At 37.5% G+C, this 72,089-nt stretch overlaps 1 pseudogene across 1 annotated transcript; it reads right to left on the bottom strand.

Moving 5' to 3' along the window:
* Window positions 1–14,400: 14,400 nt before the first annotated feature.
* On the bottom strand, window positions 14,401–59,459 carry LOC149211088 (uncharacterized protein At5g64816 pseudogene; annotated as a pseudogene). Its single transcript, XR_016252983.1, has 2 exons — window positions 58,743–59,459; window positions 14,401–14,627 (listed from the first exon to the last, which is right to left on the bottom strand). The product of XR_016252983.1 is annotated as an uncharacterized protein At5g64816 pseudogene (transcript).
* Between the last annotated feature and the right edge of the window lie 12,630 nt (window positions 59,460–72,089).

The raw sequence follows: 72,089 nt of genomic DNA, 5'->3' as shown, positions 1-72,089 counted from the left end.
AATTTCTCCTTTGGAGTGATATTCCTTTCAACGTTGCAAGGAATAATCCAATTTTCCAGCCTGTTGTTAATGCTATTGCAACTGTTGGCCCAGGGTACAAAATCCCTTCTTATGATGACTTTAGAGGCCGGATTCTTCAAAATGAAAAGGTTGACTGCACCAAAAGATTGGAGGAGTTTAGGGCATCATGGGCACAAACAGGATGCACTGTGATGTCAGATGGTTGGACCGACCAAAAGGGGAGAACCCTTATAAACTTCTTGGTTAGTTGTCCCAAGGGGACAATGTTTATGAAATCTGTTGATGCATCTTCACATATCAAAGATGCAAAAACTTTATGTGATTTGCTGGATGTGTTTATTTTGGAGGTGGGTGCAGAACATGTTGTCCAAGTCATAACGGACAATGCTGCAAATTATGTTGTTGCTGGCAGGATGCTTATGGAAAGGCATCCTACTTTATTTTGGACACCTTGTGCTGCACATTGTATTGATTTGATGTTGGAGGACATAGGAAAAATTTCCTTTGTCAAAGATATTGACTCATCAAAAAGCATTACAAAATTTATATATAATCATACATTTGTGCTTAGCTTAATGAGAAAATTCACCAACAACAAGGAGTTGGTGCACCCCGCCATTACACGGTTTGCCACCAGTTTCATATCTCTTCAATCCCTCTTGAATTCTATGTGGGATGTGAAGAGAATGTTTCTTTCAGAGGAGTGGCGTGCTTTGAAAATGAGCCGCAAATCAAAGGGAGAGGCCATATGCGATTAGTTTCATACCAGAAAGACTTCTGGGCGGGAGTGCAGAAGGTGTGCACCGTTACTGAACCTTTGATAAAGGTTCTTCGATTAGTTGATGGTGAGAAGCCCGCAATGGGCTATTTGTATAAGGCCATGGACAGGGCCAAAGAATCCATTCGGGCCTACTATGATGATAAGGGAGATGAGGGGTTTCAGAAACAACTCCTCCTATGGGAAGTGATTGATCAACTATGGAACAACACACTCCATCGTCTCATTCATGCTACAGGGATCTACCTGAACCCCGCATTTTCTTACCCATGTGGGTTCATATTTGATGTTGAGATCATGGATGGATTCTTAACCTGTGTTCAGAGGATGGTGCGATCTCCAGCAGAACGTAGAGAAATCTCCAAAGAAATGGAGACATACAGGATGGCAGGTGGCACATTTGGCTTTGATATGGTTGTGATTGATAGGACGACTAAAATGCTAGGTATTTTTTAGTTTATTTCAAATTTCATTGTCTCTTCAAGTTCATAACTTCATACTTTGCTTCAACTTTCAATTTTCATTTTTTTTCTTATGTTTATTTAAAATTTTATTTGAGTTTTTGTTGTAGATGCATGGTGGAGAATGTATGGTGCCATAGTACCCCATCTGCAAAAGCTTGCCATTCGAATCCTCAGCCAAACATGTAGCTCCTCAGGATGCGAGTGCAACTGGAGTGTATTTGAAAAAATACACAACAAGAAGCGCAACAGGTTAAACTTAAAACTTAAAATATTGCAAATTTCCAATTAATTTTTTGAATTCATTGAACAATTTCTTTTATATAATTATTATTTCATGATTTTTGTACAGGTTGGAGTCCCAACGACTTAATGACATGGTCTACGTCTACTACAATCTTCGATTGTAGGTGAGGAAACTTGAGAGAATACTTAATATGGAGGCCATCTCATTGGATGGGATTGACACCACTGCTGCATGGAGGGTTGAGGCCGAGAGGCCTCTCATGGAGTTTGCCAATGATTGGTTAGAGCAGGAGGTAGTGGAAGGCATAGAGGAGGAGGAGGAGGAGGAGGTGACAACACCTACCCGAGCTACCCCTACCACCAGTAAAGGACGTGGTCGACCTCTTGTAGCTCCTAGTTCTTCAACTTCTAGATCACAGCAGAGTCCACTATCAACTCCACCGGCATCTACATCTAGAGGGAAAGGGAAATCTATTGCATTTTCTCGCAAGAGGGGCAGAGGAAATCAGTAGTATTAGACTTTAGTTATTTGGTTCATTTCATTGTATATGACATTATGACTCATGATATGAGATACATTATTATATTTTTTGTTGATATTTTGAGGCTGAGTTGGGACTCAGGAATCAAGACTTACTATTTAGGACATGATTCACTGTTATGTGTGATGTAGCACTAGAAATGATATTACACATCTTATATATTAGTTCTTTTATCATATTTATGTGTCAATGTATTTATTTTATGTTGTAGATGCTTTAGATATTAAAAAAATTGAAAAAAAATGAATATTTTTGTATTTTACGATTTTTTTCCCTATGATTTCCTGATTTTTACGATTTTTCCCGATTTGTTCCCTTACCGACAATATCCCGATAACGATAACTGCAACATTGCTGCAAACTCTATATATTTTCTCAAGAAGAAACCGTTAGAACATACAATGAACCGAATCACCTAAGATAAGCCCAAAACTTACCAATAGAATGTTCTTATCATCTACAATGAAATAACGATTTAATTAATATTTGAAGCACAATATAGGAATGCACATACCACAAATCAGCAAGACAAAGGCACCATGAACTGCACCCCAAAGTCTTTTATTATGATGATCAAAACATTCCCAGCGAGATAGTGGCTTTACACTAGCATTTACAAAGTTACATCAGACCAGAACTCAAGGTCCCTTATCAATAGAAGCAAAATGCCTTCTATTTACAAAGAAATCCCTCCAAGTGGAAAATAACGGCTAATTGGCTTTATCCCCGTCAAAATAATCTCAACCGTCGATAAATCTTTGATAATCTTTTAATCTCTGTCGTCAAAAATAATTATTTTTGAGGAATTTTCGAATATCTCGTCAAAACCATTTTTTATTAACTCAAAAATAATTATTTTGAGCTAATTTCCTCAAAATTTTGGCTTTTAACTCAATCACCAAGGTCCAAGGGTCCAAATCTTCTTGAAGTTTCCAATATTCCCTTGGTGGGAGACCTCCAAAAATTTACTTCTTTGAAACCCACGAATTTTTCCACTTGGAGAAATTAATTTCTCTAGCATTCTAATTTTGGCTCTAAATTAATTAATTTTTTGGCTTAGGATTTAAGTTTATTTTTGCCAGAAAAATTAATTAATTGACTCATGAGGGGTTTAATTATTTTTTTACCCTCAAATATTTTGGCCATGGTATCTAAGTATGAGGGACCATGCACTAAAATATTTGCTACATAAGATTTTACAATAATTCAACCCTCAAAGAGGGAATACCCATTCATTATAGACCCTTGTAAAACTTACCCAATTTTGCGACACAATAGACCAAGTGCTCTGTAGTAAAATAGTTTATCCAATTACCTTAAATTATTCCAAAATCACTTTTACAATAAACTCGACTAAAACACTAGGACTCAGCTAAGACCTTGAAGATAAATTTCACCCTAGCTTTGGGGTTTAAGTTGGAGGGAAAAACTCTTCCGATTAGCCGTGTTTAGAAACACAGATAATAAGTGAGACAAAAAACCTCTTAGGATGAAATTCGTCACCAAAATAATAGACTTATCTAGGTTGTTACATAAATGCACGGTCTTACCAGCGTCATTTACATTACAAAATTGCAGAATGGGTCTACAATGACACAAGAATTGTTGGTTTATGATTTTGAACTTTATAAAAATTCCTTCAAGCTTCTGGATTTTGTTTCCTTGGAATGTTGAAAAAATGGGTGCAACATCTAGCTCCATATGGGGACACGTTGCTTCAATGGAGCAATGTGAGAATCCAAAATCCTGTATCAAGAAAACAGAAGTCCATCAAATAGATATCCGCTCATAATCAAAATCATCATGCATATCTAGAATATCTGCTGGAATAAAAAAAAACCTACTCTAACAAACTGAAATTTAAAGACATATAACATAAATTCATAAAAAGAAAACTAACTAATGACATAAATGAAAGGGATTAGAGTTAGAGATACTATACAAAGATGCCCCATGGCATCAAATGTCTTCAACATAGTGCATACTGAGTATCTGTCGACTTTCCGACAAGTCTATGGGCTACTTCTCGGATGTGCCATGTTGAATTCCGAAAATGCTAGGACTTTGACTTATCTGAATATCGAGTTTCTCTCGGACATCAGATGCATCAAACATCTTCCTTCTTCTTTTCTACTTTTTACTCTTCTTCCTGGTGGGCAATGATGCTAATAATGGGATCGACATAGATTTTGTCTTCATCTCGAAACTGCTCGGATGAAAAATTTGAGGCATGCCCAATTTTATTTTGGATATATTCTGTTAAAGGAAACACATAAGCTTGATCTTTCCAACTTTCCTTTTCAACCATGGCACTTCCAGCTGACCTTTCTTGAATGAGGCAAGTGACCTTCTCGCAATGAGATGAGAATTGCTCTGGCGGACTAGGAGGCTTATGATCTGTCAAAGACTCTTTGTTTCTTTCATCCTCTTATTTATGTTGAATTCCTCTACATGTGCCTTTTCCATTATTTGCAGCCTATTCTGAAAAAGTGATCTTTTCAATTCTCATGGCATCCATTTGCTTAGAATGTTCATCTTTCATAGCGTTAATCTCTTTGGCATGGTTTTCCTCCATGGTCAACAACTTATTCTAAAGACATATCGGACTGGCTTCCACATCTTTTATTACTTTGTCATTATCTATTTTTATGGCAATCAAATGATTCTACACATTGGACATCATAGCCTCCATCTCTTTGGCACACTTTTCCTCTATGGTGGCCATTTGATTGGAGTGATTAATTTTCATGATTTTTAGCTCCTCATCATGTTTTTCTTCTATAACTGACAACCTGCTTCGAAAACCAATTTCCATGTCCTTTATCACCTTATCATGATTTACTTGAATAGAATTCATTTCTTCCTTATGATTTGCTTCCATGGTGATCAGATAACCCTGCATGGCGGCCATCTTATTAGAATGATTAATTTCCATGGTTTTCAACTCCTCGGCATGTTGTTCATCTATGGCTAATAATTTGTTATGAAGACTAACTTCCTTGTACTAAATAGAGCTTATTTCTTTCTTACAATTTTCCTTTGCGACGCTTAGCTCTTCAACATGCTTTTCCTCATTAGTCATCCACTTGGTGTGCAGGGATTTCATTTTCTTAGCGTGATTGAGCTCCATAGTTTTTATCAACTGAGCTTGACTGCATTGCATGTCTCTAATCCTTTGGGTTAATTCCCTGATAAGATCCCCTTGATCACTTGTTCCTGTCTTTCCACTATCTCGAATTCTAATTGCAATGGCACAAGTGGATTCATCATGAAAGTGGTCACAAGATCTACAATATGGCATGCTTTGATGTGACACATTTTTTTGAGTCTTCTCCAAATCAGTTAGGTAATTGTTCATAGCAGTGAATTGATTTCTATACTTAACTCGCATACTTTTAACAATTTCCTTCAATTCTTCAATCTGATTAATTTCCTTCTCCTAAACTTCTTTCTTTGGAAGGTCATGAGCATAACATTTAAAACGACAAGGGGCGAACAAGTCATCTATGATGACTTCCTCAAAAGGAATCGATGAATGTAAGAGAGAGAGATCCTTGCTCAAGAAAAACAAGAGATCCATAAGAAGTGAGCTTCTAGCAAAAATTATCGCAAGAAATGAAAGAAGTGGAGTCGCCACTTGAACATGAATCTAACTCCAAAATCCAAAAGGCAAAAACCCGAAAAGTTAGTAGAGTAGCAAATGGATATCAGGGAGGGCTTTTTGTCTGAGAAAAATGAATGCTTACTAGAATGTAATTTGTCTAATTGAGCTTTGAGAACGGGGTTAACCAAGCTATCAGGATTTCTTTTAGAGTAAGCTCTTATGAATGGATGAATAAGCGGAGTCCCCACCCAAACAAGAAACCAACCTAAATTTCCAAGTGGTAAAGGTGCAAATAGAAAGGATAAAAGGATTAGTGAGGAAAAAGAGTAAGGTGATGAAAAGATGAAGAGATCGCAACAGCGCCAAAAAATGTGGCATTGACGGGATGAGATAATGAGAAGATGAAGAATGAAAATGTCGCTGAAGCACCGAGAACAAGATAAACTATTCCCCGACAACGACGCCAAAAAATTTTGTGGCATTGCCTACTCAAATGAAAAGACGATATGAAATGAAAAGATGTCGTGAAAACCAACAATCAAAAGATTGCTCCCCAGCAACGGCGCCAAAAAATGTTGTGTCGATTGATGGGCTAATGAAAAAAAAGATAATGATAAGAAGATTAAGAAGGATGTCGTTGAAGCGCCGAGAATAATATATCCCCCGCAACGGTGCCAAAAAATGTTATCCTTAAGATTGTACATGCACTGCGACAACGAATCGAGTCGAGGGTTGTCACTCTGATCCCTGACATCTCCATTCCAAATGTATCCCAACAGCAAGCTATGGGGGGTAGTCTCTATGGAAATGTGAATATGGACAAGTTGGCAACCAACGAGTCCATGAGACACGATTGAATGGCCTAGCTACTTGGTTAATTTTAGCAAAACTTAAAGATTAGATTAGATTTGAGTGTGAGACCGGAGCCTTATGTAGTCAACTTCTTGCTTATTATTAATTAGATGCCAAGTAACTGAATGAACAATCATTGCTTGGATATCTCACTAACTTATATGTTATGCAAATACTAAGACCCAGGTGTGATGCAAGAATCTTGGTTACTTTTAATAATATGCCTATTCTAAGTATAACCTTCATTTTAATTGTTTTGGAACTAGTCTCTAGAGTAGGTTGTGGGATGGAAGCCAACGGGAAGCAAGCAAAGGCTTGATTAACAATACCTCCCCCTGTGTTCCAACCGCATGATGTCTCTGGCGCTGCAGAGATTGTGGCTCTAACGACTGCAAGGTCACTGTGTTAACCACTAAAGAGTTGCTAAGCCCCTCAAGCTAAATTGAGAAAGGGTGGCCCTAAATATCTATCGACCAAGTTTATGCTTGGAGGTAAGTTATTAATGCAATTAGACTTACAATGCAATGCAAGATGGATTGAGTGATTCTTAAGGTAAGATTGTTTAAGTTGCTTAAGTACTTAATTATGACTTGATTTTAATTTATACCAACAAGCACTTATCAATAAGATACAATCTTAACCACACAAAAATGTGTGGAGTCACCTACTGTACCTCTGAATATAATTCTAGGTTAGGAATTAAGTCAAAGCATCTAAAATATTTTGTTGGTTTTTAAAATGTTTGGATGACCAATGTTTTAAACTGATTCAAACAGGTGTTGAATCTTGATTAATCATGATATTAATTAAAGGCTAGTTCTCCACCTCTCAACAGAAATTTGTTTTTACAAAAAGATGTGTAAGGCAAAAATCGAAGAGACTATGGCCTATCAAAAATCAGACAGATTATTTGATTAACCATATGGAAAAAATGCATCTAACCACTGTTTACAACCCAACAAAATTATATTTAAATTGATGAAGAAGTGACAATTTAAAGATGTAGAGGAGTTATTTCAGACAAACAGTCCAATAAACTAATCTCTATAATATATTATAACTTCATAGGGGATTTCAGACTAGTTGATACTCAACCTTATCTTACCCAAATTTCTTCATTCAAAATTAAATACATGCAGAAATTTACAGTATGAAATGAAAAACAACGAATAACTCACAAGAACGCAGTTGCTTTGAGGAAAATTCATAATCCTTTCATTAAAATCAAAGAACTTCAGATGAATACAATTTTGCTTGATAGCTTATCCCAAGGGTTCAACCCTTTGTACTTCGATATATGAAGTATTTATACAATTTTCCCCAAAATATCTTGATAAAATATCAAGAATTTCTACAAAATATCCTAAAAACTGTTTACAAAAATAGTACAAGAATATAGGAAAATTAAGTTACTGAAGCTTTCTGGCACTGATTTCGAGGATTTTGGTGATGACTTGGACTGAAAAGGTTGTTGCTTTGCTGTTGAAGATGAATACATGTTTTACTCAAGAAGTTGGCATATTTTATCCCATCTTTCTTCATTTGGGATGGAAAATTTGATTAACTTTCTATAAGTTTCATCCACTTCAGTATATTTCTGGAAAGTGGGCTTGACTAAAAACATATGTTTTATTTCATGCTTGATAAATAAGTCGAACTTCAAGCCTTCCATGAAAGCTTTCCCTGTAATAGTTCCCTTTATGGTAGAAAATTTGGATTTATCTCTTGCTATGGAATATAATTTATGTTGATAATCTTCCAACTGAACTAATTTGTCTTCCATTCCCTTTAAACCTGGAAGTCCTTTTTGATGCAATATATTAAACTTTCTATGGAATTTTTGAATGCTGGCCTCCAAATTCTGACATTTATTAACTAATTGTAGCATTAAATTTCTTTTAGTAAGAACTCTTCTTACTTCAAGAATGGTGTCAGTTCTATTTCTTCTTTTGTCTTTGAATTTAAAACTTTAATCAAATCTGTAGCTTCTCCTGATTTCTGACCCAATTCTTCCTTTACTTCTTCTATGGCTTCCCTTGATTTCTGCACTAACTCTTCTTGCTCAAAAATAATTTCAATTGAAGGCCAAATTTCTGTCATGGCTTCATTAATCTCTACCCAGATATTCTCCTTTGCTTGTGCAATTGTCTGTGCCATGGTAGATTCATTTTCTAGAAATTCAATTCTTTGAGTTAATATGTGAGTTTTCTAAAGCTCTAACAGATATACATTATCAATTTTTAACTTTTGTTCTTGGAGATTATTAAGCTGAGCTTTGAGTTTTTCAATCTCCTGCCCTCTGATAGATAAATCTTCCATAGCTTTGATTAACTCAGTTGATGTATCTGTAGACTGTGTCTCCACTATTGTAGTAGTTGCTGAAGTAGAAGCCCCTATTGTTGATGTACCTGTGATTGGAACTGTTGTTAGAGGAATGACTGCTAATTGAGTTGATTGTTGTTCTTTTTCCTTTAGCAGTTTTTCTATTTCAGTCTCCATTTCTTTAATTTGTCCATTCTGTTCAATGATGATTTTGAACATATCTTCTTTCTCATTTTCTAGTTGACCAACTTCCTTTGTTTGTGGATCTTCAGTAGATGGAAGTTTGAGCTGCTTCTTTAAGGCTGCAATGTCAGCATTTTTTCTCTTAATGATCTCCTTAGCAGCTTTTACATTACTGGGATCATATCCCAGTTTAATCACTAAATCTTCTAAAGACTTTATCTTTGTGTCTTTAGCCAAAGAAGATATTTTTTTCTAATTTTAATTGAGACTGAATATTGTTAACTGAAGCTTGGAGTCTAGATGTTGCCATTGCTAAATTTGTTAGAGTAGAATATAACATTTCACCTGTCTGTTTATGCAAGTCCATTTGATCAATAGGATGAATTTGATCAATGTTAAAAGAGAAAATGGACTTTTTGTAGTCATCTATAGTCTTAGGAAAAGGAACTTCGGCTTCAAGGAAAGCTATTTGCATTTTTCCTTTCTCAGTATCAAAAGCAGAGAGAAGTCTGTGTTGTGATGATGTTGTTTGTTTCCAAAACTGAGAATAGGTTGTAGCTTTTATAATTTTATTCTTCTTTTTTATTTCCCTATATCTTGTAAATATACTTGGTTTAGCCTAATCACGAGCTAATTCTCCTGATTAAGATGTTTCCAGTGGCTCTTGAGAAGCTGAAGATGATGGTGAACCTATAAAAATTTCTTCATTTCGAGGGAAAGTAGAAGCATAGGGACTTGTTAAAACTATTATAGACTATGTATTCTCTTCCTGCAAAGACTCTTCTGCTGGATTGGTTTTCTGCCTCTTTTTGTATATTTGGAATTCTTTCCCTTGAATTTCTGAGACTGAAGGGGAAACACTTTCCCTTGGTCTTTTATCCTGCTTTTCTTGTGGCACTAGAGTCTATGATGCTATAGAAGAAAGTACCTGTTCCTCTGCCTCCTGCAATGTGTTTTCTTGCCATTCATCTTGATTCATATATTGCTCAATTTCAGGTCTAGGAGTGTGAGTATAGGGAGTAGTTTTTTGCTCTACTCTCAACTTTGAGATAATTCCTAAAGGATCATATGACCAAGTGAAACTGAGTTTAAATTTCATTTGTTTAAGGAGAAGATTTGCTTCTTTTGTTGTTGTCTTGGCATTACAAATGAAAGGCCCAACCTATGTTTTGATTTTAAACTGAGATTTCTTTTTGGCTGACACAAAGTGCAGCTCATCCATATTTATCATTTGCCTAATATACTCTAATGCAAAAATTCTTATGGGAACAAATTTAGGCAATTTATATGGAGGCAATTCACATCCATACACTCTAATCTCAGTGTAATTTTGATACAGGTACCAGTCACCTGTCTTTGTCTGTTCATTGAGATGTAGAATTCTCTTAATCTCAGGTCCAATTCTAGGTTCAGCATCACTATTAAGTAGGCAAGAAACTTTGTACAAAAACTGGTCTACATAATCATTGAATGTGAATTCATTGGTATTCTTCCTTACTAAGGAAGTCCAATGAATTACAAATTGTGCATTTCCTTGTTCATCCAGTTTTTGTAGTGGAAATTGAAATCTATCTGCTTGATGAAATAAAAACAAGTAAACCAAGACTGAAGCATGCTTGAAAACTCCTTCTATAGAAAATTTGAGAAATTGTTCATGGATGACTTCTGCTAAGAATTCACTGTAATGAAAAATAATTGAAGGGTTTTCTCCTGCTGAGAATATTGATAGAAAACCTATAATTGCTTCATCAACCCATTGATCGGTTTGATAGCCCAATAAACAAGAAACTATAGAAATGATTTGTTTTGTCATTTCTGGAAACATTGAGGACGGATAAGGAGGGTTTGTTTTGGGCAATTGGACATTTTCAGGCAAAAATGTCTCAAAATTTTGGCTTTGTGGGGAAAAGTTAGGTTTTTGTAGAGTTCCATGAGGGAATCTACAGAGAAGGGGTGCAGAGAGGCTGAATTTTGGATCTGGAGCATTTGACATATGGAGTCGGGGGTAATTGTGAATAGGATATCGTTATTCTGGGCAACAATAGCTCTTTGACTGGGTATGTACCTAAAATGGCACCATGAGACGAATTCTGGGAAATGGTGGGTTTGTGGAAAAACGAATTGAGGTAGGAAGGAGTCCCACAAACTCAATTCATCGTTGAGGTCAACAAATTTTTGCTTTAACCAATTGTGGAGTTCGTAGAGATCAAACTCACAATTGGTTTCAGAAATTTTATAATGTTGATCTACTAAAGGCTAATGGTCTAGGTCAATTACAAGGGGAAGCATAGGGTTTTCCACTGTGGCTTTTGATTTACCCTTTGAAGACATTTTGAAAAGAAATGAAGTAGAGGACTGTAATTACCCAGGAGTTGGTTGGTTGAAAGTTGTTTTGGCTCAATTCTTGGTTGCAGTAGCAGGTTCAGGCGTTCAGTGTCGTGGAACAGTAGAGAAAAGGACAATTGAACGAGGTTTTCTTTTATTTTATAGGTGAGATCATTTACCATTGAAACTGTCTGTTTAATGGAGTGGAGTCATTAATTTGGAAACAATTATATCTTAGAACGAATACTTAACAATAAAATGATAGGTACAAGGGATGTGACACTTAGCGGAAGCAGATTGGAGTGGAGGAAGCAGGGTTGTTATTAGGCAGGAAGGAGGAAGGTGGATTTTGGAGGGGGGGTTGAGTTGTAAGCGGTTTAGGCAGAGGGGGGATCCGAAATCGATGAGGGAGTGACATGTTGATAAAGCGAGATTGATAGAATCCGCTTTTCAGACCCCCACCCTTTGATTAACTGGTGGAGGGGCAAAGGAGGTCTGAAGTCATCGGGAGTCGTCGATCTGGGCAGGATAGATCACGGCGCTTGATTATAGCACGATTGTTTATTACATACAACAAAAAACAGTCGTGTCAAAAATAACTTTATTAACAACTTAAACTAATCGTGATTAAAATTCGTGATTTAACTAACTAAAACCAATTTATTTAATATCTAATGCGGCACTTGAGCTAGCTCGCATATTTAATTTTTTGTAAGGGTTTTTCATCACTTTTTTTATTTTTTATGAATATGTATATCAATTTTTTTAAATACCCTTTTCACTTTTTTTCTTTATTTATATATTTTTTATTTTTCTTTCTTTCTTTTTTTTTATTTTTCATTTTTTTAGACAATAGAAGTAAAATGAAGAATAATGTTACAACATCACCAAGTGCCTATAAGATATACAATAGATACCCACAATTATTCAACAATTACGGGATGTGCCCAAATCCTGTAACAACTTATTCAATGATAATTGAAGCACTTAGAATAATTTAACCAATGCTTAACAAGATACCAACGATTATTACCACAAAATTATCAACGCTCTTGCTTCAATTAAAAGCTTCCAAGATATTTCAATGAGATAAATGCCAATATTATTTAACTCCAATTGTCAAGAGATATTCAAATAGATTAGAAACTCTTAAGCAAAGAACACTTAGATGCCAAGATATCAAACAAATTGTATTCTTAGAACCTCAAGATCACAAATTACTTATTGATAGACAATTAGAGCTTATACCAATAAAATTGCAAGTGATCTTTAGCCAATATTCTTCAATGATTAGTCCAATTCAATTAATAGACACAAGATTATATTCAATTATGGATTAAGCGCTATTATGAGTGAATTTAGTGCAAAGTTGATGATCTTACAAAAAGAGCTTACAAGAGTCAAGCAAACGTTAAATTCCAAATAACCAATGCTTAGTAACCTTCTTCACAATAGCACTTAAAATCACTTAGACAAATAACAACTAGAATGTAAAACAATAAGAGCACTTATGTGACTTGGATTCCAATGTTGCAATAGATTTGTGGCAGCAGTAAGGTAATGTATGACAGCAGTAGATTACTTGTCTTTAGAGCACCTTTAGGTGCAAACTTGAGATGCCAATATGCTAGTGAAACAAGCTACCATCAAACCAATTTTCAAAATGCCCATTTCTTAATGTATTAGGCCTTGTTGTCACACAGAATGTCTAGGCACTGCGACAACGGCTCAGATCAGGTGTTGTCACACTGATCCCCAATCACTCCATTTAAGTTGTCTCCCAATAGTAGACTAGGGGGATAGACCCTATGGAAATGGAAAAAGGAAAGATTAGTTGGGAACCAACCAACCTGGGAGACACAGCTAAGCAACCAATACTTGTTTTAGATTGCGCAAGCTTTTAAAGATTCAAAATGATTTGAATAAAGTGATACCAGTGCCTTGTGGAGTCAATTATCTTGTGAAGAAAATAAGGTTCAAGTAAAGGATGGAAAACTGCTGCTGAAAAGACTCGACTGTCTCATATGCAAATGCAAAATTAAAACTATGTGAAATGCAAGGACTTCGTTAATTTTAGTTAAATGAGAGCCTAAAATTATTTCTGAAATATGTCTTAAATGTTACTTAACTTAAGGTTCATAAAGGTGGTGATCTAAATGTGAAAGAAAGTACTTATACCAGCACTGCAAAATGTAAAATCTGCACAAATAATTACTAAAATGCACAATGGACTGAAATGTAAAATGCTGGAATAAAACACCTTTAAATTCAAAAATTCATTTGTATGAAATACCCAACCAAGATCATTAGATGCATAAGTAAAACTAGATTAGTCCTACTTGCATAAGCATGTAAAAAACAAATGAACTTCAGAAATTAAACTAAATGTTTTAAACTCATATCACATTAATGAAATATCAGTCTAGTAATCTGCTCTTACATCAAATGTTAAAACCAGCAATATATTCTAAAACAACAGTCTTGTAACCATGCAATATTCAAAAATTTCTATGTATAACAACAAAAAAATTTAAATGACAAACTGATAACTATAATTCAGAAAATCTCCGAGTTTTCTGATTTATTGATGTATTGGATCTAAAAAACTCAAAAATAAACTACTGAACAGCAGTAAAACAATTTGCAAAAATGCAAAGTTACTGAAACTAACTTCTATTTCTGTAATTAAACAACAGTAAAAATGTAAATTATATCTACTGCTAAATTCAGAAAATTTTTAAGTTTAATTCTTTCTGATCTATTGATGTATTTGATCTAAAAACTCGGAAAATTACTAAAAAAAAAAAAATATATATATATATATATATATATAGAGAGAGAGATATAGATATATATTCAGAAAATAGCATGCAAAAGTTTCTGAAAGTAATTATATTTCTGAAATGTAATGCAGTGAAAGATGAAAACTAATTTACTGCTAAATTTCAGATAACTAAAATTTTATGCCAATGTTAATCTTGTTTTCAATTAGATCAATGAAAAAGGTAAGGGTTTAGAGGATGTGCAGCAGTCATCCCTTAGGGACTTGAAGACACCTAAAGATATGCTGCCCGAATCACTGAAAATCCTCAACTCATAAAAAAATTTGTGAAAAACTTTGTTAAATTTTTTTTTGGGAAATTTGTAAGAAAAATTAGTGAGAGAATTTTGGTGAAAAAGGGGAGACTATAGGCTGAAAGGGAAACCGAGAAAAACGTTGGAGATAACCAGCGCAAAGCCTCAAGGCCCTAAAAAAAAAATTGCCCACGATCTTCTTGAAATTTATCTTCAACCTGCAAACAAAATGGAGATGCCATCCACGGCTTAGATCTCTCTCCGGAGTCCACAAAAATCACCTACAATTTTCAGACTTATTCCTATACAAATAAAAGATAGAAAAAACCCTAAAGCATGTCTATACAAAAATATGAAATACCCAAAACCCCAATAAATTAAAAGAATTGATATTTACAAATCTACAATAATATTCTACAGATCTAACAGATATGTAGATCAAAGCCTTCTATTAGTCAGATTTAAACAGATTTTTGCACAATATTTAGAAATAAATTTGAAATTTTAAAAAGGCACAAGCCCAAGAAAAACCCTACAAGTAAAATATTCTATAAAATGACTTCAGAAATTAAAAAGATAGTGGGCTCTTTTAGATTCTGTAAACTGAGAGTCAGTTGGTCCAGCTGAGAACTTCCCCAAACGCCCAAATTCTGAATGATAATTTTTGCAAACTTAAATCTGCTTGTTAGATTAATAGAGATTTAAAAAATGATCATAAAATTATCAAGAAATAGAGATACCTGCTACTTCTATCAAATAAAAAAGATATTTTAAAAAACCTAGATATTTGTGCAAGATACATGTACACAGATCAATCCTCAAAGGCTATTAACCAGCAAATGTAAATAAAAGTAGCAAAGTATTAAGAAGTTAAGAACAATATTACCACATAAATCTGAAAGAGGAACACCAGGATCTGAAACCCCTAAGTCTTTGTGTTTTATTAACCAGAAAAAAGTTACAAGAGCTTTCTTAGAGCAAGTACACAATTCAAAAATTGGATGCAAATAATGGAGAGAGACCTCTCATTTATAGGAAAATTCTCCAACGGTTAGTTGGCTTGATCCCCATCAAAGCAATCTCAACCATTGATGAAGATCAAATGATCTTTTAATCATCACTGTTGAAATAAAGTTATTTTTTGAGGAAATTCGAATTTCACTTTTAATTTCCTTTTAATTAAGTCAAAAATTATTATTTTGAGTTAGTTGCTACAAAAAGTTGACTTTGACTTAACTACTATGACCCAAGGGTTCAAAATATCTTGAAATTTTCAATATTCCCTTGGCCGGGGACCTCCAAAAATTAAAAACTTTAAAACCCACGAATTTTAAATGTTGGAGAATTTAACTTTCCTATGACCTAAATTAATTGAATTTTTAGCTTTAGCATTGTAATTTATTTAAGCAAAAAAATTTAATTAATTGACTCATGAGGGAATTATTAATTTTTCCAACCCTCTAATATTTAGCCATGGTGTCTAACTATGAGGGACCATGCACTAAATATTTTTTATATGAAATATTACATTTCTAACCCATGAAGGGGGAACACCCGTTCGTTATAAACCCTCAATAATTACCCATTTCTGCGACACAAAATATGATCTAGTAGACTAAGTGACTTGTAATAAAATAATCTAACCAAATAGTTAGAATTATTCTCAAATCACTTTTACAGAGACTCGATAAATAACATTAGGACTCATTTAAAATCCCAACGACAAAATCCACCCTAGCTTTGGGGTGAGGCTAGAGGGAAAAACTCTGTCGATCATCTGTGTTTAGAAACACACATGAATCGGTGAGACTAAAAACCTCCTATGATAGAAATCATCATCAGAAAAATAAATTTACCTAGGTTGTGACATACATTTGTCTTACTGGGATCATTTACATTACAAAATGAAGAATGGGTTTACAAAACTCCAGTGTACATATAGCTGATAATGATGAATTTGTGGATCATCTAAGTGCTCAGACACGATGAAAATCCATGCGTGAAAAGATGTATAGCTATGGGGTAGTTGACATGGAGTGGTCAACAGGCCTTTTAATGACGCAAATGCCACTGTTTAGAAATAAGACTTCTATTGCAGAGATGACAATCATTAGAAATTGTAGATTCACGCTAATTTATGGTTACCAAACTTATGTAATTTATTCCCTAGTGTGTTAAGCAAATGACGAGTGATTTTTAGAACATTCTCATGAGTATTTTATCACTGTTAGGAGATGATAAGATTGTTGTAGCAAACAGTGAACAAGAGAGGGTTTATAGGTCAAACCCTTAGGCCTTAGGGCCTTAGAGGAACTGACCAAACTTGCATAAAAATTCTCCAATGTCTTTGGCACCTGAAAAACACCAAAATTGTGCTCAAGTATGTTTGCAAAACCACCAATATTCAGTCCAAAAATCACAATAACACAGAGATGGAAGAGGGCAAATGAGGGGAGGAATGAAGGCTAGAAGAAGAGGGATAAGGCCTAATACGCCTGCGGCTAAGGTCAAGAGGCCACAAAGGCCTCACGGCAAGCCCAGGAAGGTTGTCATTGAGCTAAGGAGGGCCAAGAGGCGCTAGAGGGGTTGCAACCTAGGGTTTCGAGGCCCTAAAGACCTATGGCACCCTAGAAAGAGCCTCCTAGAGGCTACCGCAAGCCAAAGAAGGTTGCGGCCTAAGGAGGAGAGGCTACCGCAAGCCAAAGAAGGTTGCGGCCTAAGGAGGAGAGGCTACCGAGAGGAGGACGGAGGGCTAGGAGGGAGGCCGAGAGAAAAAGGGCTAAGCGAAGGGGAGGAAAGACATTTTTAGGCCTGTGGCAGAGGAGCGTAGGAGAGGCTGAGGGCCTTAGGCCTTACGGGCAGGCCTAAAAGGGCCAAAAGCACCCACGACAAGGCTATGGAGACAGGTCGAGGGGATTAGGAGGAAGGGCGAGGCTTTTAGGCCTCACGGCGAGCCTTAAGAGGCTAGAAAAGGCTGACGCAGCGGCAAGGAGGCTAGACAGTTAGGGCTATGGATGTCGTTGGGCCAGGAAGCCCTAAAAAAATTGAAACCCTCACCAAAAAATCAAATTTGCTTCAGATATTCAATTTTACTGCAAAATCTTCAGTTAGCTAGCCCTGCAAAAAAATTGGAGACCAGATTTTACCCTCAAGGGCCTAAATCTAGCTCTAATCCAGCTAACTTCCTTGGATCTCACCTGCACAAATAAATTTACAAGTGCCCAAAACCCCAATACATACAAAATTTCGAAAACCCCAAAACCCTAGCTGCAAACAAGGGTTACAAAAATAAAAATTTATTTACAAAAAATTATCTTACAAAATATATTTACAAATTATACAAATAAACAATGCTTGAAAATATTTTTGAAGAATAGTTTTTAAATAAAATTATGATGATGACTAGATGTATTTTGAAAAATAGATGTTAACCATGGCCTTAGCGAAGTAGGAACATCACATAAAATATTCAAAGTCCAAACATAGTCAGCCTCTGCCCACAGTTTGTGAACTTGGAGCCTAGGTCCTTTGAAACCTACAAACTCTATATATTTACTCAAGAAGAAACCGTTAGAACATACAATGAATCGGATCACCTAAGATAAGCCCAACTTACCAATAGAATGTTCTTATCATCTACAATGAAATAACGATTTAATTAATATTTGAAGCACAATATAGGAATGCACATGAACCTGCAAACTCTATATCAGTGTTTTAAAACTCCGACTCCGACTCCGACTCGGCCGAGGATCGACTCCGACTCCGACTCTGACTCCGAAACGGTAATGACTCGGCCGGCTCGATTTCAATGACTCGGTCGTTGTAAAAAATTCATTAAATATTTATTTTTTTAATAAAAAAACATAATTTTAAAGATTTTAAACATAATTTTAGAGATTTTCGTTCATGTTTCCAAACACACAGCATTATAATATAGATGGAAGACAACATATGATCAAAGTAGGCTCATGAACCAATCCATTATATCAAAATGGTACCCAATGGCAATACATAGTCAACTGTCATACATGATCAAAGACTCAAAACAAAAAACACATAACCAAGGAGGCTAGAAATGGCCTCTACAACAAAAGTAAACTGTGACCAGACTCCAGTACTAGTACTACAGCTACTAGCTAGTAGCTACTGCCAGAGGAGCCAAGATCATGTCGATCAATCTCTGGATCATCATCAGAGTCAGACAGGGGGTCCATGGCTCCTCCTCATCATCATCATCTCCAACTGCAGTTGTAGAAGTGGTACCACTAGCAGGCTGTGCAACTACAGCAGATGCAAGCTGAGATAGAGTAGATATGCGGCTGCGCTTCTGTCGTGGCTGAGCAGAGGAAGCACCTACAACTGGAGTCCTTGCTGGCTGTGAGACTGAGGATGGTGGATTGGGATTTGCATTCAACTGAACAACATGTTCAAGTTCAATTGATGTCTCGATATCTAAATCTAAATCAAGATCCTCATCAAGATCAAACTCCGCTGGACGACTCTCCACTACCCAATCTGATGTTGGATCAATGTCTTCCAACACAATGGGATCTGAATCAGGTCTTTTGTTTAACAAATGGTTTCGTCTGAGCCGAAGGTTGTATTGGACATAAACTAGATCATTTAACCGTTTTTGATCCAAACGGTTTCTCTTCTTTGTGTTACTTGGGAGCAGGAGCGAAAATGGGAGCGGGAGCGACATTTTCAGAAGCTCCTGGTTTGGGAGCGAATCCCAGAGGAGTTCGACAACCAATGTCACTAACATCAAGGTACATAGAGGGATTGGTGCTCTTGATTAAATATGAGTTCCATACCCTAATACATGACAAAATTCAATGGAAACATTGCAATCCTCCAATCCTAAAATCCTGAAAAACTGATAAGTCTGCTGGATTTTGAATGAAATCTAAAATGAAATCCAATGAGGCCGATTCAAACATGGAACAATGAATGCGCTTGGGATAGGATTGAAGGAGACACAACACTCCTAGAGGCAATTATGAATGCACTTTAAATAGAACTCATGGATTTCATGGTAATGTTAAAAATTTATGTAAAAGGATGAAAATGAAGATTAAGGAGAATGTCACTTTTACTTTAAGAATTTAACATTACCATGAAATTTGAATAGCATATCAATAGTAGAGAGCATTTGAGTGTGTTAAATAGGGTTTGGGAGGGGGAATGGACCCCAAATGACATTTAGCAAATTCATATAACACCTTGGAGACCAAACCAATCAGAAATCACCTTAAAAATCCATTAAAAAAATATTAAATTGTTGTTTAACGTGTTCTGGGCCGGCTTGTTGTGACTCGGTCGAGTCATAACAAAAACGGCCGAGTTGGCTGAGTCAGCCATGGCTCGGCCGAGTCATTGAATGACTAGTTGGCTAAGTCAGCCATGGCTTGGCCGAGTCATTGAATGACTCGGCCGAGTCATGGCTGACTCGGCCAAATGTACTGTTTCAAAGGCCGAGTCATGGCTGACTCGGCCAAACGTACCGTTTCAAAGGCCGAGTCATGGCTGAGGGTATCGGCTCGGATCAACTCGGCCGTTTCGGTATCGAAACGGCCGTTTTTTAAAACAATGCTCTATATATATTTTCAAGAGAAAACTGTTAGAACATACAATGAAACGGATCATTTGAGATAAGCCCAAAACTTACCAATAGAATGTTCCTATCATCTACAATGAAATAACGATTTAATTAATATTTGAAGCACAATATAGGAATGCACATACCACAAAGCAGCAAGACAAAGACACCATGAACTGCACCCCAAAGTCTGTTATTATAATGATCAAAACGTTCCCAACAGGATAGTGGCTTTACACCAACAATTACAAAGTTATCAGACCAAAGCTCAAGATCTCTTGTCAATAGAAGCAAAATGTTTTTTATTTATAGAGAAATTCCTCCATGTTAAACACACATGGGCAACAAGAATAATCTGAAGGATAAAACATGAGAGTACATTTTTATTAACAAATGATTTACATTTATAGTACATGTTTTGACCGTTGGGTTTCACATCCCAAGGTCTCTTGGACTTCCTTTTGTCTATTCTGCTTCCACACTAACCCATTGAGGATTAGGTGTCTAACATTCCCCCCCTTAATCCGAAGGGTTATGTATGAGTCCAAGAAGAGAGCTGTAATACAAAATGTGAAAAAATGCATGGTAGCACTAGGCTGAATGTGCTCTATGAAATGTTGGTATAAAAGGCGGTGGTTTAAGGATGACCACCAACACTGGAACACTTAGTGCAGTTCCCGGAACTCTTCCAAAACTGGCAAGACGCTGAAGTCTTCTGCTAGAGGAAGTGCTCCTATTGTTTTGAAGAGGAAAACCTTCAACCAATAAAGGGAGGTCTCACCCCGCATAAAAGGGAGAACTTCAACCTGAAAATGGAAGTCTCAACCTGTGATAGTTTAAGGATGACCAACAACTCTGGAATGCTTAATGCAATTCCTAGAACTCTTCCAAAACTGGCAAGAAGATGAAGTCTTCTGCTAGAGGAAGTGTCCCCGATTTTGTTCCTGGAATTCTTCCGAAGCTGGCAAGAAGCTGAAGTCTTCTGCTAGAGGAAGTGTCCCAGATTACCAACTGAAGGCATGTTCACGAGCATCTTTGTCTCTAGCTACAACTCTTAAACTGGTGTGGCAGGTTGTGGCTCAGGCTCACTTGATGTGACTTTGAAGCTTGTAGATGACCATCATTTCCCCCCCTGTCAGATACAAGGTGAGATGATGGATAAAACTCAACTGCAAGGCTGTTCAATACTCTGGAACAAGTTCTGACATGTGATTGGAATATCTTCTTGGCTGTTGATGCCCATTGCCAAGAAGCGATCCATCCAAGATGAATCTTTGTTCTTGCAGGACGTTTGTTTCTGAAGCATCTATGTGAAGAATGGGTAGTTTTATGACAGTGCTTACATGGATGAAGATCAAAACAATGATCTTTCAAATGGCCAACTCGGTCATAGTGTTGGCATTTCACAATCTATTGTTGTTGTTGTTGTTGTTGCTGTGGAAGAGGGGCAAAATCTGGAACAGATGGAGGTGAACTATCATGAAGACCAGGTGAACTGTCATGAATGAATCCAGCACTTTGAAACTGAATGGGCTTTGAGTAGTCAGGAATATGAAAGGACAAGTCCTTGTCATATCCAAGACCAGTTCTGTGCTTGTTGTGGACAAGCTGTTCCCAAGGTCTGATGATGGGCTTGGGAAGTATAGACCGAGTTTTTGCATCTGCATGTACAGTTGCTGCTTTATTGGGTACTAAATCTGAACCAACTGTAACATTATTGACTTGCTTCTGATGGGTTGCAGTCTCAATGTTCTGAACAGAAATATGTTCAGAATGATGACTCCTCTGTTTTAATTCTTCTTGCTGTAGTTGAGTTTCGAGTTGCAAAAAATCAATTTTCTCTTGTGCATTTTGTAGACAAACCTGAATGTCTGTGAGAGAAACTTTGCTGATTTGGAATGTGCCATCAACAGTAGATTGTATAAGAGTTTTCATAAACTCTAATACTTCAATAATTGTAGCCATTTTTCTCAACAGAAATGCACCACTAGAAACTTGTTTTAGTATGAGTTGAGGTGAAAATGTACCCTAAATAATCACAATGCTTGCAACAAAATTCTGATATATCTCCATAAACATGTTAAACACTAAAGACCCATCATTCCAAGGTGCATGTATAACCAACATCGGCTTCAAAGACTCAACGTAGCACTTAACCATCAACACAATAACAATACTATACCAATCCAAAAGACATGATTTCAATGTATAGCCTTCAACACTATATGTGAAGAGCACCTTCAATGAACATGTAAAGAGTGGAGACACACTAACCATATAACCAACGCATGAACTACTGTATATTCACGCTATCCAATCATATAATACAACATATAGGAGGCATATATTCTCTTCACACGAACTCTTTTGTCACAAGTTAGCTTCAATGTTCAATGTATATACAACACATACATTCCCATAGAATAAGAACACAAACCAATATATCTCTGCCAAAAGGCAAGGATGAATATGGACTAGAACTCTTCCATTATAAAATCCTTCCCTGTGCCATTTATTATCATTATTCTTCTTCAAGTCTGGGGCACTTGAATCCCAGAGCCTCCGTGCAGTTCAATTCGACGGGTGCGTGAATCTGTCTAGCAAACTGTTGGATCTAAATCAGATTAATCTGCAGCAAAACTTTGATTTAAAATGAACATTCCAGCGAAGCGCCTTCTACGAGTCCGCTGCGCTGAGTAAGGTGCGCAAGTTCAACTCAGACAAGTTTTGGCAACTGAGGCACTGCAGAACCTTTAGATTCCGAGATGATCTGGCTAATATCGAATTAAATAACAATAAAGCTTCCTCTTAAAACACAGGACGTATAAAGATCAATTCGAAAACCACGCGATCAGCTTCGAACCCCGGTAAACTGCGAAATACAGTGGTTTTGCCAGCCTCTACCACCGATTTGTCACATTTCACCTCAAATTATATAGATTTTTTTGCACATCCATGGAAAGTCTTGGAATACGCAATTCACCACAACAAAACTAGCTCGGCCCTCTTGATTTGCAGATGATTTGAGCCTGGAATTAATAGAGAATTTGTCCCTCTAATTTCGCATAGGAAATCCACCGAAAACTCTTTATAAATCCGTCTCCAAATTCTGAATGCAAATATTTATCAGCTTAGTTTCCTGGAAGCTATGATGAGATTAATGTCGTGTGGGTTGGTAAAGTTGCCGACGCAGGAATGAGTCACATTGGTTGGTTTGTGAGCGGTCACAACGTAGTTCCAGATGCTCATCTTGATCAGCTTCTTCACCTTGCAGTCTCTCGAATTTCTTTTTCTTCTACGAGACTTCGGGAGCAAATACGTCAAGAATCAAAGCCCGCTACTTTCATTTCACCAAACTCATGAAACCCATCTACCAGAATTTCTGGCTCAACAATAGGAACTAAACCATTCTCTTGGCAGATGATAGCATAACAAGCAAGGCCATTTGCATTGCAAAAGAACATCCGGACGCCGAGATCTTTCCCTCCGCCGCTTCCTTCACTTTCCAGTTGCAGCGGCCCGTGAGATTTATGCTCAAACCCGTCGAAGTCGCCTCTCGCAAATACTTGCAGGTGAATCGCCAAGATGAACGCTTACAGCTGCATTTCTTCCTTTACGAATCCAGCAAACCGGCCTCGCAGCAACATGACGTCGATTCTCCGCCAGAAAACTACAAAGGTGCCGCCGCTTCCCCCAAGGAGCCCAAGGCCATTACAGTGTCCAATCTCTCGAGCTTAAGACATCATATTCTGAAATTGTCATGCAAGAATCCGTCAAAGAAACAAGCCGTTCCAGTTAATTTGAAGCCAGGAAGTCCAATCAAGGACGACGATCTGAGTCTTTTCAAGTGACTCCGACTGCCGCCGAAGATCAGTTGTTCGAATACTAGAACTGCGTTAACACTCCAATGTTCAAATCAACGGACAACATTCAATCAATGGAGAGGCCGAGGTATAGATGGAGAGGCCGTTCGATGGATGGGGCAGCGATCAATTAAATATATGCTGCGTTCTGGTTTCTAACGGAGCAGTGGTAGAACTATCACGCAGTCAAGATTATGAGATGGCTTCAATGGAGCAGTGGAGCATTTGAATCGCATTTCATAGAAGTTTGAGTTTAGCTTGAACAATATTGAATCTCTGGTTCGTATCCGGTAGGTCAGACCAGAGAATATAAAATGTCTATGACACTGACGCAGTGAGGGCGCAGGCTTGACAGAGGGCGCAGACAATATCAAAAACGTATATGACACTGCCTGGGGCAGGCTATAATAAGGTGCAGCGGCAGGTGAATGATTAATAGCAAGATTTAGTGGGGCAGAGAGCCCAATTTAGGTCCTGCGTTCTAACAGTTGCAGATTTCAGAGAGTCTAGATAATGCTGAGGTTTAGAAACAAACTCACAGAAAATGACCACAAAAATTAGTGGCTCAAATTGGAGCAGGACCAACAATCGCCCGCTCTGATACCATGTTAAACACACATGGGCAACAAGAATAATCTGAAGGATAAAACATGAGAGTACATTTTTATTAACAAATGATTTACATTTATAGTACATGTTGTGACCGTTGGGTTTCACATCCCAAGGTCTCTTGGGCTTCCTTTTGTCTATTCCGTTTCCACACTAACCCATTGAGGATTAGGTGTCCAACACTCCAAGTAGAAAATAACGGCTAATTGGTTTGATTCCCGTCAAAATAATCTTGACCGTTGATAAATCTTTGATAATATTTTAATCTCTGCCATCGAAAATAATTACTTTTGAGGAATTTTCGAATATCTCATCAAAACTATTTTTTATTAGCTCAAAAAATTATTATTTTGAGCTAATTTCCTCAAAATTTTGACTTTGACTTTCCAATATTCCCTTGGTGGTGAACCTCCAAAAATTTACTTCTTTTAGACCCACGAATTTTTCCACTTTGAGAAATTAATTTCTCTAACATTTTAATTTTGACTCTAAATTAATTAATTTTTTGGCTTAGGATTTAATTTTATTTTTGTCAAAAAAAATTAATTAATTGACTCATGAGAAGATTAATTATTTTTCCACCCTCAAATATTTTAGTCATGGTGTCTAAATATCAGAGACCATGCACTAAAATATTTTTTACATAAAATTTTACAATAATTCAACCCTCAAAGGGGGAATACCCATTCGTTATAGACCATCATAAAACTTACCCAATTCTGCAACACAGTAGACCAAGTGATCTGTAATAAAATAATTTAGCCAATTAGCTTAAATTATTCCCAAATAAGTTTTACAATAGATTCGACTAAAACACTAGGACTCACCTAAGACCTTGACATTAAATTCCACCCTAGCTTTGGGGTTTAAGTTGGAGGGAAAAAACTCTTCCAATTAGCTGGGTTTAGAAACACAGATAATCAGTGAAATGAAAAACCTCCTAAGATGAAATTCATCGCCAAAATAATAGGCTTACCTAGGTTGTTACATGTAACATAAATACACGGTCTTACTAGCATTAGTTACATTACAAACTTGCAAAATGGGTTTACAATGACATAAGAATTGTTGATTGATGATTCTGAACTTTGAAAAAATTCCTTCAAACTTCCGGATTCTGCTTCCTTGGAATGTTGAAAAAATGGGTGCAACAAGCAGCACACGGGACGACTGTAGCAGTAAGCTGAGTGGCATCAATTAATCTAAGGTTACGGCAATTTGTGTCCCCAGATATTGATGGATAGAGCAGGGCTGGCTACAGTTTTGTAAGCCTAAAAACTACATTTGTGTTCACTGTCGATATCCCTATTGGGAAACTATGGATCTTTGTACTGCATAGTGAGTCAGCTATTCACTTGTTGAATTGGCCCTACTTTATAGTGGTTGCTTGTGGAATCAACTATTGCTTGAGTTCTTTATTATACTACTTGTGGATTCAATAAAATATCATCACTGTTTTATAGATTGATGAAGTACTGCAACATTGTTATAAAATACAATTCTGTGATGTGTTTATTGAAACCATAACTCAGGATTTCTGATTTCAGCCCAACAGTAATTTCTCTAAGAGGGATATTACATAGTGCAAAGCAAGGTGATGATCAGCTTTCCCTCCAAGAACATGGTGGTACAAATGGATAAATGATGTAACCCTAAAAAAAATCCTACATAAATACAGCCTGTATAGATTTTTTCATGAGCAGGTGGCCATATACAAGTTTGCATAAAACTTTTCCAATCATGATTGGAGTCTAGCTGGTCCACTTTGGTAACTGGGTCATTTATACCAACCCACTACTTCAAATGGTTTCTGATTGAGATTAGAATACACAGCACACTCTAACAATGTGTCCAACTTTGTTTCTGTCAGCCTGAGTGTACTAGCTCTGTCCCCTAACTCAGTCACCATGCCATTCAACCATGTTAAGAACACCATCGATAATCCACTTGGACATTGGTAAGGAGTCAAGTCATCCAATCACTTAAATGACTTCTGCCAATAGGGTCATGGGAGTGTGCACAGAATAAAATCCCCATATTGTTACAGCAAGCCAAACTCTCATCTAACATCATAATGCAAGCAACTTCTGCCTGCTATCTATAATGGAGGAGACAACCAAGGGGGCACTCTGGACACTGTCTCTCCTTGTCTTTCCTTGCATGGTATATCTGAATTCACCTTTGCAAACAACTGCAGAGCACTTTTAGGATCTGATGCCAAATTTTGCTTACATTTTCTAAATTTGACAAAAACATGTTTTGAAGTATTTATAATTTTTTTGGCTTGTACTTTTAACACTAACATTCCTTGGTTAGAAGACTGGGCAGTTCATTAAAAGATTTCTACAAGGAGTCTAAGCAAGAATGCGTAGAAACTGAACTTACAACTAGTATTGACCTAACTCTACTAAGTACCCTCCTGTTGAATAAAATAGACCAGCAGAGTGATGTTCAAATGCAAAGTGTCTGCTGGAAGTGGAAAGGATGGTGATAATTTTAACTCATTGACTTCTCAAATAGAGACCTTACCATAGATCAGGTAAGGGTAAAACCATTCAGTCAGGACCTTGCCTGCCTGTGGAGAGATGAGGACCATGACCTTATGCAGTTTCTGCAGACCAGCCAAGCGAAAGTGACAACACAAGTGCTTAACAATTGCAGAGTTATGCTTGAGCCCTGAGCTTCACAAGCTCAAAATCAAAAGAAAAGGTAAAGAATAGAAAAAAGGAGAGAAATTCTAAGCTGCCAGCTCAAAATTAAAATAATGTATAAAGAAATTCATCTTAATCGGTAGGCGGCATTGTCTTAGTTAAATCCTGACACGATGAAGAATAAAACTAAATAAAGTCTTTGCAATTGAAAGAAGGCTGAGATCATGCCTCTTCAACTACTTTTTGTTAACCGGTTATAATGCTTACTTCAAAAATCAAGCAAACCAAATATGGACCAGTTGAATGCCAACCAACAGAAAGCAAGTATACTCTGTTTGAGATTTGGTTCAGGGGATGCATACAGGCTCTTGGACAGCCAACGCTATCTCCAAATCCAGCCAGCAGGTTTACCCACAAACAAAAACAAAAACATTGCTCGAAAGAAAAAGGAACAACCCAAGCAAAACGAAAAATTCCCAACAATGCTAGAAATGCACAACAGTCAACCAAACTTAATTAAACCAATTTGGAAGTGCAACAGCTCTGAGATGACAACCATTGATCTTCAGTCTGAGTATAACGGACAGAGGAGAATAGAGAGCTGTTGGCATTCAATGAAACTCTAATGGGGAGCAAAATTGTGAATGAAACGATTAGCATTCAATGAAATTCTAATGGTGAGCAATTGTGAGTGAAACAATTAGAACCACAGTGGCAATTTACCATTAAATCATTGTTTCAACTATGGGTACTGTTAACCCCAATAGCACGTCTTTCTATTAAAGAGTTAAGGTCCAGTGAGATGCAGTCACACTGGTCTATTTCCACACGCTTCATTGTTGGAAAAGCAGGGCAAATGTAGATTCTCCTTATTTGATAATTACTTGTGAAGTTAGTTGTCTTCTTATTTATTATTTTAGTTCTCTTTCATCAAGCAATTACCAACAAAGTAAATACAAGAGACAAAGACACCAAATGTAGGCTCCATGCCAGGGGAAAACCCCACTTCTTGGGGAAAACCCAAACAATCTCCTTATATAATTTAGATCAAAAAATGAGACAACTTCAAGACCCAATGACCAAACCTGCTAGCTACAAGTCAACTCTCCGAAGGAAGTCCTCTTAAGTAAACAAAGGGATGCCACCTTCTAACTGTATAGATTAGACCTCTTCAAATACAACTGTAATTCTGAATCACTGCAACTATACTGTGATTATTATTATACCTCTGCAACTTTCGGACCTTCTGCAATATCAATGCCACTGTACCTGCAACTTTTTCGGACCTCTGTTTCTTACTGTAATTTTCGGGCTCCTGAGACACTTCTGCAACTTCAGATCACTGTGATGACTAGTTCTTGGACCTCTACAACTACTGTTTTCGGACCTCTGTAACACTTCCTAATCCTTTTGATCTCGGCAGACTTATTTATAATTTGGTTACGAGCAGACTTCGTGTATTCATCCTTATCTTCCATTTTGTACTATCTTCTTGTTATCTTTTTCTTCGAGTGTAAGATTGCTTAGAACTGATCTGAGTTCCTTCTTATATATACTCATTTTGCAGCTAGTTTAAGAGGCCAACTTGAACAGGATCATAGGCCGACATGTTGTGCTTTCATAGGTTGATTTGTTGTGCATCCATAGGTCTTCCTTTGATTGACTTGTAGCTAGAGGTTGACTATGATTTTTTTTGACTCATAATAAAATCCTAGAGGCATGCAATGGATGCCTTGACCTATTTGACCAATGACCCAAGCATGAAACCCATGCTTCATAAACAAATAAATAATTTTCTTTCTTCTTTACATCATAATGACATGAATACAAAGACATTTATGAAGACCGAACCTAGTTACCTTTCCAACACTCCCTCTTAACTAGGGAGGTATTCATAATGACTCAACAAGTCCATCTCAAATTGAAATATTCTCATAAGAAGGGATCCAGATTGATAAGCATCACTCATCATAACAAGCATTGTCACATTACCCAAGGCCTTGATAGGTACATTCTATCTTTCACAAGATTCCCTCTTAACTAGGGAGGTATTCATAATGACTCAACAAGTCCATCTCAAATTGAAATATTCTCATAAGAAGGGATCCAGATTGATAAGCATCACTCATCATAACAAGCATTGTCACATTACCCAAGGCCTTGATAGGTACACTCTATCTTTCACAAGATTAGAGCTCAATGCTGGGAGGCATTCCATAGGACACCATATCGCCTCATCATGGTACATACTCCACCTAGGATACCCGGAGTAATCCTACCATCGGACCATTCTTATCCAAGTCCATGTGACTTAGGATCTCCATCCTAATCCATCACATTACATGACTCTAAGAATGTTTGTCCAAGATGCTTATCCAATCCAACATTCTCCTTATCCATGTCTATGTACTTGACTTAGGACATCAGTCCTAATCCATCAAAGTACCTGACACAAGGAGAACCAAACAAGTTATTATTCTTCCTATCCGAGAGGCATGCACTAAATTTACGACTACTAGTCTTGGTCTGGTAGATGACACAGGGAGAACCATTGTCCAACCATACTCTCTCTCAATCAGGGAGGACATCCATATTCTCTTTGTAATCAGAGAATGGATCTTGCTCCTATTCAAGGAAACTCCTTTTACTCCCTTTCAAACCTAGAAGAGATTCCCAACTTCGAAGCTTCTACCACAAGTCCTTTTATAGCTTGCATGGCTCCCTCTTTCCTCCACATCTCGTTGTACAAAGCATGCTTTCTTTCACGGTTTCACCATTTTTACATGACAGATTCCAAGTCATCCATCTTCCACATCACTTTCATTTCGACTTTATTAATGAAGGCTTGAAGCTTCCTATTGGACCTTCCCAAATTTCAAGTTGATCATGGCTTCTTCACGAAAGTGATCTCCCTTCTAGACCTTCAAGTTATCTTCTTACATTGCTACCTTCCAATCAAGATGAGCACATCTTGTTCTTTATAGATGTTAGTTACTAGATGTTGAGCTTTCCCTCAACATCCATATAGTTGAACTTGTCTTATCTGTCATCTTGTACCCCTACAACATTTTTCCAAGTAGCAAAAACAATATATTAACAAGATAACCTACAACATATATTAACATCAGACTTGCTTCACTATGAAAGTCTAAATCATCCTCGTGGTTCCTCTTCATATGATTCTACCTTTATCAGAGTGCCCAAGGATCCAACTTGATTACCAAGTTACCATTCCCTCCATTCATCATGCTCTTCATGGCATAAAATCAACTTTGCTTATCATTCTCATTTTGCTTTCTTTATTATGTACTTGCAAAATTCGTTGACAAGTATCACCAAACAAAATATACAATTACAAGAGCATGATTATGATTTTGACAATCTAGGGATTCCATGGAATCTTTAGAGAGGGAGAATTCTTAGGGTTTCCAAATCCAAATGCTAAGTATCTCAATGTTTCCTTTTGAAGCATCAATTCTAGGGTTTGAACCTCAAATCCCATTCTACCCTTACTAGAGTTTGCCATTCAACCCAAACTACCTACAAACACTAGAAACCAAAATATAGGTCTTAGGTCCCTATACTACTAGTGTAACCCCTTATTGTTATTAGTACAACCCCCTTATTATATTGTTGTGCCCATGTAGTCCCCATATTGTTATTATTGTGCCCCATAGAAGCCCACTATTGTTATTATTGTGCCTTTACATTATTATTGCTATGTCGGCTCTGATTATATTATGACCCCTTCGACTCCTATATATATAAAGGAGGTCTTGTCATTTGTATCATCCAAGAATTGTTCATTAGTGTAATGTAAAGGAGGTTAACCCCTCGAAGAGGCTGAATTCTAAGGCGTTTATCTCTCTTTTCTATCTTTTTGTGAGCTGGTCCATAACATTTGGTATCAAAGCTTTGGATTATACGGTTTCGCTACTCCAAACAGGTCATCGTGGAATTTTCGCTTTAACTGTTTCGTTGTGAAGTTGCAGAAGCTAAGAAAAAAACCCATTTGAGAAGAAATCGATTTGCACCTTGGGTCCGAATTTCTGATCCTATCTCGCTATATTTTCGCAGATATGATCTGAGGAAGTTAGGGTTTTTGCAAGCTCCAGAATTTCATCTCAAACAGGTCATCGTGGAATTTTCGCTATAAGTTATTTGCTACACAGGTTCAGACTCTGAAATTAAAACCCATTTGAGCCGAAATTGTGGGGAAACTCGGGCCCGAATTTCAGATCTTGTTTCACTGTATTTTCGAAGATACACTCCAAGACATTTAGGGTTTCTGCAAGCTCCCAAATTACATCCCAGACAGGTGACGTGGGGAAAATCGTCATAACTATCTCTCTGAGCATCAGATTGAAATTTCGTAAGAAGTTGCAGAAAGAGGACGAACTGTAGTTTTATGTGTATATTTTTCAGATCCGAAGGTCAAAACAGTGACACGTGGCACTTCATACAAGTTCGCTCTTCTGAAAAGATATTTGAGACTCCCAAAGGCCTCCCACCTATTCGTGATCATGATCATGCTATTCATTTGATTCCAGGAAGTGTTATCAGGGCTTACAAATATCCATATGCCCAAAGGAGTTGGAACTCATTTAAAAGTTGCAGAAGATCCCAATTCAAACAGTATTGCGAGAACTTGACAAGGAAGGAAAAAACATATTGGAACCTGAAGCAGTCACAGAACCGAGAAATCGACAGCTACGAAATAGATCAATTTCAGAGTATCTCATCAAGTGGAAGAACTTACCCACTGAAGATTCCACATGGGAGTACAAGAATTTATACAGAAGCATCAAGAACTACTCAAGCATTGAGGACAACACTTTTTGAAGGAAAGGGGCATGTTCGGTCCCTATACTACTAGTGTAACCCCTTATTGTTATTAGTACAACCCCCTTATTATATTGTTGTGCCCATGTAGTCCCCATATTGTTATTATTGTGCCCCATAGAAGCCCACTATTGTTATTATTGTGCCTTTACATTATTAATGTTATGTCGGCTATGATTATATTATGAACCCTTAGACTCCTATATATATAAAGGAGGTCTTGTCATTTGTATCATCCAAAAATTGTTCATTTGTGTAATGTAAAGGAGGTTGCCCCCTCGAAGAGGCTAAATTCTAAGGCGTTTATCTCTCTTTTCTATCTTTTTGTGAGCTGGTTCATATCAATAGGGTTTCTGTGAAGGAACAAACAAAATAGGTTTAGGGTTTCTCTCTAGACTAGGGTTTCCAAGATCCAACCAAGGGCTTTACCAGAATTAGATATCAACAACCTTCAACAAGATGAAGACTACAAACCCTAGAACCAAACATGTCCAAAAACCCTAATATGATTCATGTTAGACCCTATATGCATAAAACAATTAAACATATCTACATACCTTAGTTCTTCATGATCACTGGAAGCTGCTGCAAAGCCTTCATCTCAATCCAAGGTAGTGTTACTTCCATGATTCTTCTAAGAGCAATGTCAAATCAAGATGCTCTACTTCTTTTTACTAGTTATGATGAGAGAGAAAACAATTTTTCTATGCATGTGATCATGCTAGACCATTTTCTAAACTTTTATGTTGCAAACTTGGTGTATGATACACTAGTCATTATTCTTAATAGAAGAGGTCCTTGACATATTCCTTCTGCTTCTTTGAGGGTTCTACAACTTCAACTGTTAAAGCTTCAGACCTTTCTTTCCTTTTATTGTTCTTTGGGTTCTTAGGACAATCTGATTTGTAATGTCCATATTCATGACAGCCAAAGCACTAGACTTTGGACATGTCTCTATTTTTGTTCTTCTTTTTCTTATCAAAATTCTTCCTTGACTTAGTTGCAAAGGCTTGAGAAGTTTCATTGTCAGGATGAGCATTACTTCTAGCCTTTATTCTGGATTCTTCTGTTGAGCATTGAGACCATAGTTCTTCAAATGATGGAGGATCTTTCCTTGCACAGATGCTACTTGCAAAACCATCCCACTCTTTAGGTAAAGCATTGATTTCTACTGTGATTAATTCTGAATTAGATATTTTCTCACCAGTTTCAAGGAGTTGATCTTTGATTTTTGATAGCTTCATGAAAAAGGAAGCTATAGTGTCTTCATTTGTCATTTTTATTGATATAGTTGAGTCCTTAAGGCTATCATGTGACCTGTTGTGTTGACGGAGTATAATTTCACCAAGGTATCATAGACTTCTTTGGATGTAGACAGTTTTGATACAAAAGTAATGAGGGGGTCTTTGATAGACTCAAAGAGATATCTTTAAGCCAATGTTACCAGACTCAGAATCGGCAATAAATCGGCGAGGCAAAAGAGCGAAGAGTTTTAATCGGATCGGGAAAAAATCGGCAAAAAATCACTGAATTCATTAAATAAAAATATACACATATATTGAATTAAAAAAAAAAAAAATCATTAATATTCGGTAAAGGCATGCCCAAACAATGCATAATATCAATAGATGTCCAAAATATCATGAATGAATAAGTATCTCATATATGTTATGAGTCCAAACATGATCCAAAGTACTGAGCCTTGACCCCTGAGTCCTACCCAGTGACTACATAGAACCAGAAGCATATGCTTCTAAAAGTTTACAAAAAACTGCATACTAATCAGAAAAAAATCAGTAACTAAGAGTCTAAGACTCTTAAGAGTGAGAACTAGAAGCGATTCCTTCCACTCCTTCGTTTGCTTGACTCTCAAAGTTCTCCAAGTCATGAAGGCTTAAAAGAGGAGCCTCCTCTAATTGGACCCAGTCTGCCGCATTTGTAGTTTGCAAATCTATCTCTTCAAGGTCGATTGGTGAATGATCCAAACCTGTCATTATCATGAGACATTGAAACGATGCACATACCCGAGGTTGCTGATGTTCAATTAAATTTACATTTTAAAGAACATATATGTATGGTTATGGTATATATTTTTAGCTTTTAAATTAGATTATTTGTTAATTTTTTTAGTTTTTAAATTAAATCTATATAATATTAATTTATTTTTAAAATTTATTTAGTAATTTTATCTTTTCACTTGCAAGGGATTTACTTCATCTAAAACAAATTAAATTTACATTTAGAAAAAATATATATCGATATGGTATATCCTTTTAGCTTTTAAATTTATCTCTTTCATTTATTTTTTATTGATAAGTTTGAGACTTATTTTAAAATGATTTAGATTATTTAAAATAAAATATTTTATATTTGTATTTAAAATTATTTATATTTATATTTAAAATGATTTATAAATATATTATTATTATTATTATTATTTTATTTTATTTGTAGTTTTGTTTTGTTTTTTTAATATTTCTATGTATTTGTTTTTTAGTTTGTTATTCGATATTTTTTTGAGATTTAGAGACGATGTGCACCGATGGAAACAGTCTCATTATTTGGATTTTCTTTTATGAAGCGTAATCACTGGAATGTAAACGCAGGTATAATTATTTTTCTGTTTTTTTTTTAAATTTCGAATATTCTTTACTAATAAATATTTACGTAATAAGATTGGATTTTCTTTTATGAAGCGTAATCACTGGAATGTAAACGCAGGTATAATTATTTTTCTGTTTTTTTTTTAAATTTCGAATATTCTTTACTAATAAATATTTACGTAATAAGATGTCCACTGGCATGTATACCACTCATGGTTTTCTAATGCCACGTGCTTGGAAGAGTTTATCTCTGGGAGAAAAATCGTTGGACCTTTCAGAAAGCTATTCAATTAAGAGAATGCAATTCAAGGTAAAGCTCACTTAAATGAAGGATGGTATGTTTTTTCTGTTGAAACAAAAAAGCTCACTCTGAAATGTCCTCTGTGCTGAAAATAAACTGTCCTTTCCGCTGATAATAACTCGAGTGTGACACTGGATCCATACGACCCAGAGGGTTTTCCTATTGTCACGTTTGGGAAGAGTTTATCTCCAAGAGAAAAATCGTTGGGCTTTTCAATAAAGTGAAAACTATTCGGGTCTTGACTCTTCTCTGCCCGTCTGTCTGGAATGCCGCTTCTCTGCGACGTCTATCTCAGCAGCGTCTGCGACTGTGTGGAATTGGAATGGCTGTGCGAGTCTGCGCGTCAGGTAAGATATATTAATAATAACGACAACCTGAAGTTTTGAACCCCGTAAACCTAAACAGAAATATGGCGGGACGCAGAACTGAAATCTGGCAGGACTTGGGAAACCGGCAATAATCGGGTAAATCGCCAGACTCACGAGTCAAACTCGTGTTGACCACGAGTCAAACTCGGTCAACGCGAGTTGACTCGCAGAGTTTCAAATCGGATCTTTTCACCGCCGACCAGACTATGACTCGCGATTAATCGCCAAAATCGGCGATTCCTATTTCACTGCTTTAAGCTTTGACATCCCCTTTTTCATATTTTTCAACTTCTTCTTCATCCTCTGAATCTGGAATAGGGACCTTTCCAAGAATGTACTTCATGACATCATTCTCTCTAAGGGCTAAGTCAATTCTCTTTTTCCATGCCTTGTAGTTGGATGCTCCTTCTAACTTATTGCTTTCCTTGCACATATAAGCCATTAGATTGGAAAAGTTTTGGAGGTGAACTACTTATTAAAAGGTGTCTTCAAGTAAGTCTACAAAATGATTGCTATATTGATGATCTTCTTTCTGCTCTCTAGATGAGGTGTCTCTTCTTTACCTTAACTCTAATACCATGTTGGAAAATCAAGGCAAATGTAGATTCTCTTTATTTGATAATTACTTGTGAAGTTAGTTGTCTTCTTATTTATTCTTTTAGTTCTCTTTCATCAAGCAATTACCAACAAAGTAAATACAAGAGACAAAGACACCAAATGTAGGCTCCACGCCAGGGCAAAACACCACTTCTTGAGAAAACCCAAACAATCTCCTTCTTATAGAATTTAGATCAAAAAATGAGACAACTTCAAGACCCAATGACCAAACCTGTTAGCTACAAGTCAACTCCCCAAAGGAAGTCCTCTTAAGTCAACAAAGGGATGCCACCTTCTTACTATATAGATTAGACCTCTTGAAATACCACTGTAATTTTGGATCACTACAACTATATTGTGATTATTATTATACCTCTGCAAATTTCGGACCTTCTGCAATATCAATGCCACTGTACCAGCAACTTTTTCGAACCTCTGTTTCTTATTGTAATTTTTGGGTCTCTGAGACACTTCTACAACTTCGAATCACTGTGATGACTAGCTCTTGAACCTCTGCAACTATTGTTTTCGGACCTTTATAATACTTCCTATTCATTTTGATCTGGGCAAACTTATTTATGATTCAATTAGGAGCATACTTGTATTCGTCCTTATTTTCCATTTTGAACATCTTCTTGTTATTTTTTTCTTCGAGTGTAACATTGCTTAGAACTTACCCGAGTTCCTTCTTATATATACTCCTTTTCCAGCTAGTTTAATAGGTCGACTTGAAAAGGATCATAGGTCGATGTGTTGTGCATCCATAGGTCTTCCTTTGATTGACTTGTAGCTAGAGGTTGACTTTGATTTCTTTTTACTCATAACAAAATCCTAGAGGCATGCAATGGATGCCTTGACCTATTTGACCAATGACCCAAGCATGAAACCCATGTTTCATAAACAAATAAATAATTTTCTTTCTTATTTACATCATAATGACATGAATAAAAAGACATTTATGAAGACCAAACCTAGTTACTTTTCCAACATTCACGGCATAACCATTGATCATAAGACCTTATATATTCAATTTCATTAGTTTTTGGGAAACTGTTATTTTGGGTGGTACTATTATTTCAATATTCAGACCATTAGGGGACCACACATCAGATTTGACCACTACTTGATCTTGGTGAAAAAGCCAGTCCAAGGGACCGTTTTCACTCAGATCTAGTATGGCACTTTTTCACTACTTTTGTGCTTCTTGCTTTTTGTTATTATGGGCATTATGTCATTTGCCCAAAAGTTGTACTATCTTGCTTTTTAGGGAAGACTACCTTTTTAGGCACGTATTATATTAGTAAGTTTATATATTTGGCAAGTGCAAGTATCAGTCGTGGTTCCTAGCTAGCAACTGAGAGGTGGTCTGAGCTTCCTTTGCATGGAAAAGTGAGGAGTTGAATAGCATCTTTCTCACTAGCTTCTATCTTAAGCCAACACTTGGTGTGGATCTAAATCATAAATTTTCAAGGATTATGACTTCAAAGTCATAAGTTGTGAAATAATTAAATAGTTATTTTTTTATTTAATTATTTAATCGCATGGAAAAGGAGTTCAATAGCTTAAATGAGAAAATAAGAGTTTTTACTAAATGTTTTCATGAGTAAAGCTAGAGGAAAAACAAGATTTTTCCAATTCAATGAGGAGATGTGAAAAGAAGATTTTGTTGATATTTGAATTTCCACTCAATAAGTGAAGAAAAGAAAGCAGATTTTGTTGATGCTTCTATTCTAGAAGTGGAGCCAAGAAAGCATATTTTGTGCTTTTTTCTCCAAAATAAGTTAAAGTGGAAAAGGAAGAAAAAATGGCTTTACTTACAAAGCTTTTGGCCTTTTCAACTTTTTCCTTGCTTTGAGCCTTTGGATCAACTACTTTGAGGGAGGAAATGTTTCTTCCATATATGTATATTGGAGCACAAGTACAAGGGTTGGACAATTTTTCTTACATGCTTCGATAGCAGCAGAAATCTCACCTTTCTATGTTCTAGTCTCTTAACTCATGAGAGCCAGTCACTCGGTACTCATTGTGGTGGAACCAACTTCTTGGGTAATTTGTGATTTCATTCAATTATATTTGATTCTAACTCTTTGAATGTATTGGAGGTCATTGAATGAAGATTTTTTTTGGCAGCGTGATGATATATCGAAGTGCACTTGTTTTGAATTTTTTCACTCAAGGTGTACATTTGTTTCTTGTATCAGTTTCAATTCCATTGCCACTAATACTCTCAAAAATCTACTTTCAACCATTATAAATTTCATTCTCAAGACCCACATCACTTTCGGTTGCTTATCGACAAGTCAAAAGTGAAGCTTTGTTGTATGCTAATCAAATTGAAGTTTTACACAGAAATATTAAAGTGGATAATAGCATACGTCATCTAGAAATACCCCCAGAGAATGGAAAACACTAGTACGAAGAATGGAAAACACTAATACGAATAGACAGACTTTCAACCGTGGTTGAAAGTTTAAAAGTTTCATGCAATTTTTTTGCGTAATAATAGGTAGCGATTAAACTATTGTTTCAACTGTATGTAGCAATTTAAGTCTACAGAAAAGCTTCAACTAACTCACACACAATGTTCCACAAACACAAAGTATCAAACATTCAAGGCACAAAGGACACTATATATGCCCTGTATTGGAAGTAATGCTTCCATGTCTTCCATGTGTTGTTATGAGTTGTCATTGTGAGTTCCCAAGCGTCAGTCTAGAAGTTGTTGATTCCTATGTTATGAGTTGGAATCATGATCTAGATGTGTCGAAGTCAGTTTGTTATGTCCTATATATTTGTAAATTGTTGTGATCAATAAAATATGGGGTGTGATTTGTGTGTCTAATTGTTCTCTTTGCTCATCTCTCTAATTTTTCTAATATGGTATCAGAACGAGCACTAGTTGATTCCCTTACGAGAAGGCCAGGGAGATATGAGAGAGCCTTGAGCATTATTGTTTTGTACATAGATAGATTATTAATATAGGTGTGTGACAGTGGATTTCTGTTGTGAGCTTTATTTCTCCCTATTTAGATCTGTGTGTGAGTGTGGTTTTGTAGATATGTATCCAATAAATAGCCAGCATTTCTCTCTTTGCCTTCGAGCCTTCAATCAACGTTGAGCCACTTGTATTGGTCTGAATCCTTCCCTGAGGGGTAAATTTGAGGTGTTTATAAGGGAACCTATTGAAGTAGTGTACATGAGACTTATGAGAAGACTGCATTATTGTGTATTACGAAGGAAATTAAAAGATCACGCAGATGAATGACTCTTGATCAAACAACGAGATCTAGACTCGTGTTTGGCCAAGGAGCACGCACGGTGCAGTCCAGAAGGTTTTCTACGGCAGGCTACGGAGACTGTTGGAAATTGGACCCACATTTTCTACTGCAATCGTAATGGGAACAAACAATCGGTAGTCTGCATAGATTTGGATGAGAGTTGACAAGGATCTGAGATCCATTTATTCTCTTGCAGTACCCGAGAAATTTCGAATGCGTTGTTCTTTAACCAAGTTTCGTGCCATGAAAAAAATTGGAAATGTGGATGGCGTGTGGTCCACGAGAAGTTGGGGTTGTGCAAACCACTTTGCGATAACAAGCAGGTTTTGGCATGAATCCCAGAGCCAATTCTTTAGGGGATCATTGTGGCTACAACTGTTGTCATCAGTGCAAGTGATTAAAGCATTCAATGCTACCAGGCCTCTCTCACAGAAGCCTCTGTCGGAGGTTGAATCCAAGCAATCGGAATGCATCACCCTCTACACTCTTCCAGTCATAGTCGTCGTCATCATCACTAATGGAACGAGGCAATGAGGTTGAAGACAACCCCCATACATGATTCTTCCATGGATTCCGATGTGATTTCAACATAAGCAAGTTTTTATCAAAGGTTAGCCAAAATGACCCTAAATGAAGTTCCTTTGTGATGCGACATTTTACAAATTGCAGATCTGTCATGGGCCATCCTGGAAATCACGGAGAAGGCTAACAGCGACAAAGCAAAGCCGATTTTGCAACAAAATATTTTCTTGTTCGCTAAAGAGTTTGATATAAATTTGGGTTAACATTGAAGTTTGATTTTCATATGGTGGAATTATTGGAGAGTCTGCCCAATTATTCGACAACAGCATAATAAATGGTGTAGAAATTAAATTCCTCTTTGAATGGTTGTTATATATGTAAACTTTATATTATAAAGATGTGTGTTGTATATTTTTAATGGATCTATGAAGGAGGGTGTCTCACAAGTCTACAATGTCGCTGCCATATTTGTGAAATGAACTATATGCAGAACCACAAAGAATAGGCCAACTATCCTACAGACTAATGTGACCCGTCGTGCTCCAGGAGTGTCAGTACAGGTTATTTTATACAAGGTCAAGTTGTAGAATTGTTTGTTGAAGACATTTTGTACCCAGAATGCTATCCTAGATAATTCGTGAATATAGCTGAAGGCCATATATTCAAAATATGGTGGCAGTTCCATAGGATGGTTCAGTATCAAGACTAACCCATTGCGCTCCGAGAGGTTGAGAAGTGTCAATTCTGAAAAGCACGTCAATGATGGTCTGAAGCAGTTATGTCTTAAATGAATCAAGTGGGAAACTCTAAAGTGTGGTGAAGAAAAGCGCAGAAACCGTGAGATTTCAGACTAGATATGAGTGCTAGTGATGACCATATCAGACAAATTTGACAAAGATTCATTTATTGTTGTAATGTCTAATTCTATATTTGTCATGTAATGTCTAGTGCCTCCTTCCTTCTCCTATTGTGTCATATTTGTAAATCCTTCAATCCTATCCCAAGTTGTTCTTAAGGGGAGATGTTAGGATATTCCGACACATAGGAAATAGTTAAGTTCAACTTGGTCTAGTATAGAGTTAGGTATAGAGTTAGGTAAAGTGTGTTTCTTTACCGTTGTACATTTTGTAACTTACAATCCGACGGTCACGATATGTAGTGATCCGACGGTTCTCTCTCTCCTCGGTATTACCGACACTTGATCCGTGGCTTGACACCCGATTGGTCCATGAGTTCTATTTAAAGCGCATGAAGGGTCATTGTTCGGGTAATCCGTGCATGAGAGAATCTTATGTAAATTTTCATTCTTTGATTAATAAATTGCCTGCAGTAGCCACGTTGGCGCAGGCCGTGGACTGTTTCCCTCTTTGAGGGTTTTAACCACGTCAAAAATACTGGTGTATTGATCTGTGATCTGGTTGTGAGCGGTGTCCTTTTGGTGTTCTTTCTGAGGAACTTACCCCGTAAATTCCTACATGGTATCGGAGCTATTTGAGGGCCGCGTCCGTTGGTGATCCAAATCTGAAGCCGGTAGAACTGCATCCGACTGTCGTTTCCTAGATCTGCTGTTTCTGACTGCTTTCGGGCCGAGAGGACTGCTCTGTTGTGTTCGGAGCATCTGTTCCAGTGAGGAACCCCTTTCGTTTCACGCGAAAAGGTTTCTGGTAGCCCTAGCTGCGTCATTTTTAAGATCTGGAGGTATACAGTCTTTATTTGCAGTTTACTGTTATTTTCTCTCTACTTATTTCGGTTTCGGTTTATTTAGCTTTTTTTTAACCGGATCTATACCTTTCATTTCTGCGTATGCTCTTTGCCCTGCGACTCTGTGCGATCTGGGCAAATCAGAAACAGAAAGAAAGGATTTTTCTCATGCGTATGCTCTTTTCCCTGCACCTTAGTGTGATCTCGGAAAATCAGAAACATTGAGAAAAATATTTAGTTTTTCGGCTAAAGCTAACTTTGAGCCGCAAGGTTCATTTTTTAAAATATCTAGTTTTTTGGCTAAAGCTAACTTCGAGCCATAAGGTTCGTTTTCTTTGCATGTCCGTGTTGGGTTTTGTATTTTGTGTTTTGTAGGGAAAAAGAGCTTTCTCAAGGCAAGCACGCAAACCAAGCCCCCCCCCCCTCTCTCTCTCTCTCTCTCTCTCTCTCTCAAATTTTTTGTATAGATCAATTGGTTCAAAGCTATTTTAAGAGAGTAGAGGTCTTGGGTTCAAGTCTCCATTTTGTGGGGGCGGATTTTTTCATTCCCGCACATTCGCGCACTTTGCCGGCAACTTCAACAAATTTTTTTCAAAAAGCCATAACTTCTTCATCCGGAAGCCTTTTTCAGAGCCGTTTTTTTTAAAACAGCCTAATTTTTCGAGATCTATCCATTGGAACACTTACTTTCAGCATCTTTAGCTTCAGTTTTTTTAAAAATGGAAAGTCCATGCCAAGTCATTCTTGACAGCACTAACTACTTCCAATGGATATCCTACATGGAAGATTTACTTAGAAGTAAAGGTCTCTACAGAATAGCCACAGGCCAAGAGAAGAAACCAAAAGATGAAGACAAGGCTGCAAAATGGGAAAATAGACAAGATCAAGCACGTGGTTTGATAGAGATGTCTATTTCTCCTGATCTTAGATTCCATATTGCAGAACTTGAAACTCCTCATGAAGCATTGGAACAAATCACTAAAGTTTTTGGGATTAAAAATGAAATTAGAGCCCATCAACTTGAAAATGAGTTGCTTACATTGGATCCTAATAATTTTTCTTGCATTGAAGATTTCTTGTCCAAATTCAAGACCCTTAGATATCTCTTGGAAGGTGTTAAGGTTAAGAAAGAAGATAGTAACCTTATTTATTCCATCCTTACTAAGTTGGGACCAGCCTACTCTGTATTTGTTTCCACCTTCCATTCTACAAGGGAAGCTTTCATTTGTCAAAGAAAAGACTACAAGGCCCCTTCCTTTGACTCTTTTTGTGATTCCTTAATAAGAGAACAAGAAAAACTCTTACACCTTGGTCTTCTTAATCTTGGAAACTCTTCCAAGAAAGCGTTAGCCGCCCAGCAGCAACCAAATTCAAAGAATCCTAAGAAGTCATATCCTAAAAAGAATGGTCCTAAACCAAACAAGGGTCCTAAGCAAACTCAGCCTCAAAATGAAAGATCATTTCAGCAAAATGATAAGACCAATAAAAACAAATGGAAGAAGACTGATAGACATTGTAACTTTTGTAATCGAGATGGCCACTTAGAATCTAAATGCTTTAAGAAGATGGAAGCCTTGGAAGCCGCAATGAAGAAACATAACATCCATGTGGAGCATTCTTCAACTTCAACTTCAACTTCATCTTCAGGAATGGCACTTTCTGCATGTCGCTGTCAATCATCTCAGTCTGGTTATGCATTAAATGTATCTTCTTCTTCTCATTCTCATGAGTGGCTCATTGATTCTGGAGCCTCTTATCACATGGCCAAAAACCAAGCCATGTTTTCTTCTTTAAATGATTGTAACACCAAAAATATATATGTTGGTGATGATAGATCTCTTAATGTTGTAGGGACTGGAACTGTTCATCTAGACAACGGTCAGTTTAATGATGTATTATGTGTTCCAACCTTATCCTGCAACCTTCTATCTGTATATCAGATAACTCATTCAGGTGAAGGTAAAATTGTTGAATTTTCACCTCATGATGTTGTAATCAAGGATCTGAGAGATCCTAAACAGATTCTAGCTACTGGTATTGCTGATGATTCCACAAGGTTGTATAAGTTTCACAACTTTGGGTCATCAAATCTTCCCTCAGTATTTGTTGCTCATAATGATGAAGTGAGCAAACTTTGGCATGAGCGATTTGGTCACTTAAACTATCGCTCCCTTCAGCATCTATGTAAAGAAAATATGGTGACAGGTCTTCCTATGGTATCTTGCAGAGATGGTGTTTGTTCCGGATGTGTACTCGGAAAACATCATCGGGACAGTTTTGAAAAACGTGCCTCTTGGCACGCCTCAGCCCCTTTACAGCTTGTGCACAGTGATTTATGTGGTCCACTTCCTATTGCTTCATTCTCTGGCTGCAAGTATTTCTTAACTTTCATTGATGATTTCTCCAGACGCACTTGGGTATACTTCTTAAAACTCAAGAGCGAAGTATTTAACACATTTTTGGCCTTCAAAGCCTTTGTTGAAAAACAATCTGGACATCAAATTCTTAAGCTAAGAACTGATAATGGTGGAGAATATGTTAAAAACACATTCACCAACTTTTGCACCGAAAATGGAATTCAAATGCAACATACTGTTCCATACACTCCACAACAAAATGGTGTAGCTGAAAGGAAAAATCGCACCTTAAAGGAAATGGCTAATTGTATGTTGCAATCTAAAGGACTCAGTCTTAGTTTTTGGGCCGAAGCAATTAATTGTGCAAATTATATAATCAATCGCACTCCTACTAAGGTTCTAAAGAATATCACTCCAGAAGAAGCTTGGAGTTCCATTAAACCAGATGTAAGTCACTTTCGTGTTTTTGGAAGTGAAGCATGGGCCCATATTCCAGATGAAAAGCATAAAGCTTTAGAACCTAAGAGTGAGAAATGTACTTTTGTTGGATATTCTGAAGATGTAAAAGGTTATAGACTTATTCCATTTAAGTCCAAAAATGTTATCATTAGAAGAGATGTAAAATTTGATGAAAATAAATCGGCCTGCGAGCCTAGTCCGGCGGATGTGCCACCTCTTCCTATCTCTTCTACTTTTGAAAACATTTCTTCTTCAGATGATGAAAGTGAGGATGACAATCCTCCCCCACCTTCTCAGGATCCTCAACTTCCAAGATGGGTCCGTGCTACTCGGGATGCAGCAGGTGATCTTGCCGGTGATCCTACAGATCAGCGACGTACACGTTCTCAGTTTGAAAGAGCCTCTTCTTTACTGGCTCAAGCTCCAGTAAATCATGATCCTGACACTTTTGCAGAAGCTTCAGGCCATCCACATTGGGAAGCAGCTATGAATGAAGAATATCATTCATTGTTGGCAAATGATACATGGGATCTTGTTCCTCTACCAAAGGGACACAAACTTGTTAGATGTAAATGGGTTTACAGAACCAAGTATGGACCAGATGGGAAAGTTGATAAACATAAAGCTCGTCTTGTTGCTAAGGGCTTTTCACAGGTTGAAGGCATTGACTACACTGAAACCTTCTCCCCTGTTGCCAAAATGAACTCTATCCGCCTTGTTCTTTCCCTTGCTGCCTCTTTAAAATGGGAAGTCCATCAGATGGATGTTAAATCTGCCTTCTTGCATGGGGACTTGCATGAAGAAATCTATATGGAACAACCCATTGGCTTCATCCAAACAGACTCCAGCCTTGTATGTCGACTTAAGAAATCTCTTTATGGTCTCAAGCAAGCTCCTCGGGCTTGGTATGCCAAAATGGATAGCTTTCTTTTAGAATCTGGCTTTTCTAGGTGTTATTCTGACAATACTGTCTACACCAAGAAAGTGGGCAACTCTCTTATCATCCTTGTTCTTTATGTTGATGATCTTATTCTTACTGGTAGTGATCCCAACCTTATAAACCATGTGAAGTCCAGCCTTAAAAAGAAATTTGAAATGACAGACTTAGGACACTTACACTATTTTCTCGGTCTTCAAGTCTTGCAATCCAAGGAGGGTATTTCCCTTTCCCAGTCCAAGTATGCTTGTGATATTCTTCCTCATTTTCACATGGAAGACTGTAAGCCAGCCCCTTCTCCCTTTCAGTCTGGAGTCAAACTTTCAGTCTCTTGTACTTCTCCTGAAGTTGATGCTACCTTATACCGTCAACTTGTAGGAAAACTCTTGTATTTAACCCATACTCGTCCTGACCTTTCCTTTGTTGTTGGCCTTGTTGCTCGTTTTATGCAAAACCCCCGTGAAAGTCATTGGAAAGCAGCCAAAAGAATACTTCGTTATGTTCGAGGTACAGTACAGTTTGGGATTCATTACAGTGCCAAAGCAGCTCCTCTATTAGTTGGTTTCACTGATTCTGATTGGGCTGGTGACCCTGATGATCGGAAGTCTACTGCCGGTTATGTCTTCACTCTTGGTTCAGGACCTATTACATGGGCTTGTAAGAAATAGGCTGCCATTTCTCTTTCGTCAGCAGAAGCAGAGTATCGTGGTGCCGTGGAAGCTAGTAAGGAAGCCTTGTGGCTTCGTCAGATCCTATCAGAGTTTGGCTTTGAGCAGCAGCATCCAACCACACTTTGGTGTGATAATCAAAGTGCCATTCAGCTATGCAAAGATCCAGTCCAGCATCAGCGCAGCAAACACATTGAACTACACATGCACTTCATCAGAAAGCTCATTCATGACCATGTTCTTGAAGTGCAATATTGTTCAACAGATGATCAGGTTGCAGACATCTTCACAAAGGCTCTCACAGAGGCGAAGTTCACTAAACTTCGATATATGCTTGGAGTTCAGGAAGTTGTCACTAAGGGGGGATAGGCTCTAGTGCCTCCTTCCTTCTCCTATTGTGTCATATTTGTAAATCCTTCAATCCTATCCCAAGTTGTTCTTAAGGGGGGATGTTAGGATATTCCGACACATAGGAAATAGTTAAGTTCAACTTGGTCTAGTATAGAGTTAGGTATAGAGTTAGGTAAAGTGTGTTTCTTTACCGTTGTACATTTTGTAACTTACAATCCGACGGTCACGATATGTAGTGATCCGACGGTTCTCTCTCTCCTCGGTATTACCGACACTTGATCCGTGGCTTGACACCCGATTGGTCCATGAGTTCTATTTAAAGCGCATGGAGGGTCATTGTTCGGGTAATCCGTGCATGAGAGAAGCTTATGTAAATTTTCATTCTTTGATTAATAAATTGCCTGTAGTAGCCACGTTGGCGCAGGCCGTGGACTGTTTCCCTCTTTGAGGGTTTTAACCACGTCAAAAATACTGGTGTATTGATCTGTGATCTGGTTGTGAGCGGTGTCCTTTTGGTGTTCTTTCTGAGGAACTTACCCTGTAAATTCCTACATATTTGTCATGTAAGCATTAAGGAAGGGTAATGGAAGTAATGCTTCCATGTCTTCCATGTGTTGTTATGAGTTGTCATTGTGACTTCCCAAGCATCTAGAAGTTGTTGATTCCTATGTTATGAGTTGGAATCATGATCTAGATGTGGCGAAGTTAGTGTGTTATGTCCTATATATTTGTAATTGTTGTGATCAATAAAATATGGTGTGTGATTTGTGTGTCTAATTGTTCTCTTTGTTCATCTCTCTAATTTTTCTAATACCCTATAAATCCAGGAAATAAAACATGTTACCACTCAAACCAGCAGGGGACCTAAAGGGGTTCCTAAGAGGGCAACGGTGGAGGCTTAGCCCACTGTCACCACAGTTAAGTCTCCCTGCTCTTTACGGACTTTCACCAATGGGAGGAGTCTCAGTAGTGTAAGGATCACTTGTAAAGTATATGTCAATGGATAGGTGACAAGAGACCCTGAAAACCCTTTCCCAAAGATGGAGTGAAGAATGGAACTTGCTTACTCTTTAAGCAAGGGACTTGGTCCACCAGGGGTAAGGGATGAGGATTGAAGGGTTGAGGGAGAAAGGATAGGCTTATAAACGAGGTTCTCAGTCCCTATAATCCTTGGGAAACTTGGATTCCCAAGTGGTCTTTGACAAATAATCTTTATTGTGAAGTGGGGCCACACGGGGCCAAGTGGACCCAACCCAGGTTCGAGGATGGAATGCAGCAACCAATGATGTTCTTATCCTGGAGAATGTGAGGGGAAAGGACCAAACAAGAATATTTACTTCAAAAGGTTGAATTGATCCTATTGAGATCTAGCCTTGGGGACAAAATTCGATCATAGAGCTAGAGCTTGGGATTCCTGGAGATTCCACTGTTAGAATTGCCTCAAATTTAGAGGAGAGGGAGGGGACCTAGTAGCGCAGTAGCCTGTACGAGATCGAAGTTTTTCCTTGAGTCAATTCACGGGAAATTGATGCCCTAGGTGACTTAATGGGGCTAGACTTGGGGAAAAGGGGGAAAATGGTAAAAAGAGGGTTAAAATGATCATCCCTTTAAGGGACCAGTGCCTAATTCACTTGGGGATATGGAGTCAAGGATGGTGATGAGTAAGAACTTGGCTTCTTGATCAAGGAGGCCTAGAAAGTCAACTTCATCCAATGTTGAGAGAAAGAAAAAAAAAGTGACCTTCAAGCATTTATACCTTTAAAGCAAACGATGCAAACTTATCGAGACAAATAATCTCTCGGACATTTAATTCATATAACATTGGCCCATACATTAAATTAGCTAAAACATGCTCAATTCCACATTTCGATTATGCAGCAACTAGCCCTAGTTTTAGCAGTATGCAGCGACAAGAATAATAACATCAAATTCACTTACAACGTTATAGAGTTTATCCAACCAGCATTTCGTTCACAAGACAAAGCTCCAAGACAAGATAAATAGCCCAAATCCATACATCAAAATTCATCCATCTCAATAAAATATCCTCAAAGGAAAAAATGTGAAGTTCTTTATGATTAGAGAGATCCCAAGTCAAGTGATGATACAAATGAATGTATCTAACATCAATATATAGCCTCCTAAGGAGTTTGAATTAGCCTATGGGCCTACATTAGCCCCTAATGATAAAATAATGTGCAAATAAAACCCCTATTGGTGACAAGCCCACCAAACTAGCTCACAAGTGTAAAAATAAGCCTCATAAGGGGCCAAATAATAATATGTACAAGTTGCAAGGCCCTCCAAAGGCATAATAATATCCAAAAGTGCCATATTGAGGAATAAATTCCTCGAAATATGATGGACAAGGGGGTGGCCCCTTGTTCTCCAAGTAGTAGACTTGTGGTGCTCTCAGTGGGTTTGAGGGCACATAAATGACCCCATGGGTCTCCATATGAATCAGGAATGCTTGTAGATCCTCTGTAAGGGTCCAAATGATGGAATGAATATTGCTTTGACATCGTATAAGTCTCGGGACACCTGCCAAGAGTCTGGGGCTCCTGTGGGGGCCTACTGAGCATAATGTATCAAGCATATCACCATCATCTCACAAGTGGATCGCTAGTAATCTCTGAGCATCCATGAAGATCTGTGGAGTGTTGTCTGCTGTTGTGGAGGCCCATGGCTCTCTATGCATGCCCTACATGTGCCAATGTAGACCTCTAGGGGTTAGGATCCCATATAGGGAGACCCAACCCAAATGGAAACCACCTGTAATCCTGCTTAAGATCCAATGCATGCCCTAGGCTTCTAGTACAACAAATCATTAAAATAATCGATTATAAGAGCTTACAAATCATGGATAACAAAGTGGGCACTTCAAATGGCATTTCCTTCTGTAGTGGGCTTTAGGCATGTGCTAGTGTTTCCAAGCTCCAAAGGGGATTAGCCAAGTACCTTATTAAGTGGTTTCAGCCATTAAGGAGGATAGTATGTCCAAGGTACTTCCCTCTAATAGGGGTGGCAAGTGACAAATAAGTGAAATGGAATAGGGAATGAGAGGAGCAGTCCTGGGCCACATAGTGGGGCATAGGGGTAGCTATATAAGGAGAAGCCCACATCCGAGTATGTAATCTATAGGAGGGAGCAATCGTGGTACATTGTTGGAAATAATACTGAGAGGGGGGGGTGAATCAGTATTATTATATCAATAAAACTTTTTCATTTCCATATTCAGATTCATATATGCTACTTCCATAACTTCTTATCATTCAGTTAGTTGATCCTTAATGAGTGCATTAGAACATTATCAACCATATTAACAATAAACAGGTGCAGTAAAATAGAACAGATCATCACACATAAGCCACACACATGAACACCATGATATAAGGTAGAAACCCAATGTGGGAGAAAACCACCTGCTGCAAGTCATCTCAATCTTCTTCTTAATAAGAAAATCCTTTTATAATATCTATGTACTGGTGCAGTCTTATACCAGTACGCAGGCTTCTACCTACAAAGAGCTTCAACCCTCTCTCGTTCTCCAGTCTCTCCTGGAAGGGAGCTACAACCCCCTTAGCTCTTGCACTAGCTAAGATACTAATACGTAGGCGCCGGCCTACAATCTTCTCTCCTCCGGGTACCACGTTTCATACATTTTCAGACTGGATACACCTGAAGCACAACACATAATCTGAAAGGCCACGTTTCATCCAATTTTCATACTGGGCCCATAAATATCATTGAAGCACATAATCAATCAATCTTCTCGATCACCCCAAACACCAGATCAATACATATACAAGGATAATATGTGAGTTATCAACCAAATCTAGTCCATTAGATCACATAAAGTTAAGTCATCAATCATGCTGCTATCAGAACTCAATACCAGTAACCAAACATCAAATATGCACCCAGAACCCTGCAGAATAGTCAAAGGCAGTTAAAACAAATTTCAAGCAGGGTCCGCAACTTCACCGATAAGCATCTGTGGATATCCGCACTTCAACTGTCACTGTGCCTGCGGATCTCCGCACCTGCACCTGCGGGTTGCCTGTGCACCTCCGCACCTTCTCCGTGTCTGACTTGCGCACCTCCGCACTGTGCCTTCTGCTGCGCTGCGTACCTACGCACCTGCGCCTTCAGCTGCGCTGCGTACCTCCGCACTTTTCCTGTGTTGCACCTGCGGTCCTGAGGTTAAAGGTGATTTTCAGACTTCAAGCATACCCCAGACTATCAGATCTACAGATCTGATCATGCGCCAAGTTGATCTCGACCCATCCGTAGATTCGCCTTATAAAGCTCATGTTTCTCCTTGATTTGGATCTAGACATTACTCCCAAGAGATCATTAGTATTTCAGATCTAGCTCACCTTAAGATATTCAACCCATAAGCATGCTCTAGCCAAATGATCTCCTTCCTCTTTTATAGCCTTAGGCCTTTCACAATACCACGGACCAAAACTATAATAACACAATACCACGGACCCAACGGGCTAAATACCAAGGGTTAAACATAAGAAACCCCACGTGTGCTTTTCTCTGCATGAAAGTGTGTGCACTTTAGGACCGCACCTTTTTGTTTTGTGATCCCGCGAACATGTCCGCACCTTATGAACGCAAAACCTGCGGACCCAGCCTATGACCGCACCTACTGAACGGCGCACCTGTGTACTTCTTATTTTCTTCATTCTTTGTGAGCTGATCATCAATCTCTGCTACTAACCTATTGTACTGGGATCTATCAACTGTATAAGTTGCCATCAAGGACAACACTTGAGCCATAATGCCAACAATCTCCCCCTTTGGACTTGATGGCAAGGTTAACATTAATGGCAAGGTTAACTTGTCATACTGAGGACTTGTATTTTGATTCCTCTGAGTTGTCCTGCATCCCATGTATTATGTCAGATCTGATATCTCTTCTGTAGATTCATCTAGATATGTATAAGTGAGATGTTCTTCTATGAGTGGGTTGCCATCAAGTACAACACATGCATCATAATGCCAACAATCTCCCCCTTTGGACTTGATGGCAACAACACCAAATCACTCTCCCCCTTTGACATCAAGGGCAAAGGGCGGACCAAGATATTCTCTTCCTTTGCTGTCCATACTCCCCCTGAGTACCTGCTGAAATCTCTGAATGAACTCCCCCTTTGAATATGCCATGGTGCACCCATCTGTCCATGCTGAAATCTCTGCTTTGCTGAAATATGTTGTTCATGCTCCCCCTAAAATCAAGCAAGGTCTGCAAACAGATGTTCTACAAGAAGAACATGAATCTATACATCATAAATGACCTTCCTATCACCAAGGACTCATACATACATCTATCTCCCATCACAATGGTGATATACCAAAAGTTTACATATGATAACATAAGAGAATAACATCATTCATCCCAGGCATAGAGGGGAAACCAAAATAGGTCGTTATATGACCTGAAGAGATCTCATCAAATGACTACAATAGATAGAGACACACTATTACATCATGAGTCTTGATATGACCTTTAAATCGAATGATATACATGACATTTATAACAAAGACCAAACACCTAAATAAGATCATGATAAACATCAGCAACAACACTGTATGATCTGCTCCATAGCATCTGTCAACAGCAACTAGACCAGCAACTTGTATTAGTGGATGAATCATCAAGGTATGTCCGTAACAACTCATCCTTTTGAACAAAATCATTCACATTCTATCAAATGAGAGAAACACCATAGCCATCCAGATCTGCATCAATCAACATATGTACGAAACAACCTATCATCATATAGGTAAGAACTCATCATCATCATGTCTCCAACAATGCAACTTTGAATAATCATCCATGTATCCAGCCAACAATCCTCATCCATATATGTGCCAAGAACAATAGGAATCCTGCATTATCTTTATGCATATGACGATAGCAGCATATGATAGACTCATCATCAAGTACAAGCTTTGTACTTTTCTTTATCCTTACAAATATATGCACCATCTAAGAATCAATCCACAAATATGATCTGAACATCAACTATGAGCAAGATATATCTTTTATCCATATAAGCATCATCACCAAGGACTATTAACCATAATGCCAACAATGCATTAAAAGCATATGCTCCCCCTAAACCTGTGCCATCTTGTTTACTGTCAGATCTGATCATGCATATCAGCAAGAAGTATCAAGACATCAACAAGTTAGAACCAAAATACTTCTAACCATCAAGTCATTTCCACACATCATCAAAAAATCAACCAGAGCAAATAATAAACTGAATCATATCAGATCCTTTTTCTGAGCTTGTCCCCACTGCCTTTCCTCAAATAACCATATACGCGACTATGCCATAACCAACTCGCGTATATACATGACTTCTCTTTAAGAAACTTGCGTATGAGATTCAGGACACTGAAGTTTTACACTTTCAACTCCCCCTGAGTCTGTTATGTCTGTGCCGTGATGTGTCTCAGTACATTTTTCTGAGTGAACTTCCTTCTTCTTCCATATCTTCAAGTGTGATGAAGTTTTCTCCTTTTGGTGTGATGTTCATCCTTTGTTCCTGCATTCCTTTGCTATATGTCCAAGCTTGTTACATGCATAGCATCTTACATGTTTCATATTTCTCCTGTAGCAATCAGCAGCTTTGTGACCAAACATATTGCAAGCAAAGCAATATCCATTAAAGTACCTTGAATGAGATGATCTTTCTGCATGATGGTCTTGAACCCTTCTTCTTCTGCATCTAGCTGCCACATGTCCAAGATTATGACATACAAAACATTCAACATTATTCATAGGAGGAGAAAAAGATTTTCTTTGAAGGACTTCTTTCCTTGCTTGATGATGAGATTGACCTTCCATCTCCTTTTTGACCTTTTCAGATTTTGCATTAGAGTCCCTTGTCTTACTAGATTCACCTTTGACAGATTCATGAAAACCAAGATCAGTTTTGATAGCAGGAGACCTTTGACTATTAAGAATATCATCCAACACTTTAGTACTATCTTGAAAACGTAAGAGCTTATCCTTTTCTTCTAATTTACCTTTCAAGATATTTACCTCAACCTGAAGTTGATTTTCCTTTTCCAAACATTGCTTCTTCAAAATTTCTTCAGACTTTCTTTCCTCTTCCATTTGTTGCCTTAGTTTAAGAATCTCCTTTTCTTGTTCTTCATTCACATCCTGCTGCATTTGACGAATTCTGAAGGCACATTCCAGCTGAGATTTTAAGTTGATAACTTCGTTTTCCTGTTTTTCAATAGCTTGGAGTAGATCTTTATTCTACTTCTTTGTTTCTTCAAGTTCTTCCTTTAGCGAGAGGGTCGTAGCTTCAAGACTTTCATAATAACTGGATCGATCTCTGAGCTTCTTGATTGTTGTGTTCTTTTCAATGACTTCATTTCTTAGAGATGTTACTTCATCCTGCAACTTTTGATATTTGTCCTTGAATAACTCTCGTTGAGCCTTTAGTCTAGTAGCAGCTTCTTTGAAGGCACCATCCTTTATGTTCAAAAGTTTTTCTTGAGCTCTAATTTTGTTTGTCAGACTTTTAAATTCTGCCTCTATTTGATATCTTTCTTGTTCACCCATAAGAGCAAATTCAGTTGTTTCGCTATTACTTTCATCTTTTCCAAATGGATAGATACCTGTATCACCAGAGGATAACAAATTCATACCTGATAGATCTTGTTCATCTTCATTCTGAAGTGATTCTGAATCTGATTCTGAATCTGAAGAGCTTCTTACACCTAATCCCCAATCGATTCTCCCACTGTCATAGTTCTTCTGAGATGTCTTCTTCTTCTTAGGTGCTTTCTTCTTAAGCTTCTTTCCCATAGTTCCACGGATCTCCTTTAAGCGATCAAGCTTCTACCAAAGGACCTGCTCTGATACCAATTGTTGGAAATAATACTGAGAGGGGGGGGTGAATCAGTATTATTATATCAATAAAACTTTTTCATTTCCATATTCAGATTCATATATGCTACTTCCATAACTTCTTATGATTCAGTTAGTTGATCCTTAATGAGTGCATTAGAACATTATCAACCATATTAACAATAAACAGGTGCAGTAAAATAGAACAGATCATCACACATAAGCCACACACATGAACACCATGATATAAGGTGGAAACCCAATGTGGGAGAAAACCACCTACTGCAAGTCATCTCAATCTTCTTCTTAATAAGAAAATCCTTTTACAATATTTATGTACTGGTGCAGTCTTATACCAGTACGCAGGCTTCTACCTACAAAGAGCTTCAACCCTCTCTCGTTCTCCAGTCTCTCCTGGAAGGGAGCTACAACCCCCTTAGCTCTTGTACTAGCTAAGATACTAGTACGTAGGCGCCGGCCTACAATCTTCTCTCCTCCGGGTACCACGTTTCATACATTTTCAGACTGGATACACCTGAAGCACAACACATAATCTGAAAGGCCACGTTTCATCCAATTTTCATACTGGGCCCATAAATATCATTGAAGCACATAATCAATCAATCTTCTGGATCACCCCAAACACCAGATCAATACATATACAAGGATAATATGTGAGTTATCAACCAGATCTAGTCCATTAGATCACATAAAGTTAAGTCATCAATCATGCTGCTATCAGAACTCAATACCAGTAACCAAACATCAAATATGCACCCAGAACCTTGCAGAATAGTCAAAGGCAGTTAAAACAAATTTCAAGCAGGGTCCGCAACTTCACCGATAAGCATCTGCGGATATCCGCACTTCAACTGTCACTGTGCCTGCGGATCTCCGCACCTGCACCTGCGGGTTGCCTGCGCACCTCCGCACCTTCTCCGTGTCTGACTTGCGCACCTCCGCACTGTGCCTTCTGTTGCGCTGCGTACCTACGCAGCTGCACCTTCAGCTACGCTGCGTACCTCCGCACTTTTCCTGTGTTACACCTGCGGTCCTGAGGTTAAAGGTTATTTTCAAACTTCAAGCATACCCCAGACTATCAGATCTACAGATCTGATCATGCGCCAAGTTGATCTCGACCCATCCATAGATTCGCCTTATAAAGCTCATGTTTCTCCTTGATTTGGATCTAGACATTACTCCCAGGAGATCATTAGTATTTCAGATCTAGCTCACCTTAAGATATTCAACCCATAAGCATGCTCTAGCCAAATGATCTCCTTCCTCTTTTATAGCCTTAGGCCTTTCACAATACCACAGACCAAAATCATAATAACACAATACCACGGACCTGACGAGCTAAATACCAAGGGTTAAACATAAGAAACCCCACGTGTGCTTTTCTCTACATGAAAGTGTGTGCACTTTAGGACCGCACCTTTTTGTTCTGTGATCCCGCGAACATTGTTAAAATTGGCAACCAGGGCAAAACTTCATGTGGGTCATCTTATTCATGGCTAATAATATTTTTATTAGATTCCTCTCGTCGAGAGGTGTAGGATTGATATAAAGATCATCCAATTCCGATAAGTATTCATGGAGATATGAATTTATTTTGATTATGGAATTATTATCAAGCCGACCTACAACTCATGTAGGCTCAGAAGCCCAACAGTCGCATCTATTCACCCACCAACGTTGTGTATAAATATAAGAGGACTTTTCCTCATTTGGACTCACTCATCTCATCACATCTCTCTCTCTCTCTGCTACGCAGAAATGAGTCTCTTCTCTACTGCGCTAAAATGGGTCTCTCTCTCACACATGTGAAGCCGGAAGCTGTTGAATTTGAAGCTGCAACTGCAGAAGTATAGATTGACTTGCGTGGCCTAGAAGATCTCCTCTTTGGAACTGCGTTGTAGGTTCATCTGAACCTCCTCTGAAAGCCACAACTTTTGGTGGTGGAATGAAGTCAATCCGATGAACGGTTTGCAAGATATCGACTGCCCTAGTTTGAAGCTGGAAACTGCTGAAACTGAAGCTGCAACTGCAGAAGTAAAGATTGACTTGCGTGGCCTAGAAGATCTCCTCATCTGAACTGCGCTGTAGGTTCATCTGAACCTCCTCTGGAAGCCGAAACTTTTGGTGGTGGAATGAAGTCAATCCGACTGTCGGTTTGTGAGATATGGTCTGCCCTAATTTGATAATGACGCCGCTAATGCTGATGCTGCTGATCTAGGGTTTGCTACTGCTGATATGAATCAGATTTATTGTACTATTTCTCTCTGCTGAATTATTGAAGATAAAAGAAGATTTGATCAAAGGGTTTCCCCACACATTGTGGGATTTGTCCCTGGCTAGCCGCCACATCTTGTGTCTCTTGTCTTGGCTTGTTTTTGTCGATCGTTTAATGTTCTATCAGCACTTTACTTTATGTACATGTGATTGCTAATCAGTGGAATATAATAAGAAAAAGAAGTAAACTGTTATAAGCATAGAACATACCATAACTTAACAAACATGTCCGCACCTTATGAACGCAGAACCTGCGGACCCAGCCTATGACCGCACCTACTGAACGGCGCACCTGCGTACTTCTTATTTTCTTCATTCTTTGTGAGCTGATCATCAATCTCTGCTACTGACCTGTTGTACTAGGATCTATCACCTATATAAGTTGCCATCAAGGACAACACTTGAGCCATAATGCCAACAATCTCCCCCTTTGGACTTGATGGCAAGGTTAACATTAATGGCAAGGTTAACTTGTCATACTGAGGACTTGTCTTTTGATTCCTTTGAGCTGTCCTGCATCCCATGTATTATGTCACATCTGATATCTCTTCTGTAGATTCATCTGGATATGTATAAGTGAGATGTTCTTCTATGAGTGGGTTGCCATCAAGTACAACACATGCATCATAATGCCAACATACATGAGGTGCCCCAGCCTTGATTTTTCCACCCTTCTTCATATACCTTTTGCCTTTTATGAATTTTCTTTATTTAACTACTCGAGGTTCAAAGGACAAGAGCATGATATGTAAGATATTGCAGTGATTACCCCCTTTTAGGTAGGGTGGTTCATTGCCCTCCAAGGGTTGGGACAATCATGGGTTCCCGAATTCTAGAAGAGGCTCATCTAGGGCCTATGGAACCAGGGTGATGGCCATGGTTTGGGGTAGAGCTCATGTAATGGCTTTTGCCCACGTGCTAATTATTTTTGTCTCATCCATCTTTTGCATTTTGTGGTACAATTCTTTGTTAAATGTGGCCAATTATGCTTTTCACTTTTTCTTTTAATTGCTTTAACCTCCAGGGCATCATTCTAGGCCTGACCCAAGTTGGGGGCAAGGGAATAGGGAGGCTAGCCCTATGTGGACCCAAAATGGGAATGTGGACCCAGGTGGGTGAAAATATGAATGAGGGTATAGTGAGTGGAAAGGGAGTAATATGTGTGGGTAAAAGAGCGGGACCACGCACCCAAAGTCGGGGTTTCCCAAGTAGTACCACCCTAGAACCAAATAGTCAATAAAGGAGATCCCACGGGACTAAGATCCAAGGGTAACAACCAAAAGAAATCAAGGAGACAAATGCACAAACTAAGTCCACTCTTTCCGCCAAATCCCCCCATCAATCCATACCCAGAAGTATCCATGATAAGTAAACCCAATACTCAATTACCAAATGACAAGACATACTTTTAGATTTGGAAGGCGCACCTTCAAACATACCATCAATACAAGTGGGTAAGGGACCACATGGCTGGTTCAAGTGGCAGAGAAATGGCACAACAAGCTAGTAGGAGGCATCAAAGTGTTGTTGGCCCCCTGCTGAGGCTCATCATGGATAAAAATTTCTCCTGGGGATATCACCCACAAAGTGGTGGGTAACAAAACCAAAAAAGGGAATTTATTAGGCAGGAAACTGATTACAAAAGAATGAATCATACACAGGTTTAAGGTTTAGTGTACTGTTGCTCACTAACCACTGCTCAATGGCAATCTTTGCTTATGGTGAGACAGAATGTATTCTCCTCTGATATTCTGTCTCATTCTCCTCCAATCATCAAGGAGACTGCAGCTCTCATCTCTGCGGTTGCCCTTCATCATTTCCTCCTTCCTCTAAGTTCAATGTAATGGTCTTTTTTTATCACAGCCTTCAGCCTTCATTTCTAATAGGCAGGCTTGAAGGCGAACCATCACAATGGTTCATTTCAACTTCCAGGAGAATTTTGAGAAATTTGAATTTCTTTTATCAACTTGGACAAACACAATTAAAAGTTTATTACAAATTTAAAAGTTAGTATTTTGTGGTAAAGGATCCAATTCAGATCAAATCCCCATCTTAAATAAACCACAATTTAAATACTGGTTTCTCTGAGGTATTCATTCTCAAGCTACTGAGTCTTCTCAAACCACTGAAACAGCATTAAATACCAATCACTAGAATGAAAGCAGAAGTTTAGACCAACTGAGTATTCATTCTCAAACCATAAGAGCAGACGGTTCCTTCAACCCAGTCAAACAGCATCCAATATCAATCAATACGATGAAAACGGATTATTATACCAATTGGGTATAATTCATTATCAAACCAGAATAAAAATACGACTCCTCAAGCTATTCAAACATTATTAAAATGTCAATCAATCGAATTAATACAGAAGATTGTTATACCAACAGAAACCTGAAATCCAGTATTCTGCTTTCTTCTCTATTCATTCTGAAAACTACGACAAAAAGAGGGGCTAATAGAAAGAACCAGAACGAAGCCTAAGGCACTGCTTTTGACACCTCCTGAGGCAAATATCATTCCAATTAGGCAAATGGTGCTGGTTGGCACACACACTGCGTGTACATGCATCAGTACAGGCATCCAATTCCGAGACCCCACACACTGTAACACAAGTATTTGGAGTTGGGTCTTTAGAAAAATCTCCAACTTTGTTCAGCATACGCTTTGAAGTGCACACGCGCTCACAAACAAAGACATCATTCGGACTCTTTTCAGACCCTGCTTTCAGCCGCTGTTCTTCGCTCTTCCGCCTCGTTGCTTTGACCACCTGTTGAACTGCGACAGCGGGGATGGCCGCGCCAATCACTGCCCACCACCAGTCAACCATTTTTATCAAATGCCCTCTGATTCTCTCGGGTTCTAGCTCCAAAATAGTGGTATCCTAAGCCGATTTCAGAGCGAATTGAGTCAGGTTAAGACGGATTATATTTGAAAATAAATTCAGTTGGATTTTCATCCACGGCTTCGTCTGTGAGAAGCAGAAGCTCTGCTTCGGGAGAGAGTGAAAGCTGAAGAGCTATAAAAGAATTGAAATAAGATGGCTCAGAACGTTACATAGTTGAGAGCCAGGTGTACTCATTTTTCGAACCGTGTAACATCTTCAGAGTTGCTCTAGGGAGGGACGCCGAACACCTCCACGTCAACCGGCCCTCTTGCCACGCTGGCACCTCACCTTCCGTACGACATGTGCGGCTGCATGTAGTGACCTGTTACCGGTTGAGAGCATATGAGTAACGGTTCGGCAGGTGGAGGCAGGGTTTAGGGTTTGTTTAGTGTGAGTACCATGCGCTTTGTTTATTACTGCATTCATTTCTGTTTGGAACATGTTCTTGTCTATTTGCTCTACCGAGTAGTTGAGCGTTGCTGCTCCAATGGTGGTCACTGCTATTACAATCGTCGGTGATGCGGATAGTGGCTTCGGTGACACAGGTGGTGGTTTATGGATTAGCAAAGATGATCGCGCTGGAGGTTGTTCGGTTGTTTTCATGTGTTTCGTCTTGTTTTTTCGTCTGGTTTTTCTTCCCATCTAGTGGTATGGGCTCATTATTCATCTGTCTTTATCGCTGTGGTGAATTTAGCTCGGCTCGGTGTTGAAGATGGCCGTTTTGCGCTCTGAATGTATTTTTCAGGTTCCTAATTCAATTTATGCGCTGCAATTTCACATTTTATCTGCATTTTTGGAGATATCTAACCATTTTGATGTTGTTTTGCAAGTTGTTGTAGGTTGTTGCAGTTTCAGCAACTGTTTTTGGAGCATCTAGGGTTCTTGTGGCTTTTTGGCATGAAGAAAAAAAGGTAGGACATTGTCTTACCAACCTGAATACTGTGGTTTAACACATTTAGCCTCCATTGGAATATTGTGCCTTTTGTTATGCTTGTGTATGTGTTTACCTGTGTGGGTTTTAGCTAATTTATGGGTTTTCAGTTTGTTGGGTTTTGGGTTTTGGGTTGTGGGTTTTACAGTGAATGGGTTTTGCCTAACTCTTTATCCTTTGACTAGCGGTCCCAGTTGTTTGTATCTCATTTTATCATTCCAATTTCTCGTCCGTATAGAAGTAGGGGTTATGAATCACTGGCATCATAAACTGCTGGATGTTTCATTTTATGGAATTGAGAGCTTATCCTTCCTGCCTCTACGCCTTCTTACCCAAGATAAGGGCGTGGTAAATTGACATTGAAGAGATAAGGTTTATGAATTACTTGCATCATAAACCGTTGGATGTTTCATTTTATGGAACTAAGAGCTTATCCTTCTTGCCTCTACGCCTTCTCACCCGAGATAAGGGCCTAGTAAATTGACGATGAAGAGATAAGGGCATGGTAAGCCCACAATAATGCGAGGTTTGTTATATTGGTTATTTTCTAACAACAATTGGGTCTCAATGTCTGCTTGTGTTCAAACCTGGGTCTTTATTGTGGTGATGCCTCATCTCGACCACTAGACCAAAGCCCAATAGACCAAGTCATTTTTAACAGAGTAGGGGTTATGAATTATTGGAATATATGTTGGAATATGGTCGCTTTCTGTTGCTTTATTTCCAATAGAATATTTTTGCAGTAAATATTTAACTCTGCATAAGTCTTTGGAAGAATGTCGTTCAGTTGAGTCAAGAATCTGTTCTAAATGGTTTAATGAGCATTTGTGTTATTCAGCGCAGTCAATAGTCTATTTTAAATGGTTCTTAATGAACATTTGCTTTTTATTGTTGTGGTAATTGCTTTATCATGGTTGTTAATGAGCATTTGCTTTTCACTATTGTGGTAATTGTTTACATGCTTTTGGAGTTGTCCAGGCATGAGATGGGTATTTTTTTGGTTTTCTCAACAACTATAGATCCATCATATGGTAGTATTTATGCTTGAGTCATAGCTCTGGGGCCTTGCAGAGATTGTCTTGAAGCATTATTTGTGTATCTTTTATTATTATTATTGGTTATTAGTATCTTCTATTGGTAACTACTTGTGATTTATGCTCACTTCTTTTCCTTCTTTATGTTGTTGTCTTTCATCAAGTAATTACGAAGAATGTCGTTCAACTTAGTCAAGAATATGTTATAAATGGTTCTTAATGAGCATTTGTGTTATTTAGCTGAGTCAATAATATGTTCTAAATGGTTGTTAATGAACCTTGATTTTTGTTGTTGTGGTAATTGCTTTCTCTGGTGTCTCATTCTATAAAGCACCGTAGTTGAGTATGTTGCAAGGTTTGCAATGCTTCTGCCTACTTGACGAAATCAATACAAGTCTTCTACTTAGAAGGATGCTATTGGAGTTGGCCAGGCATGAGATGGGTATTTTTTTGGTTTTCTCAACCACTGTGGATCCATGGTATGGTAGTATTTATGCTTGAGTCAGAGCTCTAGGGCCCTGCAGAGATTGTCTTGAAGCATATTTGTGTATCTTCTATTATTATCGGTTATTAGTATCTTCTATTGGTAACTACTTGTGATTTATTTCATTTCTTTTCCTTCTTTATGTTTTTGCCTTTCATAAAGTAATTACCAAGATTGTCGTTCAACTGAATCAAGAATCTGTTCTAAATGGTCCTTAATGAGCATTTGTGTTATTCAGTTGAGTCATTAATCTGTTCTAAATGGTTGTTAATGAACATTTGCACTTTGTTGTCATGGTAATTGCTTTATCGTGATTGTTAATGAACATTTTCTTTTTGTTGTTGTGGTAATTGTTTACATGCTTTTGGAGTTGGCCAGACATGAGATGGGTATTTTTTTGGTTTTCTCAACAACTGTAGATCCATGGTATGGTAGTATTTATTCTTGAGTCATAGCTTTGGGGCCTTGTAGAGATTGTCTTGAAGCATTATTTGTGTATCTATTATTATTGGTTATTAGTATCTTCTATTGGTAACTACTTGTGATTTATGTTCACTTCTTTTCCTTCTTTATGTTTTTGCCTTTCATCAAGTAATTACCAAGACTGTCGTTCAGCTGAGTCAAGAATCTGTTCTAAATGGTTGTTAATGAACATTTGCTTTTTGTTGTTGTGGTAATTACTTTATCGCAGTTGTTAATGAACATTTGCTTTTTGTTGTTGTGGTAATTGTTTACATGCTTTTGAAGTTGGCCAGGCATGAGATGGGTATTTTTTTGGTTTTCTCAACAACTATAGATCCCTGGTATGGTAGTATTTATGCTTGAGTCAGAACTCTGGGGCCGTGCAAAAATTGTCTTGAAGCATTATTTGTCTATCTTCTATTATTATTGGTTATTAGTATTTTATGTTGGTAACTACTTGTGATTTATGTTCACTTATTTTCCTTCTTTATGTTTTTCCCTTTCATCATGTAATTACCAAGAATCTCGTTCAGTTGAGTCAAGAATCTGTCCTAAATGGTTCTTAATGAGCATTTGTGTTATTCAGCTGAGTCAATAATCTGTTCTAAATGGCTGTTAATGAACATTTGCTTTTTGCTGTTGTGGTAATTGCTTTCTCTGGTGGCCTGTTCTATAAAGCTCCGGAGTTGAGTATGTTGCAAGGTTTGCAATGCTTCTGCCTACTGGATGAAATCAATACAAGTCTTCTACTTAGAAGGATGCTTTTGGAGTTGGCTAGGCATGAGATGGGTATTTTTTTGGTTTTCTCAACAACTGTAGATCCATGGTATGGTAGTATTTATGCTTGAGTCATAGCTTTGGGGCCTTGCAGAGATTGTCTTGAAGCATTATTTGTGTATCTTCTATTATTATTGGTTATTAGTATCTTCTATTGGTAACTACTTGTGATTTATGTTCACTTCTTTTCCTTCTTTATGTTGTTGCCTTTCATCAAGTAACTACTTCTTTTCCTTTGCAATGTTGTTTCAAACTGGATTCAATTGATCTTTACTCTCTATTATTTTCTCTTGAATTTCCTTTAGTGAGAACAAAGGGATTCTTTTGTTTACTGCCTATGTGCGTAGACAGAGGGTTAGTTTCTATTACACTTCTCAAGCCCATGCTCTTGGGCAAATCTTTCCTTTGAAAATGAAAATGGTCCATAAAATTGAGGGGGTCCCTATGGTGGAAAGAGCTACGGTGAAGCTTCTAGGAATTATTCAACAGTGAATATGTTTGTAATGATCCTAATTACAATGATAATTTTTTATCTTTATATGTGCAATATATATCCTCTCTTGATTGAAATAGTAATTGTCAATATATAACCTCTCTTGAAATATTAAAACAAATCTCTTCCACTAGATATATATTACAAATAGATATTATAGATCTCTTTTTCTCTTGTTGAATCCCCTCATGCTCGGTTTCTCGATGGTTATTAGTATCTTCTATTGATAACTACTTTTGATTCATGTTCACTTATTTTCCTTCTTTATTATGTTGCCTTTCATCATAATTCCATATCATAATTCCAATTCAAATTCAATATAGTTTATAGTTTAGCTTCTACTATGAAACCAATCAACATATTGCATCCTTACAAAATTCACATTGCAATTATTATGTTGACTTTCATCATAATTCCAATTCCAATTCAATATAGTTTATAGTTTAGCTTCTACTATGAAACCAATCAACATATTGCATCCTTACAAAATTCACATTGTGATTATTATGTTGACTTTCATCATAATTCCAATTCAAATTCAACTACCCAGCAGAGCGAACGGACAAGAACAGGTCCCAAACAGAAATGAACGCAGCAATGAACAAGGCGCACGGTACTCACGCTAAACAAACCCTAAACCTTGCCTCCACCTGTCGAACCGGTATTCATGTTGTCAACAGGTCACTGCATGTAGTCCCCACATTTCCTTGCAAAATTCACATTGCGATGTGGTTACAAAAATTAATTCATGCCACCCCTATGCTTGATGGCCTCCATTTCTTGCATTGCCCAAAATTGTTGAGTCTCTTGCCTGACCCAAGTATGGTGGACTACCCAAGATTGGTTGATTAGGATGTGCTTGAATGTTACCATATCCTTGACTCCAATTTGCTCCTTGTAGCCATGGAGGGACTGAGTAACCCAAGTGTCCACTTGTGTTACTAACCCCAGCACTGGGTGCAGGTGTCATATAAACACAGTTAGGATTTAAACCTACACTGGTAGGGGTATATGAGGTGGGCACAACCCCTGGCTAATAGTGGGGGACTTGGATGTTAATCAGCTCTTGGTATGATGGTGTGTGCTCTGCAATGTGGTCCAGCGTATTGGACATCATCCTATTTGCCTCAAACTAGCTTGGACCATAGACTTCCTTGCTTGTCACCCCTCCTCCTCTTTCCAACACTTCTTGAACCTTTCTTGCCTCCCTCTCTTGCCTTGCCAATTGTTTTTTATGTTCCTTATCTTCCCTTGCTTTTTGTCTTTCCATCCTTTCCTTTGTTCGAGCTTCTGCTGCAATCCTTGCAGCTCTCTTGTCCTTGGCCAACTCCTTATTTCTCTTTTTAGTTTCTTGAATTTCATTTTTTTAACGTTTAGACTCAAATAATAAACTCATATAATCTTTAGATGTGAGCAACTGTGAACTCCTCCCCAAACGAAGACAATCTGTAGTTGAGTGCCTTGATGAGGCCTTCACTCTCTCTATTGGTAGCTTTAGGAATGCACCAAGTAATCTGCAATTTGCCCCATGCTCCCTAGGATTTGACACTTGGCTTTTAGCCTCTAATATAACTGATTGGCCCCCATTATTGTCTTCTTCAGGTACTTCATGCTGAACAGGCTCCTCTTCCAATGAACCATTGTCCACAAAATAATGAACAAGTTCGGTGTTCAACTCTGATGGTTGTGAAGGCATGTCCATGCTTTCCTCATTGGTGGTAGACACATTATGTGGGTTGATATTCATCATGGCCTCTGCCAACCATGATGGTGGGCTTACCTGGGTTGGCATGCTCAATTGTTCATTGTTTAATCCTATTGCATTATCATTTGAAATCAAGTTTGCATTTTCATTCTCTTCATCAAATGCCTCATATGGAATATCACATGTAGAATTGGCATGTGGTTCAGTGGATGTGACAGCCTCCATGACATTGACATTTGGTTCATGACTGAACTGTGTCTAACTCATATGTTCATCATCACCACATAAGTGCCCTTCATAAAGGGACATTATACCTTCAACAACAACAACATCTTCTTGGGCATCAACATGGTCTTGTAAGTTCTCTGCTTATTGACCTTCCACATAAAATGCTTGGCTACAACAAGTATCATGCATGAGAGTATCGACATTAAGTGGCCATATACTAGTCCTCCTAAATCCAACCTAGATATTAGAAGGTGAGAGAGCCCTTTTTAATGCTTTACTTGCAAGCTCAAGTAACTCAAACCTTTTTACTTCCACCCCTGGATTCTTTGCCATCCACGAAGCTCGCTCGATCCTGAAATAATTCTTGAAAGGCCTAAACACATTGAGATCAAGGGGTTGCAATCTATGAGTAGTATGAGCCGGCAATGTTAACAGGTCAATGCCAAAATTGTTGGCCTCCTCGATTGTCTGCAAAGCCATGTGACTTCCATGGCCATCTAAATCAGTAGGTGTTTGATTTCAGGCAAGACACCACCTGGTACAGATGCAACAAAATGACAAAGCTAATTCAAGAATAGTTCCTTTGTCATCCATGCATGGGGATGCGTTGCAGTGCATGCACCTGGTTCACAGTTCTATATATAGTTTTTTAGTTGTGTTTTACCTTTGAATAGGTAAAATCCTGGGATTGAAGAACCAATTGCATTGACACAAGAAAGTATAGTGATCCACTCCCTGCTCTTAGGCAAAATCTTAGGCACATTTATGCTCCCTCTTTTGGCAATTACCCACATACCACAATTCCTTCCTGCCTGTAAGCCTATTTCATCACAATTCCATATATGGTCTGGGGCATATGAGTGTTGCTCATATGCAGCAGAAAGAGTTTTATAAAACTTAGACACAATTGTAGGGCGTAGATTTAAAGCCCTGTCTCTGTCAAGGCTCTCAGTTGTACGTAGCACAAGGTCTGGATGCCTCTTTTTAGATCTACTCCACCATGATTTACCAGGAAACCCATCTTTGAAGGGGTTTGGCCTCCCCTGACAGATTTGAGCTACTGTGGATTTAAGTTGTATAATCTCTAACCCATGTCCCAATTGGGCCATCTCCTTACACCACTCAACCACCTCGGCCTCCTCCTCTTCAGTCATAAGTGTAATAGGCCCTCTACGCTTCGTATTAGTCAACCCATTTATCCAATAATGTATGTTAGAGGCAGCAATACCATGTTTTTTTGCAGAGGCATAGATTGAATGTCCCTTAAACTTGATGTCATCAATTGCAGCTAGCATGTCTTGCTTTGTCCAACCTCTGATGGCACTGATTTTCTTTGTTGAACTTGCACCTTGCACTGTGGTTGAAGGCGGCTTTGTGGTTGATGGTGGGATAGCATGATCTGCCACCACAATGTCCTTTTCAATGACATTACTGGGAGAATTCACATCACCCCCCCTATCCTCATCTGATGAAGTGGACTGCAGTTGGGCCCGCCTCACCCCTTGCCTCCTCCTGTTCCTTGTACGATCTGCAATATATACTCTTGGCATGGTCGCAACAACCTGCAAAGTAACCACCAAATTTTGATTTTAAAAAACTGTATTAGAAAACAAGGAAATTCATTGGCCTTTGCAATCAATGAGCAACAACAATTAGTGCTTTATCTATATATTGTAGCTGAATACATCTCGGATCTTAAAATCATTATTGGAAGGGTTTAAACTTCTTTATTTGATTCTTAGATTATTTTTACGACTTATCAGGAAGAGCTATTCCTTTTTAATTTTGTAACATGTTTGACATAACACAATTTCTTTAACCCAACTATTTTTCTGTGTCCTCAAATGATTGTTCCTAGCATTCATTTTATTCATAGTTGGTGAAAATATGGGTTTTCAGGAAGAGCTATTCCTTTTTCTTTTTTGTAATAGCTTTGACATAACCGAGTTTCTTCAACCCAACTAACTTTTTGTGTCCTCAAATCATTGTTTTTGGCACTCATTTTGTTCTTGCCATTTTTTTTATTCCTAGTAAGGGTTAGCATGTTTTTATGTAAGGGTTCTTAGTTGTAGTATCTTTATGTAGTTATGTAGTTATTTTGATTTCAGATTCACCTCAGGGACACATCTTTTCAGTTTTGTCATTCTTCACTCATTGTTATAATGTTGGAGCCATCTGATCTCAATGAGCATTAATATAGGTAAGAAATTATCCTTGTTGTTGACTGCTTAGGGGCAACAACTCATACACACAAAAAAGACATACCGAGAATTCCCCTCATAAACCCATATCACATAACATTACACTTCAGATCAGAAAACCATCAGAGATCATCAATCATACAAAATCCATCATATCAAAATCACAAAACAAATCTCATATACAACACATACATAATTTAGTTTTATATCAACCAATTACATGCATTATTGAGCCATTGTTTATTAGATCGTTGAGTCTAATAAGATTTTGTGCTTTTATCCTCATCATGTCATGTCGAGGAAGAATCAATTGAAACAAATCTACGTGATATCACCACCCTAACTCTCTCTACTAACTGTTGTTAGATGTGTTGCAATGTTTGGTTTGCTTGATACTTATTTTGATTTTAGATTCACGTCAGGCACATATCTTTTCAGTTTTGTCATTATTCACTCGTTGTTATCCAAATGATTTTAGATTCACCTCACGCACATATCTTTTTAGTTTTGTCATTATTCACTCATTGTTATACTATTAGAGGCATCTGATTTCAACGAGCATTAATATAGGTAAGAAATTATCCTTGTTGTTGACTTCTTAGGGGCAATAACTCACACTAAGCTTTCTGTGTGCCAATCAACTTTGATTCTTTATAGGTTTATGGGTTTGTTGGCAGCATACAACACCTAGGGGACCCCCTTGAGACTAGAAAAGAGAATTTCTAAACCAGTGGGTCTGTTATTCATTTAGAAATGCTTCTCTAACCAGACAATGAATCTAACTGACATCAAAATTTGCTCTTTGTAGGCATGGTATGTTATGCAATGAGCAGTCATTCTCGGAACCTGATTCCTATGGTAACATTTTCATTGATTAGATAGATGCATAAGCACCCATATCAATATGCTTTAGGGTAGAGATTATAGGCACATATATATGAGGATCTATGCCTATGTAGAGGGCAGAGGGAAGTTATGTCCTTCCGATCAAAAATATCATTAGTTGGGCTCCCCTGCAGTGCTTGGGTGCTCCTTTGTTCGAATGAATAGCTTTCCCACAGTGATAAGCTTGGTGAGGGCCTCTAACACTAGTGAATTAATGGATTATTGGGTCGCGTTGATGCTAAAGAAGATGGTGGCATTCTCTTGGTGAGAAAATGGTTAATTCTCATAATCAATTGCAGAATCAAGAACTTAATCAACTAGAGAAACTTCTGCTGAGTCAACAACTAAATCCACCACTGCTCAATCAACTGCTCCATCAACAACATAACCAACTGATCGAAAGAAGGATTGGAAGGAAGATTGTTCGGTTACTTTCTTATAAGAAACCCATGTTCTAGCTATTGTATGGAGGTTGCTGCTTTTATGCCATTAGTACCTGAGGCTATCTGTCTTTGCTCTTTGAAAGGATATTCTTTGCTATTATAGTAGTATGATATTGAGTTGCAGGGATTATATTTGAGGTTATAGTGGCAATGAAATTGGTTTCTAAATCAGTAATGAAATTAGATGTAATGGCTTTAATTTACCCTTGTTTCTCAACAAAAATAACATTATTCATTATTCAACAAAAATGGTAACATTATTCAACAAAAACATACCTGTATGTCTCCAACAACTGATGAATAGAATGAATGTAACACTATGCACACACTCAATTTGTATGTTTCCAACAACTTCTAAATAGAATGAATGTAACAGTGTCTAAACACTTTGATTGCATGTCTCCAATAGTTGATGAGTAGAATGAATGTTTGAAATGAAAATGAGTAAGAGTTGATGTTTTATAGTTTTTCATATAGAATTTAATTGGTAGGTAAGATTGGCATAGATTGTCATCTCCCAAATTCAAATGTGTGGCCTGGATTGATTTGTACATGATCAAATGGTTGATAATCTTTGATGGTTGATCCATGTGCTTTCCTATTTTTAATTCCTGGATTGAAAAGGCTAGTGTGTTTAATACTTGAATTCAAAGGGTTGGTGTGATTTATTGCGTCCTTTGAACTAATTCCTGAATTGAATGTTGTCATTTACTGTCTTTAATCCTGGATGGAATGTTGAGAATTGAATGTTTTCATTTATTGTCTTCAATAGGTTGAATGGTTAAATACACATGTACATATGACTAACACACATTTCACCTATTCTTCTGCAGGTATCACTGAGCAATGGGATGTGTCACCCGAGTGGAAATCTATAGGTGATTGTTTGATGGGATAGGTGTAATCTTGAATAGAATTCAATGGAATGTTTTGTAGTGCACTTTGACTTATTTGGTAATTTAGAGCTGGAGATATTTGGGACATTATGTCTTGTCAATATGTGATGTTAAGGTTTGGTATTTGACACTTGTTGGCCCAATCAATATGTGGGATCATTTTGGACTAAATTATATAACTTATATAACTTAGTATAAACTATGTATGTGCATATTTTTAATGATTTATGAATATTTTTTTATGGATGTGTGGGACCACTGCTATAACTAGTATTGGTCCCTGCACAACAATAGAAGGCTCTCCCCTATATGGCATGGTTGGTTTCTATGATTGATTTGTCTTTACCACGATGAATCTTAAAAGTAAAAGTTAAATAATTTTTTTAATGATGCAAATGATTCAACCTCAAGAGACTTTTCACATAAAGTTTGGCCTTTAAGCAAGAAAAATACTTGTATGAGAGAAGGCATGGCCAAAAGAATCAGAGTAAGGTGTGCAGGGGATTGGCCTTAAGTTGTAATTATTATTAATAATGGATTTGAATTTATTTTGGTAGAGCATATGGTTTTGTTATAGTGTTGATAGATGTTTTATAATGTAGCCTGAAAGATATATTGTAGTGTTAACAAGGCCACATAGTGAGCATTTCTTGCGTATTAGTTTAAATAAAATATTTTGATGTCATGATGTGTTGTAAAAAATACTCCCAATAATAATAAAATTGTAAAATGAGTTATATGAATATTTGTTTAACCTTTTTTCTTTATTGATTTTTTTAATGTAATTAAGCATTTTATGGTAGGTAAGAGTTATATATATATATATATATATATATATATATATATATATATATATATATATATATATATATATATATATATATATATATATATATATATATGACATTGAAGAGAATGACAACAAGAAAAGTTTTTATATTTATTTATTTAACATTAAATGATGGCAATTTTTTTATATAATATTCATGTTATAAGGTCAAAGTTATTGTCATTGAACTTATGTTGAGCAAGATACTTATGGGATATTAACTTAGTAGGCATAATGTGGCATTGTGTTTGACTGGAATTAAATGGCATCTTAGTTAACTATGGTTAAGATGCAAAGATTTTGTCTTTATTTGTAAGTTTCGATGGTAGTATTATATGGGCTAATGGTTGCAATGTCAAACTCATTGTTGTCAAACAATTTACTGATATTTGTTGATCCTGCTTGATAAAATCTAATGAAATCTACCTATGTTCAGAACCTTTGATACAAATTGATTTACCATTTATTATCTTCCTTTGAATCGACAAATGGTACACTTCAGTCTAAATTAAAATATTTTTTTTTGTAAGTTCAGCAACAATGAGGCTACATCATGGTCATGTCCAAGAATAACAATTGAATAGAGTGGGGAATTGAATGAGTGACTTAACATCCTACATCATGGTCATATCCAAGAATAACAATTGAATAGGGTGGGGAATTGAATGAGTGACTTAACATCTAGAAATGTCTTAACAATGCACCTAATTATTACTGTCTTTCCAAGACCCCTTGACAACTAAATTAAAATAATTAAAATATGAAGTTGTTTTACATTTTATTTATTGATTTTAATTGGTATTTATTTACTTCAATCATATATTTATGAAATGAAAATTGGTTTTATTATTTTACTTTAATTTAATATATTGATTGATTAAATGGTTTTATTAATCGTTAATTGTAATAGTAATTTACTTAATTTTATTCATATGTAAATTTAAAATGTGAAACAATTAAACTTTTGATTAGAGTAAAATAAATTATTTTTAAATAATATTATTTTTTATTTGAGTGAGGAAGTATTTGGATAATATTGAGATATTTTGATTTTGAATTTTCTCTCAATTAATAAGTTCCTCGTTTATGTATAGCAAAGTGTTATCCAAAACAAAAACAAAATTGAAAATTAAAAATTAATTTTATGATATAATCCTATATAAACATCTGATTTTGGAAATACCCAAATTTGTTGATTTGTGTCGTGATTTCAATAACCCTATGACTAAATAAAGCATGTGGTATTCTAATAATATTATAGGTTGTGTGTATATATATGCATGTGCATGCATGTTATAATACATGAGTGAAATGATAATTTTGTCTTTATGAAATTTAATTTCATGTATATTCTATAGTGTAATATATATATATATATATATATATAAAATAAAACATAAATTAATTTTTATTTATCTTTGATTTTATGATCCATGTCATTATGCATTGGTCACTTTATCATCTTTAACACCTTATTATTCATTTTCTTCAAGACATTGATTGTGTATTTGTTTGATTTTATTTATGTTTATG

Source organism: Pinus tabuliformis, chromosome 1_2 (genome assembly GCF_031772625.1).
Source record: "Pinus tabuliformis cultivar Carrire ecotype Pingquan chromosome 1_2, CPIR1, whole genome shotgun sequence".
NCBI lineage: Eukaryota > Viridiplantae > Streptophyta > Pinopsida > Pinales > Pinaceae > Pinus > Pinus tabuliformis.
The sequence above is the reverse complement of the archived record's forward strand: the minus strand, read 5'-3'. Positions and strand labels throughout refer to the sequence as shown.